Source organism: Charadrius vociferus, unplaced genomic scaffold, assembly GCF_000708025.1.
Source record: "Charadrius vociferus isolate BGI_N301 unplaced genomic scaffold, ASM70802v2 scaffold505, whole genome shotgun sequence".
In the NCBI taxonomy this organism is placed as follows: Eukaryota; Metazoa; Chordata; class Aves; order Charadriiformes; family Charadriidae; genus Charadrius; species Charadrius vociferus.
The window spans coordinates 1537408-1609496 of record NW_009648645.1 but is presented as its reverse complement, the minus strand read 5'-3'; the positions used below and the strand labels follow the sequence as shown (position 1 = coordinate 1609496).

The following is a 72089-nucleotide window of genomic DNA, read 5'->3' as shown; positions in this document are numbered from 1 at the left end:
AATATTGTTGCCCCTTAGTTCCCTGTTCTTGCCTTACAGCAGTGCCCTTCAAACTTGTTTGAAGCAACACAGATACAAAACTCATGGTTTCTTCCCTTTTTCTTCAGGAGCCAGGAACTGCAGATTTGGAAAATTCGAATAAAGCTGCTGAATTAATACCCCATACCCTATAAGAGAAAAATCTCACAATACCCGCAACTGCCAGAACTCATAAGGTCTGTGTTACCCTGTGGGATCAGTCTTGTTTCCTCTAGCTGGAAGGTTTCTGACCATACTGCTGCTGCACTGAATTGAAGGTAACTCTTCTCATTTGAAAGCAATTCAAAGTCCCAGTGTATTGCAGTAGATAAGGTGTTTTTCCACAATTAGAAAAACCTCCATTTTGCAGGCCAGTAGCTCTACTGTCCAGGCTTGATTTCACAGAATTCACAGAATTCACAGAATTGTTAGGGTTGGAAGGGACCTCTGGAGATCATCTAGTCCAACCCTCCTGCCAGAGCAGGGTCACCTACAGCACGTTACACAGGACAGCGTCCAGGCGGGTTTTGAATGTCTCCAGAGTGGGAGACTCCACCACCTCTCTGGGCAGCCTGTTCCAGTGGATTCATCTAAGCCACACTTCCTAAGCTTTCCTGTGAGGATGATGTGGGAGACAGTGTCGAAAGCCTTGCCAAAGTCAAGGTAGACAACATCCACTGCCCTCCCCTCATCCACCCATCTAGTTACTTTGTCATAGAAGGCTATCAGATTAGTCAGACATGACTTCCCCTTGGTGAATCCATGTTGACTACTTCTGATAATCTTCTTTTCATCCAGGTGCTTTGAGATGACTCCCAGAACAAGCTGCTCCATCATCTTCCCAGGGATGGAGGTGAGGCTGACCGGCCTGTAGTTTCCCGGGTCATCCTTCCTGCCCTTTTTGAAGACTGGAGTGACATTGGCTATCCTCCAGTCCTCAGGCACCTCACCTGTCCTCCAGGACCTTTCAAAGATAATGGAGAGAGGCCCAGCAATGACTTCCCCCAGCTCCCTCAGCACATGAGGGTGCATCCCATCAGGCCCCATGGATTTATGTATATCCAATTTATCTAACTGATCTTTAATGTGCTCCTTGTCAACCAAGGGATAGTCTTGTTTCCCCCAGACTTTCTCTGTTACCTGCAAAGTCTGGGTCTCACAAGGACTGGCCCGAACAGTGAAGACAGAAGCAAAGAAGGCATTTAGCAACTCTGCCTTCTCTGCATCATCCGTCACCACAGCACCTGTCTCATTCAACAACGGGCCCACAAATTTGATTTGAGGATACAGCAAACAAAATAATTTCTTTGTGAAATGTAAATTTTATGGACTACCATTAAGCTTCCCTTAGCAGGCACAGTGTCTTGAAACTATGTGTTTTCTTGTTCAAAGATAAATTTTGCTTTGGTTTAGTTTACCATATTCCCTAAAGTTGCCTTAAAAACAACCCATTTATTTAGACAATAATATTATTTAGACAATAATATTATTTCATGACTAGGCACTCAAAGGATCTCACTGCATAAGGTACAAATATTCTGTTTAAAATAAAGATTTAGGGTAAAGTAATAGTACCCAAATGGAAGTTTAAGGAAGCAATAAGATACATTATCCTTTTATTCTGACTGTGAAATCCCAAATATTTTGATGGAAATACCAATACTTCTCTCATGTAGAAATATTGGCGAGAGCAAGAAGCTTCTGAGATATTTGGACACAACAATAATTACAATTTAAGTTAGCAGTGCCTTAACTTTCAACACAAACTCTCTTATTATGTGTACCTATCACAGGTTCCAAGACACAAAACAACAGCAACACCACCATCATTCAACGAACAAAGGGCAATAGGCCAATATTGCTCTTCTATGAAACAAAACTGTATCAACATGAAAGAAAAAAATTGCTTGATGTGAAATGATATAAATTTTTTTTTTTTAAATATTAAATATTAGAACACATTTCATACTTCTCTATCAATAATGAACACTGATTCATAGATTTTTAAAATATTTCTCAAATAATCATTGTGAAAAATGAGGCAATGGTAAAACTGACAGAAGATCTCATTTTTGCCACCCTTGCTATTCAACTTACCTCAAGTCACAGTGATTACTGTCAGGCTGAACTATAACAGTATTAGATGGGATATTGTAGGTTGACTGTGCTACTTAGAACTTAAAATCAAAATTAGATTTTCAAAGGGAATTCAGAAAACCACACAGTATGTTTCCATCACTTTTGACAAGATATGATAGTATGCAAAGGAAGATGTCAATCACTGAGCATCATTTGAAGGGGCTTGTGTACACACAAGGAGGAAAGGGTGTTGTGCTTCTCTTTGAAGATTCCTTCCCTCTCAAACTACTGAAGACGACTTCTGTCTAGTGTCAGAAAATGAACCATCCAAGACGACTGCCCCCTCCAAAGAAAACCAGCAGAAAAAGATGTTGAAAAGCTTGAAGACTCAATTGAAAATTAATGAATGTCATTTGAATTTACTTGACAGAAGATCTTTTGACTAACATATCATCACGTAGTAGTACCATCACTAAATCCATGATAACTTAGCACGAAAACCTGCTTTATTTTGCAGTTTCCCCCCCAAGTCTCGACTTCGGTCTGTATCTTTAAGCATGAAGAGCACATTACTGGAAATAGAAAAGGGGTTCATTTTTCAGCATATTAAGAACAGAAGGGATCTCAGGTATGAAGTCAATGAGTATGATGTGTATTTTTTAAATAAGTCTAAGGTACATAAAAAAAAAGCCTTCGTATATGTAGTCGATTCAAAAGTACAAGTCATGTCATAAATATCTTTTATTAGAAGCTCACTTATGGTCAGAAAAGTGTTGCTAACAGGCTTCATTAAAGTAATCTAGAGAAACTGTAGGTCCGGAAAAAGAAATAAATGTGATCATAGACCCAACTACAAGAAATCATAGGTATGCAGCAATTTAGCTAAGAGGCAAGTTGTTATATTGTTCTGTGAGAGCTAATCTTATCAGAAAAAGCCATTACTTCAAACTTTTAAACATCTCAAAAATCCGTAGTGCTTTGGAGCCACTGTCCAAATGAGAGCTGTGAGCTTCTTGACCTTTATTCCAAGGTAGCCAGGCTTGATCAGGTTTCTGTCTAGAAGACATCTAGTTGCATTACTATGTTAAGACTACATGTCTGAGCTAGCATTTCTCACTTCTCAACAAGGTTCAAAAGGGGGCCTACAGAAGAGCTGGGGAAGGACTTTTTACTAGGGCATGTAGTGATAGGATGAGCATTTTTTTTTAGGAATGGCTTTAAACTGGAAAAGGGCAGGTTTAGATTAAACATTAGGAAGAAATTTTTTACTTTGAGAGTTGTAAGGCACTGGAACAGGCTGCCCAGAGAGGTTGTTGAGGCCCCATCCCTGGAGGTGTTCAAGGCCAGGCTGGACGTAGCCTTGGGCAACCTGGTCTAGTGGGAGGTTGGAACTTGATGATCTTCAAGGTCCTTTCTAACCTTAACCATTCTGTGATTCTATGATTCAGGTCTAGTGCTTTGCTGGTATCTTTTCTCAGGGAGCTTATCTACCTGATCAGTAGCAAATGCCCACACAGGAAATCATGTGTTCTTACGTAAACCGAGCTTCAAAGGACTATGACTATTTATTTAATTTTCTTCCCAACATACCAGTATTTAAACCAACCTGCATTCTTCTAGCTGTTACTTTTTTCATTGTAATTTCTTTGCTTATTCCCAATAATGCAATCCAATTACAGCAATTCGGCAACTACCAGAGTTTTACTTATACCTCCTTTCCAGCAGCCTCTTCAACCCTCTCAATATGAACTTGAAGTGTTAAACACTGCTACAATGACCTCCATTGCTCTCTGCTGGCTGAAAAGAACTATGTGGATTGGGTTTATGTGGCAAGGTTTTGGTAGGGATGGGGGGCTACAGGTGTGGCTTCTGTGAAAAGATGCCAGAAACTTCCCCCATGTTGGATCACAGAATCACAGAATCACAGAATGGTTAGGGTTGGAAGGGACCTCTGGAGATCATCTAGTCCAACGCCCCCGCCAGAGCAGGGTCACCTACAACAGGTTGCACAGGACAGCGTCCAGGCGGGTTTTGAATGTCTCCAGAGTGGGAGACTCCACCACCTCTCTGGGCAGCCTGTGCCAGTGGATGAAGCCAGTTCCAGCACGCTCCAAGACTGGCCAAGGCTGAGTCATTCAGCAACAGTGGCAACACCTCTGTTATAACGTATTTAAGAAGGTGATAAAACTGCTGTGGAACAGCAGCTGGGAGAGAGGAGTGAGAATGTGTGAGAGAGACAATTATGCAGACATCCAGGTCAGGGAAGAAGGAGGGGGAGGACATGCTCCAGGTGCCAGAGCAGGTATTCCCCTGCTGACCCTGGTGAAGACCATGGTGAGGAAGGCTGTTCCCCTGCAGCCCATGGAGGTTCCCGGTCGAGCAGATATCCACTTGCTGCAGCCTGGACCCGTGCAGAGAGGATCCCACGTTGGAGCAGATTTGCTAGCAGGACTTGTGACCCTGTGGGGCACTGACGCTGAAGCAGTCTGTTCCTGAAGGACTGCAGCCTGTGGAAAGGATCCACACTGGAGGAGTTTGTGAAGAACTGCAGCATGTGGGAAAGATGCACATTGGAGAAGTTCATGGAGGACTGTCTCCCATGGGAGGAACCCCACATCGGAGCAGGAGAAGAGTGTGAGGAGGAAGGAGTGGCAAAGACAACATGTGATGAACTGACCGCAGCCCCCATTCCCCACTCCCCTGGGCCACTTGGGGGAAGGAGGTAGAGAAATCGGCAGTGAACTTGAGTCCAGGAAGAAGGGACAGGTGGGGGGAAGGTGTTTTAAGATTTGTTCTTATAGGTTATTGTCCTACTGTGATTTGATTGGTAATAAATTAAATTAATTTCCTCAAGCCAAGTCTGTTTTGACTGGGACAGTATTTGCTGACTCATCCCCCTGTCCTTATCTCAACCCACAAGCCTTTCATCATATTTCCCCCTGTTGATTTGAGGAGGGGAGTTCTAGAGCAGCTGGGTGGGCACCTGGTGGTTAGCCAAGGTCAATCCACCACACTGCGTTTTGGGGGAAATGAAATTTCACTACTGTATGGCAGTAAAGCCACGCCTGTGTTTCAGCAGTGCAGGCTCAGTTTACATGAATGTTCTGAAAAAAGGATCTGGGCACTTGCCATCCTTTTTACTCTAATTTAAGAGCAGCAAATTGATGGACATAGAAAAGAGCAGTATACAGGTTGGGTTATTCAACTGAATAGGACAACAGTGGAAAGTATTTTCTCTTCATCATATGAAGCAGGAGGAAAAGCCATAAGGAGTCTGGTATAGCAAGTGCTCACTAGCAAAGGGGAAAAAATTTGTAAATATGATTTGTGGCAATCTACCTTCCACTAAGATAAGACAGAATTTGATCTATCAACCTTTCTTCAGGCAAAGATTTATCAAATATGGAGTTTTGCTTGAATATACAGAAAAGCAGCAAGTACTAGGTAACTATTATTATCTTCACCGTTTCAGTATCTTAAGGCAAATATTAAGAACACACAGTAGATTTAACAAAACAAACTCACAATAAACATTGGCAGACTGTGAAATAGCCTCGTCAGACAAAATCTGACATCTTTTTTAGAGATGATCTCCAATTCTTCCCTTGCATTTTCCTTCTGGAAATCATCTGAAACACAGCACTGTTTTATGCTTTATATGAAGTGCCCCCTCTGACCTCGCATTACCAATTTCTTAATATTTAAGCTGACAGATGGAGTGTTGGGATTTGAACCAGATACCAACCTTCTGTTCACATATGACTAGCTTTGCCTTTAGTAAGAGCGTTCTTGTGGAAGCTGAGTCCTGGTGAAGATTTCAGACCAGGTTATATTTTTGTCAGACTCTCACCAAGAAATGACACCGATTGCTTGAGACTCCATTCTGAATACTAAAGTGTGGCTCTTTAAGGATTCACTGTCTTCTCAAAAGGTTTATTCAACTGACTAATTCATCATTTGTTTCTTTTGATATCGCCTTCTTCTCCCCCAACAGGAGAGGTAGACCAGGATTTCAGTGAATCTTTCCTGAAACGTGCATCCAAGTAGCAAAATACCATCACATTTCCAGTGCATCCTTAATGCTGTTCTTTGAGGTCTCTTTGAAGAGACAGTCAGGCAAGAACCCTTTTTTTTTGTTATCATTCATCATATTCAAAATGTTCCAGATGTCATACAAAACATACAGAAGCACATAGTCAGCTATTTGGCTTCTAATAAATGACCGTGCTTTCGATATTTATGAAAGCTCTACGACATAATGCGAAGAAGCTTATTAGAACAATAGCTGGAGAGAGATAAAGTGGTTGGCAGCAAGTGAGCTCATCCTTCCTCCCCCCCCTCCCCGGCTCTTGCTTCCTCTTCCCCTTGTCTCTCATAAAATGTGTGCCGAAAGGGACGAGTGTATAGCAGAGCAGAGAAGCTTCCTCAGTGAGGACTGAGCGATCAGCTCAAGTCTAGGGGCAGGGATTTAATCCAAGGCTCCTTTTGTTGATAACTGCTCACAGTACACTTTGAGCATTTAGTTACTTCATGCCTGTCATCAGTCCTTTAACACGATTGCAGTGCTCTAAGTAGAGCCAGACATCAAGCTTTAACAGCATCACAGCATGTAGATTAAAACACCCAACTCTTTATTTTTACTGAAGAACAGACACCTAGCTCTTCGCCCACACAAATTCAGGAGTGCCTCTCACTGACTTTATGCATGCACATGGATCCTGGCTGTTCTTCCAAAACTTCTGCCTGGCTCAAGAGACACACAGGTTTATCCAGCAGCTCGGTCAGTCTCTGCACGGGTGAGGACCTCTTAGCATGGTTACATTTACATGATTCATGCTGATGAGGCCAAGTAACACAACTTCCTTGTCTCTTTGGCCCCTTTAGGGGAAAAGGGTTAAAAATCCATTTGCCTTGAGGTGACAAGAAGGTGAGGGCAATCTTTCCCCTTGAGTGGTGTAATTTCTCCTTTTCCCAAAGATCCTATGGAAGATCTCCTCTGAGGATTAGCAAACTCAGGAGAAGTAAAAGAAACTGATCTACAGGAATGAGTTCTGCTTATGTAAACTTTCTTATGCCACTTTCCTGATTGCACCACTCAAAAAGCTGGCAGGAATCAAATGAATCAGCATCTCATATCTCTGTCCAAAGATAAAACTCCCATAGAGATTCAAAGCAGAAAAGTCAATCTCCTCACTGGCCATGGATGTAATATTCTGGATGCAACACTTTGTTTATTTGCTCCCCACTGCTAATGCCTCCACTGAGATAAGTGTTTGTATAGTGAGGACTCATTTTGCTTTTTCAATGGATCAGCACAAGCAAAACAGTTGCTGCCTTCCTACAAACATAGAAACTTTGTAAGAGCCTAGATTGAAACCTGTAGTCTCATGACTGGATATTTAAGTCCTATAAATACAGTACATTGTTGCAAAGTATATTATGAATTACTTGATCATCATATAAGGCAAAAGCAAGCTGCTGTGATGAAACAAAAAAAATAATTGTCGAAGCCTGATGCCAACTCGACTCCAGCCTAATGATCTCCCTCTTAAGAAATACCAGCACAATAAACGGAAGATCACATGAAGCTTTGCAAAACTGCTGGCAACAGAAGATACAGCAACTACTCGAGTCCCTCAGCAAAATGTTAACATCTCCAATAGAGAAGCTAAATCCACAAACCTCACATTTTTTCACAAAGACCGAATAGATTTCCTCTCTTGTCTACTAATTAAATGTTACTCCAAAGGCCAATTGTGTAAAATTGAACATCAGTTTCAATTCTGATCTTTTCAAAGTTGCCTCTGATTTGTCAAGCAAGGTCTCTCTGTCCTGCAGTTTTTCCGTTTCATTCTCAAATCAAAGGCAACGTAGATTTTTTTTTTCCCTATTGACTGATAAAAATTCACTGAAGCAAGGTTGAATGGTACAAGCATAAAAAGATGTCACTTTAAAAATCCCATGTCTTAAAAATAGTGGAAATGAAATACTTCATATATGAATTTGAACAGTGGATCTCACCAGAAATTCAGGCCTGAGGAAAATGACCTTCTCAGTTTTAAATGCATGGGCAGTTTCACACTGGGATAATGCAAATTAGAGCATTTTCTTACTGGGATATGGTATGCTTTGGAGCAAATATAGCATAGAATATGGGCAAGATATCAAGCCATTTTAGCCTTAGATATGAGATCAGGATATAAGTGCTACATGGTTTCTCTATTATGGCTCAGTGCTGTACATGCTGTACTCTTTAGAAATAACATTTTCATTAACCCCAATTTTTACTTTAAGCTTTAATGTACTTGTATTCATTACCTGACTATTTTAATGACTCCTATTCCATTCATAGATTACAAAAACTAAGTGAGAACTCCTGACCATAAATGTCAGGAGACTGTCTAGCTAAGGTGTTGTTAGTTTAGGGTACATTGCAAATAAAAGTATAAACGTATAAAGTGTACTAATAGTATTTCAGAACACAAAATATTATGAAGCTGTGTTACTGATCCAAAAGGATGAAAAAGATTCTCATTAGTGTTCGTAATGTCTGAAAATGTTAATACTCCAATATGAGCTTGGCCACTTACACTAGCATGCTTTAATTCTGTAATGCATTAACATGTGCACAATACCACATCAATAATTTATGTCTATATATCCAGATTAATCTAGAATGCCAGATCATATTGCTGTCTGTGTTGCCAATGTTTCTTTTAATAATTTGTACTGTGTACAGTCTATTCTGTTATTACAGTTGTTCAGCATATAAAGAAGCTTTTTCTTGTCTTGTAATGAAAATGAAATATTTCTGATAGTCTGAAATCAATACAGACCATTTCAGAATAGGATCGTACTGATTTTCTATGAATGGGCAGAAGCTGCCTCTCCATAAGGATAATGACAACTGACTTTACCAGCCTTATTCCTCATATATAACGTATTAGCAATGAAGTGCTGATGAGAAGATTCAGAACAACTCACTGTTCCTGATCTCTCCTTAAAGTAGAAATAAACAAAAGTATTCTCCCTGCTATAACTGGAATTCTAATTTTTAAATAGCTGATCACTTACTATTTTGTACATATCTTCCCTTGGTCACAACAAGTCTATTAGAATAGTGTTCCTTGTGTTAATGATAAGGTGAAATATTCCCACGCTTTCTAGGAAAAGTAGTTACTTCACAGTTTTATTGTCTGCATCTGACTGGATATCAATTAATAAATGAAATAATAGAAGACATATTTGTAGAAAATATTTCAGCTCTAAAAACAGATCTTTTGCCACAGTTTCAGATCAATGATGAGAAACTTACACTGATTGGTTCTGTATAGTATGATCTAGAGAAAAACAGCAGTTATGATTAGTGTGCAAAAATATTTTTCAGCATTATCCTGTCTTCAGAAGGAAAACATGGAGTAAATTATTTGATTCAATGAAAAGAAGCTTTTTCATCATGTAACATAAGCATTTGATAAACTTCAGATTCAGAAGAGTATTGTTTCCAGCCCATAGAAAGATTCATGGTACATTAGTTTATTTCTAGGCCTTCCCTGTCCACTATCATCATATACTAATCAGTCACACCCCAGCTTCTTGATTTACTACGCATAAAAATTACAAAGAAATATATTCCTCACCCTCTACAAGGAAATAATGATTTTTTTGTATCTTTGACCAAACTGCAACATGGTAGATTTTTCAGGGGAAAAACTTTATGCATTCAGAATCTGAAATATCCTGGAGGTTGCAGTCTGTAAAGAAATGTGATTCATATGGGTTCTGCTGATCATTTTCTGCTGCTTTTGCAAAATGTCTTAATTCTTGCACTGAGGGCTTTGGACATTATAGGTAAAGTCAGTAATTTTCTTGTTACTGAGGTTACTTTCTTTTATGGTCTCATAAAATGACAGATCCACAAACAGCTTTTTGCAAGCCTCCCCTTGGTGAAAAAAAACCCCACAACAAAATCCAAAAAACCAAACCCAACCTATATTACAACCTGAGCTCTAGTCTTGTCTTTATGAGGTGTCAAACTAAGAAAGCAATTAATGTCACTTTGAAATAGATTCATAGGATGGGTTAGCCAAACTTCAAATTACACTTCAGTGTAGTATTTTATCATATCCATGGTGCACAGTTGAGATCCACAATAGGACCCACAGAGTCACATCACTTAATTAGGGTAGAAAGGCATCTTAACCAAGTTGATCTACTTCAGAATACTCTTTATTGGAACACATTAATTGATTTTCCATTTGTCAACAAGGAATTACATTAATTTCTGCACATATTAGGACAGAAAAGTTAGTATGTAGTTAAATGATGATGCATGACATGAAAGGTGATGCCATAAAACATTGAGAGTAATGTTAAGTCTTCCAAGCCCTTAGCATTGATCATGTAGGGTGAAAAAGTCTGGAAAACAGGGAGGAGGGACAGTTTTTCTTTGGAGAATGAAAAAAGAAGACAAACATCAACGAAAGTAAAAAACAGAGATGTAACTAGTTCTTCTTCTGGCTTGGGATGTACACACTCAAACTTTTCTGTTCCCAGGTCTTCCATCGTCTTCTTGTACCTTGAACGTACGAGATCCCTATCATCAATGCAGCTAGGAACACTGTCAAACCAGACCTCAGCATGACCCTGGTACTGCTGAAGCCTGTTATTTGCAAAGGTTTTATCAGCATTAAGGGGCTCCAATGATTGGGCTTTGCTCTGTCTTGATGACTTTGTGCTAGTATGGGTACATCATAACACATAATGTTTATACTGCATGCACACTATACTAACCAACACTTAGCCTCTCCTTTTACTGTTGCCACTAGTCTAATCAATAACTAATGGGATAAGTCGTTTACAAGGATAAACATCCTCTCTAGGCCACACAGTGCCTACACAGCTAGAAAAAAAAAAGCGCTCAGTTAAAAAATCAGGTCCCTCTATTTTTCTGAAGTAGAAACATTCCTTTCCTCATTTTGTGGATACATGTAGCGAAGAAATGAAAAGTTCGCTACTCGTTAAGAAGTCATTGCGCTCTGGGGTGTCTTTTGGAAACCAGACTAAGTAATTTTAAGGTATCTCTACTTTGTGTGGCAAAGATTAAAATAACTGGTACCGGTGCAGGAGTTTGTAAGATCCTGGGGAGGGATATGAAGAGGAAAGATTTCTTTCAAACCCATTAGTGATTTTAAAGGCCAAAACTAAGCATGGGTCTGAGGTGCTGAGAAATTAGTGAGACGCTTGATTTCAAAGTGAAAGGGAGTTTCTGTCGAAGATAATGCTTTACCTCTAAACCTGTGAGAAGAAGGGTGAAAGCAAGCAGAACCCATAGCAGACCAGGGGCTGCACTGGGAGAACCCTTGCCGGGAGAGGAATCGAGGACTGCCCATGCTACCTGAGCAACCAGGTCAAACATGTCGCCGGTAATGAACATCCATCCATTACCATAACATGCAGGCTAGCACTGTAGATCACTTTCATGGTCTCCAAAGAAGCTGAGCAGTTATCAGTAACATTCAAAAATCCACTGGAAAGTCATTCATTTCACTTTATGGTCCTAATTAGCCATTTGTATAGTTCTATAATTAAATATGTTCCTTTCTCATCAAGTTTTTCACTTTAGTAATGATACCACTGTGCCACAAACAGGCCCCATGCTGTTTGGTTTGGGACTTATTCATAGCATTTAATTGGTCACCCAGTGGTTAGCCAATAACCCCTTCTATGGGAAGCAACACTCTGAATGCTGTTAATGGGCTAGAGGCACAGTGATTGCCTCCTGGTACCCAGCAGTACTGGGAATAAAGCAATTTCCTCCACTGTGTTGTGTGCCCAATAGCTAATCCTCTCCACTCCTGAAATGCACACTATTTGGTTATAAGTATTTGTACTGGCTTACTTACCGCTGGGTTGTTAATAGGCAGTGATTCTTCAATGCTCCTTCAGTGAAGTTACAGTCTGCTTGCTGACTGCTAATTAAAACAAGTTTGCACTCTAAGACTGCAACTAAAAGGTAGCAAGGTCATATTATTTAATGCAGCAGTCTTTTATTTAACAATGTTTATACAGTATTTATGTGCGAACATTTTGCAGACAGGCACAACTATTATTGATCACGACAATATAGACAAAATGAGCTACAGGCTAATCTTTCCTTCCGTGGAATATGATCACTGGCTCTCCCTGTCTCTGGGACTGCACAGTTAAAATGCAACTTGCACATGCAGATCTCTCCTTCAGTCTATTTCTCAGCTTGAAAAAAAAATTAAAAAACTAGGAGCAGGTGAACTAAAAATGTTCTAAAAGGACTCAATCTGCAAGGAGTCCTCATAGAAATCAAAGCATATATTCATGAGCATTGGAGTAATTTTAAACCCAGTGAGGTTAAGAGAGCAAAGTGGTTATGACTTGCAGAAACAAATTTTATTGATTACTCTGTACGTTTGTGCTACTTATTTAAAATCCAGTTTGAATAAGAACCCCTATCAGCAGGGTATCTGAGTGTAATATTCGTCTGTTGCATGTGACTATTCCTTTCTTTCTGTTTGTCTCCAGCAGAAAATGAGCTCTCTTCAGCAGAAGTAATTGCGGTCTGTTTACTTTTACTTTCTACTTTATTAACATGAAGGGCACAGAATAATCCTCGGCCATATTGGTACTGAAATAAATATCTGAGACAGAGATAAGAAGTTATGCATTTTTAAAAAGTTGCTTAACAGTCTTTCACTTCTCTGTACATTATAATAGAAATCCACTTGTTTAGTGTCTCCAGCACAATGTAGGGCACTGCAATTTCAACAAGGTTCTAGCCCAATACGTACCTTATTCAGGAATATTTTGCAGATTTTTTTACTTTTTAAAGAAAATAATATATGGACCTGCACCGTGTAATTAGGTTGAGTGTATATGAAAGGCTAACTATTAGGCAACAAATACTGTTCACCCCCCTTTACACTTTATTTTAATAAGCATACTCACTGTTGGTCAGAGCAGGCGTGCTTTCTCAAGTTTACATCAATGGAGAATATACTCAGAGAATTATCTATCCTCTAGCCACTCCCAGTTACCCGAAAGAAAACAAAATTGAAGCAATTTTGGCTTTGCAGTGTTGCCTTTTCTTAATAGCAACCTTTATCTTGTAGCACTGACAGGAAGCATGCTCTTCAACTTCAAACTGATTTTACAGTTCTCAAGGAATCTATGTAACCTTGCTTCATCTTCCTAACCTGTGGAATTTAGCTAATAGTTACTTTAATCAGTATAAAAAAATAAAAAAATAATAATAAAAAAAGAGTGAATCACTGGTATGGTCAATATCCACAGTCCTCCTGCATGTGGGTAACAATTCTTGTTTCTTTTTCATTTCAAGTTTCATTTGGCTGCATGTTTTTCTTCACCCTCTTCATTTGTTTCTGTTTTACAGAACAATAAGAGCTCATTAAGCTCAGACTGGGACAGAGCACATATTGTATACCTTTTAAGGCACAAAGGAACCCTCCCAGTCTTTTGAGGAAGGCTGAGGGTCAGGAACTGTGCAACCAATTGATTAGCCTATGTTTTGTGTATGAGGGGGTATTTTACACATATCTCTCTGGCTCTGATTTTGAAAACAGTGTTGATGAAAGTAAGTTTGTGCATATTGAAACCTGTGCAATAGAAATGTTCATATGCGGAGGTGTGTGCACCAGTTTCACCTGAATTTTGATGGACTGGGTGTACTGTAAAAAGAGTTTGGATAAGCATCTTTAAATATATCTTTGAATGAAAAATACAGGATTACTTTTATAATGAACTTTACATGATACTGTAGATAATATAATTTAAGATTCTTATAGTACATTCTCTTTGTAATTTGTGTAGCATTCACGAGACCCAGCTGTGTATCATGTGAGGGTTCCTTTGTGCATTTTATGCATGTGCATGAAAGTTAGCCTATTGTTCATAGTGTACAGAACAGAGCCGTATTATGCCTTGTATGTTAAACAGAAAACTTGGGGGGGGCGCACAGGGAGAGAGAGAGAGAAAGGATGCTCTTTGGAGGAATTTTACCTATCCACTAGTGCAGACTTCCTAACAAATAACCTACATATTAAACTTTCCTACATTGGTTCTTCTCCCAGCACTCAAAATTCATCATAAGAAGATTTGGAAAATTTGTCTAATTATAAAGGCTGTTTTTTCCAATTAATATCTTTGATGGCATTCCCTCTTCCTCCCCACCAAACACCCTCCAGCCTCCCCACACCCGGCCCCTGGATCTGAACAGCATCTATCACTTCAGGTCATTTGGGCAGAAAGTGCACCCTTTAACCCCTTCACAGAAAAGAAAATAATATTACTTGGTTCATAAAAGAGTGATTATTTTGGGGGGGAAAGTCAATGAAAATCTTTCTGTTGACTTCCTTAAGTCTTGAATCAGATTCATACCAAATAAGACCAGTCAGAATTTGAGTTTCTGCAAAAGGTGTCCTATTGTTCTAGTTGCTTGACCTATGGACACTAAGGCTCAGAGAGATTAAATTAATTTGCTATCACCATGCAGGAGTCTATTCTGGAGCCTAGAAGAGGAGCTGTAAGTACTGAATCTCAGCCTACTCCCCACCCACCAAGCAATGTTTAAGGATCAACATTTTTGTTTAATAATGCAGTTCTCTATTATCTCTTAAATGTTACTATGCTAGGCATTAATATGTGCCATAATCAGATTTTTTTCTGTGTGAACAGCAGATCAACATGTTAAAACCCATGTGAACACTCTCTGTTTCAAGTAAGTGGAAGTAAGGTGAGGCCCCTTTTAAAATGTAACCGAAACAGCAGGCGCACTGGGTAAGCGTGGACTGATGCTCACAGAATATTAGAGAAGTACTGTGGAATCAGCTCCAGCAGCCAAAGCACTGAATGCAGACACCCACCTGGGGTTGCTGGAAGGTTTAGTGAACATGACCATGCTGTCAGCATGACCTTGTACAGTCACTTAGCCCTGCACCATGACGACTCACCAGCATGATTGTCCCTGCACAGTCGTCTGCTGTTTGATATAAAGATATTCTGTTGTCTAGAGTTGCATGGTGGGGAATAACTGACAAACTGTATGCAGGAGAGTCAGTGTATGTCTCTGAGTGTGTTCAAAAGCATCTGAAAACCAAAAGATAACTGGGTCTGCAGCAGGAAAGTGTGCACTTTTGCTGTGTGGAAAAGAAACATGCTAAAAAGGCAAGCTTGGAGATTTGCTTGCAAGAAAACTGCCTGACATTGTTTATTTCTACTTTGTTCAAACCAACAGGACTGGATGCATGACTACACCAAAGAATATTCCGAGATCATATAATCAATGGAAACAGAGCCCCAATATTGGCTGTGTGGGCTAAAGGGGAAATGATGTTATTGTCACCTGGTTGGAAGAGTTAGTCTACTCTGCCATGCATCATGATTTAATTATTCTTAATTGATCCTTAATTGATAGATGTCAAGCTTGGCCTTTCTTGGTGTCAGTTATAGCATTTTCAGAACCTCATTTTGTAGTGGAGCTTGGCAAATACATGATGATTTCTGCCTTTCTCTGTTTCTGTTTGAGGACTTCTAGATTTATTTAAATGCTACTTGAAATTTTCAAGCATTATGGCATCAAAGAGAAAGAGAGTGAAGATTTTACAACAGATATTCTTTGTAGATCATTTGTGACCATTCCCAGTTTATACAGTATTGAAACAGTAATGGTTGCTTTTCTGTCGGTAGGTGGTATTTGTGTTCTAAGAGACGATGGGTGAAAAAACATCAGATTTTTAAGTCAAACATATTTGTGAGTTAAAGACTGTTTTTCATTTGCACTTGCTGGAATGTGCATGTAGGTAACCCCCCAAAAAAGAAAGATAAGTATGTTATTTTATGATGTAAGAAAATACCCCTGAGATCAATTGTTTGTGTTGTCTCCTTTTTGACATTTTTGTTTACACTCTAAGTAAATTAACAGTTCAAAACATGCTTAGGCTGGCTAGCCTTGTGATTACTAGAAGATTAGTAAAATAATATCCCAAGAGACTTATATAAACTGAATAGGCAGAAAGAGAGTTTTTAATCAAAGTATTTGTCTTTTTTTTCCTTCCTCAATATATTTTCTTTAACACCAGTTTGACTTCAATGATTAATTAACTTTTTTTTTTTTTTGAGAGAAAGACCTAATATTTGTATAAAGCATTCAACACTACTGAAAACATGCTGAATTAAGGCATCAAAATTAACAGTGTGTTCTAAGACATCGGTAACTCCTCAGGTACTACCAGTGAGAAAAGTCAGTGATCACACTTCATGGGGCATGTGTTCATAGGGAAGTTACATCAAATTAGATGTATAGTAACATTTCCTGTTAAACAGAAGAGTTACGTGAATAGGCCAGATCAGCACCAATAAAATATAAAGTATAAGCATGTCTTTTGCCTATCCTTTGAAAAGGTAGAGCCACAAGAGCAAAAAGTATCAAAAGTTGAATAGTTAACCTTAAAAGTGTAAATAATTCTTTTAAAGAATATAAAATTGAACATAACTAGAAAATGAATGTAGAAGAAATGTATAGAGTTTGATTAAATTCATTTACTTGCATTCTCTAAGAATTTTTCGTGTTTCTTTCAAAAAGGAAATTTTGTTTCTTTGGTTTTGGAATAATTTTGGTTGCACTCTATAATGATTAAATTAAAATTTTATAGCAAGTGTCATATTGTGATGGTAGATGATATTAAGTACACAGTAACCCAGTTATCTGATATAGAGAAATTCAGAAAGTTCATGTCTCTTTTTGATAATGTCCTAATAAAATTTCTTGCCATTTGCCGTCTGGTCAAATAGATGAATCTCTAAAACACCAACAAATAAAAAAAATATTGCTCCTAACAATATTGCTCTGAGTATTTTTATACACAGACACCTATAGAACCTGCTGAAAAAATTTCATTTTTAAAAAAATATTTCTATTGTAAACAGAATCATGGATGAATTGGAAAAGAAAGAAAAGATTATTAGTGGGCCTTTGAGACGGTCTTTTCTTGTTTCAGGGAGAACGATCACCACAAGATACAAGGCAACCATAATCATAAAGTCTACAGCCACCAAGACACCAAGTCTCATTTCTCTTACAAACTTGGTAAGCATTAAGAAAATAAGAAAACCCTAACATAAAATATTCGAGTCAGCAGCTTGGGATTCTTTTACATCTTTGGGAAGGGGACCCGTTTTTTTCCCTCAGCAGCTTTGTTATAACACATAATGTACTACCTGCTGTTACAGAAACATGAAACAGCTTTGATCCCTCTGTTTCCTCCGCACACAACCACCACAGCTTCATGTCTGGGAAGGTAACTCATCCAATAAAGCCTTAAATACAACCTTCCTCCACACCACAACTTCAGCCACATCCCATAGGACATAAGGCAACTATATTTGTTGATCTATTACTTTCTGAATGGGCATTTCTACCAGGACTATGGCTGATACAGGAAAATGCTATGGTAGAATAGATGTGCTTACTCTGCAGAGTATTTGCTGTCATCTTTGGATGACGGTCTCAAAATCTGAGAGGCAGAACTGCAATGGTGCTCGATACCCTTTTCTTCCACTGGGACCTATATAAGACTGAGACAGTATTAAGGTGGACAGTACTTACCAAGGTGTGCTCAGGGAGCTGAATCAGAGTGCCCCAAAAGTGGGTTCAGGTATCAGAATTCCCTTGGAGGCCCTGGCAAAGACTAAACTTGCCTTTCTCTCTGCAGCAATATGTCTTTGCTTGGATGGTTTTGCCCAGAGGACACCACGTCAAGCTTGAGTAGAATATTAAGATCGGATCCTCTTGTCATCATGCAAGTAGCGGTGTACTTTTGGCTTAAACAGGGTTGGGGAGAGGGTTCTACTTTGATGGAAATGGAACATAGCCAAATGAATAACACACGGGATTCGCCGGAGATGGGAAACCCTACCAAACATTGTGTGCTCACAGAAGCGTAATCATTACACCTCTGTTGTGGGGACATAAATATATGCATGCTTAGTTCATCCATTTCTTTATTTCACCTAGCTATTTGCATATATTGACTCTAACAAGGTTTCAGTATTTCCAAATAAGTGGCCTGCATCACTCTTGATAGCAGATCAGTTGCTTAAAGAACTTCCATTGTTGCACTGCCGGAAGAGTTTATATTTGAAGGAACAGCACGTACTTTGCTGAAAAAAAACATTACTCAGCAGGCATCTCACTCAGGCCCACACGGACTAAAAAAAAATGTTCCAGAGCTGAAATATTACAGCTTGTTTGCACCTGAAGGTACCAAAAAGTGATTTACTGTTGGCAGGTTTACCCACAAAAATTCAATTTGAATGTTTATTGGGAACTGTACCAGTGCTAGCATGTCTCACTGGGGAATAATCTAACTGGCAATGCCACATAAAACACTGACTGAAAAGCGTTGTAGAGGCAAGCTCTCAATTCTCTAAACATATCCCATATGAAACAGGGTTAGGAGGCAGGCAGCTGGCATGGAAGGATTTGCCATTAATAGAATATGAAGAGGCATGGCAGAAGAGATAAATCATCAGACATTTATTTCTTTCATGTTCTCTCAAACAAATATACACCTTATTTTTGTCTTCCTCATTAATGTTGCCACTTTTTCATAAAAATAGGAAAATAGTAATAGGATGGGGAAAATTCTGTCCTACTTTTCAATGAACCTCAAGGAAGTTCTGACGCTTTTGCAAGGGGCTTGTAAACACTGCTTGCATGGAAGAATATCAAATCTGCACCTTATCCACTCTCTGGTGCACCAAGCTGGGGGCTCATCCACTGCCCTTCAGTGATGAAGTCTTTTATAACGGTACATATCAGTTAAATTAGGATTCTGATAGATCCATGCCCATCGGCCAGATCCAAAGTCCTTTAAAATCAATAAATAGATGCAAGCCACAACTGCTGCCTCCTGCCAGCTTTTCTGTGTTGGGGAAAGAGCACAGGCTAAAGAGTTGTGTTGGCAATCATCAGACTGCTTATCCCATCTGAATTACTTGGAGAGAGCCAACAGGCAAATGCCTAATTAAAAAAAACAAAACAAAACAAAACAAAACCCCAAAAAAGCAAACGTGAACAACAAAACCCAGAGGGAAACCTCCAGTTATTTTTATTAGATATATCCAGACAAGTTGTTCGTAATAGCAAGAGCAAATTATTCTCAACATTAGAACCCATTCCAGAGGATTTGCAAAAGTAGATCAGCAGTTCATCTAATCTAGCATCTTCTTCCTAGTTCTGCTGGATATTTCAGAGGAACTGCATAATTTCACAATTCATCTAATCATATAAATCTACACAACTGGGAATCTTTTTTTCCCCTCGCCCAGCTGGTAATCAGCATATGCCCTGAAGCATGAGGATTGGTTGGAGAGAAGATAAAAGCAGAGGAGAGAAGAAATAATAATGTAACTTATTTGAAGTATTGCTTTAGACTCTAATGGATCCCACCACAAATTAATTCTTCGTAGTACAAATGCCCTGTGGTAATGCTCTGAACTACAGATAGATCAGCTGTGTCATGTGCACCTAAATGGCTGGTGCAAAGGTGCTAGGTTTTAAAGGAAAGATTACTTAGTATTCATATGTAGAACGCTGTTTGGGTACTGACAGAGAACAGTGGGAACATATCTCTGATATCCAGGAAATAAATGTATTCCTCCTCCTCAGCAGTTTCAGTGTTGACACCACTGGATAGCCCAAGCTTTGTGCCCTTATTCTTTATTCAGCTGACTAGTAAATTAATTCCTAAGACCAGAAAGGGAGTTAGAGTGCCTGGGGACAGTCAGAATGGTAAATACACTGTATCTCTACCTGTGCCACGTTCTTTAACAGTGCCAATGAAACTGAGAAAGGAAGCAGCGGGCCTTGCCCCATTATGGGATTGGCATTTGCAGGTCGGTAACCATTATGCTTAGCTTTAGGCAGTCGTTCTGCAGGATGGTACTTGAGGTACCAGGCGAAGCAATAACTACAGCACTAGCATCAGCTTGCACATCTCTGTTAGCCGTCTTTACATTTCGAACCCAGCAGAACAGCCTGTGGGAAGTGGACTGACAGAAAGGTTTGGCCATTAACAGACTCTTTTGTGCTGCTACCTCTTTTATTATATTTGAGGAAGGTTGTGGCTTTGGTTTTTTTTTTTTTTTTTTTCTACAAGGCTGAAAGAGATAGCCTGCAGCGGTAGCCTAGAGAAAACAGGCATCACCAAGATAGGACAACAACGGAGTGATGAATTGCACTGACACGTTTGTGTTGATAGGATCTTATGAGAGATGTAGAGAAAGAAGGCCAAGGGGGAGTCATTGCCTTCATGTTCAGTAGCTGGAGAGCATTTGTGCTAGCTGAACGGCTGTGCTTGAATAGTGGAAGTCAAGGTGAGGGACATACATATTGAAAGCTGTCCATTCTGATGTCTGCTTTCTATGCTGTCTCCCAAGCTAACATGTTTCACAGAAATTGTAACCAAAACCTGACAATAATAGAACAGCTATGAAAAGGAGAATGCCAGTTGCATGAGATTATAGGTTGCCATTTATTGCAATTGAACAACAAAAAAATACCAGATGAGAAAAAGGGAGTTGAGTGTGTGGTTCCTGTGACTAGATATAGGGATCTCTGCTACGTTCCATCCTTACTGTTAGATACGCTGGCTACCTTCTACTCGCTAATAAGACTTTTAAGCACAACCCCCCCAAACAAATAAGGTTAGATTGCAGCAAGCAGCTTCAGTCTCACTGCAGGTCAGGAACAGCGTGAGTTACTGTCAACATAGGTCACTCAGAGATACTTGCAACATTCAGCTCAGTGTAGTCTGCAGCACAAAGTCACTAAAGAAAAAAACTCTAAGTAAATACAGAATAGAAGTGAAATGATCTTTGCTCTCATGCAGTTACCCAAAGCACTCAGAAGCCAATTGCACTAGTTCAACTGCTACTTTCACAGGAGGTGTGATTGGAGTTTAATTTAACAGGACCTCTTTTCTATTGGGAGCTACTTTATAAAGACCATCTCATTGTGGACTTTTGCTCTACAGAAATCAAGAGAGATTTTCTGTCTTGAAGTTTTGGTTGATCACTTGGGAGAAACTAACCACATCCTCTTTTTCTTGTTGGAAATGTTGGATGTAGTTGCTACGTGAAGCATCAATCCCTTACACACTTTCTGGGAAGGCACAGATGCCAGCAAGTTTGCAGTAAATTTCACACATTCTGGATCTGTTGGCCTTACTGGGCATGCACAACTCAACAATATATCACATAAACATTAGGACTGATGTATTATGGAGGTACTGAACTTACTGTGCTTGTACTGTATGTTCCTGTCCAGAATTTCCTAAATGAAAATTACAGGGTTGACAGGAGAAAAATAGGTCTTTAAATTATGTCAGTCCATTCTTTACAGATACGGATGTTAGTGGAACTGTGCAGCTGATGCTCTCCAGTGTTCTTGATCAAGTTTGCTCAGGTATCAAATTATTACTGCTGGACAAAAAACCTAGCACCAAAGACTGAGTTATCTCAAAAAAACCCACAGAGTAAACATTAAAAAAAAAAGGTGCTTTACAGTATAACCACGTGCCTGTTCACTAGCTGACTAATCTTTTAACTCCTGTATATTTTCATTTTGATTTTTTTTTTGTTGTTGTTGTTCTAAGTGATTAAGCCTCTAGTCATTGTAAACCAGACAGAAATATTGATTAAATTCCAATCCAGGTCCATATTTGACTTTATTTTTTGAATGCCACTCTGCACAGTTTCCCAGTGCTTGAATCACAGGAGGGAGAATATGTGCAATTTTGTAAAGTTCATTCTCTCACAGATGCTAGTTGAAAAGAAAATAAAACATCTGTGGGGAAGACGCAAAGAATGAGGCAGCTGGGAGAAAGAGCATATGTTACCTATACAGTTCTCTCCCTTATCTGATTTCTGATTCCCCTTTGGTATCTGTACATCTGAGTTTAAGTAGGAAATTGAAATGAATTTCTCCACTGTTTCTCTCTCGTACTGTCACAAGAGAGAAGGGGAAAGAAAGGCTTTCCAAAATGCATGGTTTCCTTTTAAAAATAAGATCAGTAAAAAAATCACCAGGAAATACAAAAAGTTCTCGTAGTTTGCTGTACTTTCCTTATTTACACTGATGTTTCTGCTCACAGCTGAACTGTAACATACAGACATCCCTGCAGCTGACTGCTTCTCTGCATAGCTCGTTTCTACCTATCTGATTAATGCACATGTGTATCAACATCTGGGACATCCTCAGGTACCAAGAGAATGTTTCTGTTGAAAGCTAAATTGAGTTTGTGAGAAACAAACTTAAAAATCCTTATAAACATATTGTGAACTCTTTCTTGTCATCTTCAACGAACACCCTTAGGTTACTTCCAATAGTCAGTCATCTTTTTTCTCTCTCCAATCCAATAGCCACCACAATTTATTGATATCTGTGTCCACATCTCAAATAGCAACATTTGCAAAGATGTCCTCTTAGGATACTGATTGCTCCCACTTGCACACATTATTTTTTGATGATACCTAGTAAACTTGTTGCATTTCCTATGAGTTCTAAAAGTGCCCTTACTACATCTCTACAGCCTCATTTATTAGACTTGATCCTGAAAACCAATATTCTGGATGTTTTTGTGCAAGATGACAATCACAATGCTACTCATTATCCTCCAAGCTAACGCTGCAGAAACATCTTTATCAAGCTGTCTCAAGAAAAGGCTTTAAGCAAATGTATATGAAACCTGGGCTTCTAACTGGAGGCACCTTCTCAATGAACTGGATGATAGAAATGAAGCTACATCCCAGTCTGGTGCAGCAAGATAAAGCAGGAGACAAATCTAAGTTCTTTGTAAAACTCATCTTAGAGCCTCCCACATAAGTTATGTTGTTGGTGCTGATCTGGGGAAAAAAAAAAAAAAAAAACCAACCACGAATTATTCATTCATAATAACAAAGATGTTTAGTTTTTTTGAATAGTTATCTTAGCCCAAATGTCAGCTAAAAGCACGGGCATCACTGGAATCCCACCCGAGCTTTACTTTAAGGCCTGAGAGGGAAACAGGCTATGTTCTCTCCTCATCCAGTCAGATAAGGAAAAATTTGAGGGGGACTATTCATTTACAGGCAGTAAAGATATTTATATGGGTATTGGCTGTCACCGTAATTAGAAGTAAAGTTACAGCTATTCTGCAGTAAGAATGCAGCCTTGCATTAAACTCCTCATTCTAACACCAAAATTTTCCTATATTTTGGTTTGATAGTGAAAAAGCCCAGGCTTTGGTTTGTTTCTAATGTATCTGTTTTTTTCCCTTAACACCTAATAGAGAATGGGGAATGTTTTCATAACATGATTCAGAATATTGTCAGTAAATTAGAAAGTGCTCCAAGAAGAGTAATAGGTTAAAATATCTGTCCTTGGAGGCAAAATATTAGAATGGATCGCTGTGCTCTTTTAAAGAGAGTTATACACTTAAAACATGTTTATAGGTATCCTATGATGAATAGAATGATACCTCGACCATACTTTTGGCTATAGCTTGCTTTACCTTCTGTAACCTTTAGAAATGTGGTGCTTACAGAGCATCTCTGAAGCACTTTCGGTCTGATTTGGTGATGCTCTGCTTAAAGCCACTTTTTAAAAACATTAATCACAGTAGGACATTAGTATAAGAAAAGAAGAAATAGTTCTTTTTCTAAAGTAATAGAAAGAAATGGAAAGTAATAGAAAGTAATGGCAAAGAAGACACAGATATTGCCTTAAAACAGCCAACAGTTGTTGATCCTTCTGGACCTTACGGCAGTTCCTTCTCCAAAAGATAAGCAAGAAAAAGTAAACACTCCAAATCCTTTTAAGTTAGGGACTAAATTTATATACAAGATGTGAACAAAAGGAGATCCTTTTCTGTATGTATATATTAAATTTCAATTGCAATCAATTTTCTTGCACTACTTTGTAAATGAATCATTTGGTGTATAACCCTGGCTGTTGCTTGCCTCTCTCCATAATTGGTACTTTATAGTTGTCAGCATTTATTATAGTACATCACCAGTGCAATGCATTCATGACCTGGAATAATGACCCTCTAATAGGATCAGGGGACATTTAAAGTTCCTCTTTTCATATAGTTTGCAGTCTCTTATGAGCAGAACAATCAAAATTCATTGCCTGAAGGATCTTCTGTTGTTGGACATTCAGACTCATTTGCAATCATCATTGGTCTGGGCTAGCCTTAAGTGCTACAGAAACTATGAAGCTCAAGTTGACCCCGGTCAGCGTGTCACCTTGGCCTTTTGAGAAAGGAGTATTAACGAGAAAACTCCACTGCTGAAAACTATGTTTGCACAAAGTACCACCTTGCTGATATGAAGCATGATCATAATTGCTACATATTCAAAATTTAATAACTAGTGTCACAGTTCCTACAATAAACTCTTGCAGAAATGGCAAATATTCAGCACATATTTTCAGGCTAGCAGAACTCTGAAAAACATTAGTGTTAGCTTTAAAAAACATAGCTAAATATTCAGGGTGGTACTAGTGAAGCTGTGTTCCCTGGGATATGCAGTAAAATATGTTTTCACAGTCTAAACCAGCAAATAAATCACATGTAATGCCATAAAGCAAAAAATTTCAATGACTAACTATAGTTCTTGAGTTTTCCACTTATTTTGTTTGCTTTCCAGTATGCCGACAAATATTTATTGTTCCATTGTATCACATGTGAATGTATCTATATTGGGTGTCAGTGTGCAGGTTTTGGGGAGGGGGCTGGTGGTGTGCTGCAGGGGTGGCCTCTGTGAGGAGAGGTCAGGAACTGCCCTGTGCCAGACACAGCTGTTTCCAGCCAGCTCGAACGGACACACCATGGGACACAGCTGAGCCCCAGAGCCAAGACGGTGGCGTCTCCATGGTATCATATTTAAGAAAAGGTAAAAAATGCAGTACAGCAACCATGAGAGAGAAATGAGAAATGATGTGAGAGAAACAGCCCTGCAGACACCAAGACCAGAGAAGAAGGAGGGAAGGAGGTGCTCCAGTTGCCAGAGCAGAGATTCTCCTGCAGCCCATGGAAAAGACCACAATGGAGCAGATTGTTCCACTGCAGCCCATGGAGGACCACATCAGAGCAGACGTCCACCCTGCAGCCGATGGAGGGCCCCATGCTGCAGCAAGTGGACATGACCTAAAGGAAGCTGCAGCCCGTGGAGACCCCACTCACAAGCAGTTTTTCAGGCAGGAGTGGTGACTCATGAGGGACCCATGTGGGAGTAGGTTTATCTTGAAGGACTGTAACCTCTTCTTGAAGAACTACAGCCCACGGGAAGGACCCACACTGGAGCAGTTTATGAAGGACTGCAGCCTGTGGGAAGGACACCACATTGGAGCATGGAAACTGTGTAAGGAGAAAGGGGCAGCAGAGGGGAACTGCTATGAACTGACTGTGACCCCCATTCCTCATCTCCCCTGCACTGCGCAGGGGCAGGGGGAGTTAAAAGACTTGGAAATGAAGGACTAAATTTGACTCTGAGGTGGATGTAGGAGGAAGGTAGTTTTTAGTTTGTCTTTGTTTCTGATTATCCTACTCTATTTTTAATTGACAATAAACTAAATGAATTTTCCCCAAGTCAAGTCTGTTCTGCTCGTGATGGTAATTGGTATATGATCTCCCTGTCTTTGTCTTGAACCACAAGCTTTTTCATCTCATTTTGTCCCCTTCTCCTCTTAAAGAGAGGGAGAAAGCAAGCAGCTGGGTGGGCTTCTAGCATCCAGCCACAGTTAAATCATCATAAGACCCTTTGCTTTATAGGAACACAAATGCTTGGCTAAGAACAGAGAGTTTCCAACAAGCATTGATATAGACACCCTCAGCACCTTGGAGGTTTTCTTCCAATGCTTCCATCTGAATTTACCATTAATGAGCAGAAGTGTTTGGTGTTTCTTCAAGTATTTTGTGTACAGCCTTTGCTGTTCTTTCTAGTAGGACTACCTTACAGTCTTACTATCAAGTCACTACCTTGATAGTACACTATTAACTTCCTTCAACTGCTTTATAATGCTCAAGTGGCCTGAGCAGTTACACATGAAGTTTTGTGGAAGGTACTTATTTCCAAAGCTTTACTTGATAGGCCCAAAACATAAGGAGAAAAGAAGAAGTTTACATAAACAAAATACACAAGGGCACAAATATTTTTTCCAATTACATCAAGAGTGACTAGATAAATTTGACGCACACACACACTCTCTTTTCCCAAACTATCAAGCAAAAAAAAAAATGCTTCTCAGATAGTTTAGACAGAGTACTCAAAATCTGTGCACACTTACATTGTGTGTAAATATAGTAATCTATAAAAAGACTCTTATTATAGCAGGACAGAGCAGTATATAAATGCCCATATACACCATTTTCACTAATTCTACCCTCTTCTCTAAAAGGCAGAATGAACATCAATAGTTTACCATTTTCAACAGATATAACAGTTCTCTTATCATCTAAACTGGCTTCAACAGACAATTACTTGAGAAAAGTATGCCATCATGTCTCCAGAAGACATTTTTGCTGAGTAAACCCTATTGTCTCAGGCACAGGTCTACTGCAAGTGGGAGAGGGCAAGCAAACAAACTCACAAACCCCAGTTCCTATCCATATTATATAAAAAATCCAAGCGGAAACTACAGCTCACACATTAAAGACTAATGCTATAGTCCTGTTGGTACACAAAATGAAGCTGTTGTCAGAGCTGCCAGCTCTGTCAGGGAACTAAGCTGTGGCAATACTGATTGTTGCCATGCCCAAAACCTCTGTGCTCCACCACACACAGGAATCCTTATGTTTGGGAGATGTTGTGCAGGTTTTGCATAGCTCTGCATGGGGACGAGCCACAAAAAAAGCATCTTCAGGAAACAGTTGCATGGGAAGCTGCATAAACCAAGAAGGAATGTAATCTAAGGGGATGACTATGTCAGCCAGAGGGAAGATTTCCTTTCGCAGTGAGAAAGAAATGCTAGCAAACTTGTAAGGTCACTGAACAAACTGGTGAGAAACAGGAACATGGTTCTTAACTGTCTTAATGCCATATACAATGTTCCAGAAAGCATTGATTATTATTTTGAAAAAAGCTGCCAAGTAGGCAAGTCACCTGTATTTTGTCACCTACTATAGTGTAGTTTGCAGATGGTTTGCTCATAGACAGAACTTTTCCCTCCCTGCCCTTTATCAAAGCTTGTTCGTAACATAATATTTGTGGTTTGAGAACACTATAAACAAAAAAAACCCAGTAATCACTATTTCTTTTTGCTAGTTTGAAATCATCTTAAACACTTCTCTGTGTGCGAAATTTTAGCTATGCAAAGTGCCCAAATTCTTAATTCCTAAAAAATACGTTGAATAAAAGGTGTGCTCCCAAGGTAATTCTTCTCTTCTGTTCTGAATGTTTTCATTCTCTACTATAAAAAAAAACCCAAACCTACTATAAATGAAATGAAACTATTACAAATCAAATGAAGCAGCTGACTAGGAAAAGCCAACATGGATTTACTGGAGGTAAATCATGCCAGACTAGCATCATCTTCTACAACAGAATAACAACTTCTGTCGACGTGGGGACAGAATTGAATGTTGTTTACCTGGACTTCAGCAAAACATTCAGCATTTTTTCCCACAGCCTTCTTTTGGACAAACTGTCAAGATACAGATTGGATGGGTGGTCTGTGAAATGGGTAGGAAGTTGTCTCACAGGCTGCACTCAGAGGGTGGTGATCAATGGCTTTTATTCAGGCTGGCAGCCTGTGACAAGTGGGGTCCCCCAAGGATCAATACTGGGCCCCATGATGTTCAACAGCTTCATAAATGATCTGGATGATGTGACTGAAAGTACCCTCACCAAGTTTGCTGATGACACTAAACTGGGTAGCAAGGTGGATACAAGGGAAGGGAGAGCCATCTTACAGATAGACTTGGGCAGGCTAGAAGGGTGGGCTAGCGAGAACTGTATGAAGTTTTACAAAGACAAATGCAAAGTTCTGCACCTGGGATGATGAGCCCAAAATAGCTCCGTACAGGCTAGGCTGTGTTCGGCTGGAGAGCAGCCTTGCGGAGAGGCACCTGGGGTTTCTGGTGGGCAACAAGCTGCACGTGAGTCAGTAGTGCACTGCTGCAGCAACCAAGGCAAATTGGATCCTGAGATGCATCCACAGGGGCGCTACAAGCAGAGATAGAGATGTGATCATACCACTCTTAGCACTTATCAGGCTGCACCTGATACTGCACCTGATACTGCACCTCTACTGTGTCCAGCTCTGGGTCCCACAGTTCAAAAAAAGACATCAACACACTGGAGAGAGGGTCAAAGGAGGAGCAGGAAGATGATCCAGGGGATAGATAACCTAGCCTATGGGGAAAAACTGAAGTTAGGTCTTTTGTCCCTGGAGAAGAAAATGCTCAGAGTAATGGGTACAACTTGCACCATGAGAGCTTTCATCTTGATGTAAGAAACAGATTTTTCATACTGAGAATGGTCAACCACGGATGTGGGAGAGTCCCCATCACAGGAGGTTTTCGAGAGGTGGTTGGACAGGGTGCTAGATAATCTCATGTAGGCTCCCTTTCCTATGAAAGGTTGAATGAGGTGATCTTTCAAGGTCCCTTCCAAACTGAGATGTTCTATGGTTTTATTATTCCATGAAACCTATCCCCAAAAGTATAAATATTTTTCATATTCACAACTGCTTCATGGAAAAAAAAATCTTTTTCCCTATCTTTAATCATGTTTTTAATGGAAAAAACCCCAAACACTGATCAAATCACCAATTCTAGGAAATTTTCTGATGTTAGTTACAATATGAATGTGCTTTTTAAGTCACATATATGGCCAAAGTATTCCTTCTTTTAAGGCACTGGAAGAGACTGTCCTGTCTTCCTAAATAAACTATTCCATTCACTGTGTTTCAGTGACCAAAATTTAATGACTAAGTGGAAAGTCTAAGATGTTTGTGTGTATTTTTGGAGAGGAACAATATTCATTAGGAATCAAAAATGTATTTGCGTAACCAAATTGGCAGTTAAGTCCCAGATACTGCACATCTTCTGGCCCCAATTAAAATACATATGTATGTATAAAAGTTGCATGATCTCAAATACGCATTTACCAGCCCCACCTCATTCAAGAAATTGGTGTTGATATGTATTATAGTCCTACGTTCTTTCATTTAAGGAAAATAAAAAGCAGTGCTTTTCCACAAGCAAGTTTTGTTTCCTGCTCCCCCTCCCCAAACTTCTATTGATCTTATTTACCTGTCTGATCTTTCTGCTTAACATAGTCCTTTTACGCGAAATATCTACTGGAGGAACAATTTCCAATAATTTTCCATAAATCACCAAAGCACTATTAGTATATAAAGGTATTTGTTATCATTCTTAATTTGAAAATGTCAATATACTGAAAAACCAGAAGGAATATTTAAGCAAAATAAAAATAGAATTAGTAAAATAACAATGTTCAGATTCTAACAATTAAGTAAAATATTTATTTTCTGTTGTCTGTTTGTTTTTAACCTGACAATAATTAATGTTTTATTCAGCATGTGTTTACATTAACACTTAACTTTGTGTGCTGCAGTGCAAGTTTTCAGGATTTATAACCATCCAATTAGAAGGATATGCAGAACTCTTTGAAATGAACTCAACATTTAAAAAGAAAAAAAAATAGTAAAAAAACCCAAATTACTCCAAGTCATACAAAAATATCTTACAAACATACTCAGATTTCTATTTTTGCCCCTATTAAATCACATTTATAATGAAGATAGAAGTCTGCTGACCTAAAAGAATAGCAGTATTTTACTTGATTTCTTTATTCACTTGTGTGTGTGTTTTGTTTTGTTAGCTTATTTTAAAGGTTTGATACTACTATATACAATAGTGTAGAGAGATGGCAGTCAATGTGAAGACATGCTATTTCTCCTAACAGGTAAATAGTCTTGGTTAAGAAAATCCCTGCATTTCCCAAGAACTGAGAAATTTAAGGTTTGCCTCTCAAATTTAAGAGAGGCAGAGAACTGTTACTGCAGCTTTCAGTTATTTCTGCCTCCGGCACAGGATGAGAAAGAAACATCAAAACTCTTCAGGAACTTAGAGGCATATCGAATTCAGAAAAGGAGGAATATTTTTTTGGTTATAAGTGCCCAAGAAACGTCCACAGTTCAGCATTTTCCACCTCAAGAGAGGAAGGGACACTAACTTTAAAAAGATATGGTAGGGAGCCAACAATGCAATCTTGCACATTCTCCCTACAGCATTACCTGCTTTACTTTTACAGTATTTCAGACTTAGCCCTAAATTAAGAGAGTTGCCTAAGTTAGCTTGGAGTGCTGCTGATGTTTTTCTGAAAGCACAAGCAAGACTTCCTATTTGTTTTTGACAATTTGTGTTTCTGCTGAAATTGAATGGAATTACATGGGACAAGAGAGTCTTGCTAGGAAGAGTCTTGCCTCTGATACATAAGACATGCTCTGAACTGTAAAAGTAGCAAGATTTTGTTTTTTCTTTAATAATAGGTGGAACTAAGCAACCTGAACATATCAGTAAGTAACAGCTCCGCTTGCAGAAAAATAATCAAGTTTTATATGATCATACCCAATTCAGAATAATTAACAAAATCTAGGAATGAAAAAATGCTGCAGACAGGTTTAGTGAAATAGAAAGAAAATTCTTAGAGTTTTATAGACAGAATTGAAGTCTCCTAGCTACAACTATGACTGATATTAGCTCTAATCAAGGTTAGGGCAGTAGCAGAGGAAGAATTACTCTGCTTTGTCATGGTAGTTCTAGGTTCATGTTACCTGACAATTAAAAAACCTGCTATTTCCACATAGTTTTAATTCTTCAAGGTAAGTGTTGTATCAGTCCCTTAATAGATCTTGATGAATTTAACACTAGTGTTTTCAGTTGTGTTGAAACCTGACAGCATTTACTATCTGATACAACAATTCAGTATTTCATGCTAGACAGATACATGTACACAAAAAAAATAAATGTGAGAAAAACATTTATTCAAGTTCTGCTCTCAAACCAAAGTCTACAGTTTCTCCAGCTTTACTCCAATCAATTACACTCACAAAATTGGATATGACGACCTATAAAAAACAACTGTGGGGTGATAAAAAAGATATGAAGATATGTTGAAATCTTGCCTTAAAGAAAAAAAAAAAAAAGCAGTAACACTTTCAAGCCTATCATTTGCAACATCACCTTGTCTTCACTGAAGTATACACAGCTCAAAACAAAACTATGTTTGCATATGCAAAACCAGATGCGAGTCCTTTTGATTTTACTGTCTTCACAGTTTCAGTGTATCTCAGAGATATTCTTCAAGGCAATCCAATATCTGTATTCAGATTCCTTTTGGTAATACTGATGTGTTAATCTTTATAAAACCAGGAATAGAATCACTTAGGTTAGATGCTGAACACTAATGTGCTGGATGTTACATTGTGTTTTTGCTACTGAAGACTTAAGGTACCTTTGTAAAAGGAAGTCCACATGTGGATTGAACAGACAATAGCTGACTGAATGGAGAGTAATTGTTCTCTTGCCTTCATATGTGTATTAAACCAGCCCTTAATTAGATGCCTTCCAGAGCTCCACAATCCTCATGAACATATATATAGGCAGATTGAGCTGTACAAATTGACTGTCTCATGTTAGCAGAGTTTAATATTTAAATGATTTTTCTAGTGATACATTTTTCACAGCTGTAGAAATGATAAAATATTTCAAGTCTGCTAGTTCTATGTTATCTGAGTAGCTAGGTCTTAAAGAATTAGCTCTAAATATGTTGTATATCTCTGCTTTAGTTGCTGCCCTTAAAAAACAAAATACTTTTTATAGTGAACCTACACTTCCAAAGCCAAATTAGTCTTAAAACTAATTAGGAATTCTATTATTTTTCCAGCAATTTGTATTTCTTTAAATGAAATTAAAATCAGCCTAGGTTTATCCTGTACTGCCACTAAAGACAGCATCTGAATGCTCAGTGGTGCATCCTAATTAAGTCAATGTAACCTGTAATGCTATTCAGAACAAGGTAAATTACGTGCCATAGTTTCTGTTTGTTATAGATTCATGAACCCTCTGAAAACTTATTTCCCCTGCTAATGAGCTAATGAACTTTGGCTCATCATAAATCTCAAACTGAATGTGCTTTATTTTGAATTATTTCCATATTCGCCAAAGACAATTTAGGACTAGAGCTTATCTTTTTTTGTTCTTTGGGAAAGTAGGGATTGCCTGATGACTTGGTTAGAAATTATTTCTTTACTTAACAACACTTCAACAGTCACTGAGGTATCTGGCTTTAGCAACAAATTACTGTGCAACAAATTTCAGAGGGGAAAAAAGAAAGGAGACAGGATAAATGACAAGAGCTAAGAGACCAAGCACTTTATACAGGTAGCTTAGAAACAAAAGCAATTAGGCTTCTGAATGTACCATTGTCTCCTCAAGTTCTTCAATTTGCTGTTTGCTGAATGAACTGTACTGGTATGAAGAGATTTAGTTAGGTGTTCAGAGGTCCCAATGCACGGAGGTATTTACAAAGAACACTGCAAGGTTAGGCTGAGAAAAGTTTGGCAATACATCTATCTATACAAAGAAATGTCCATTCACATTGATTAACCTTGCTTCAGATTCTGGATAATTGTTCTTCTCCCCCCCCCCCTCCCCCCCCCCCCCCCCCCTTTTAATAAATTGTGATTCTGAGAAGAAACTAAGATGACTAAAAATCCAAGAGCATGTTTGGTCTTAATTAACTGATCATTCACAAATCTTCCCAAAGTGATTAAAGACTGGCTTAATTTATTGGGAAATAAGCATTAGAAGAGACCATTAGTGCATTGTAGCAAGACTTCCAGTCCAACAGAAGTCTACTGTGAGCTTATGTGGTAGATACAAATACATAGCTCACCATTTTAGACCATACTGGCACCCATGAAACACTATTATCATAATGTTTTGCTTCTATCTCATTGCTTTATGGTCTCTGGTTCCCTTATTTGGACTTGCTTTCTACTTAACGGGGAGCCCCCTCAGCCTGGTGACACCTGTGTTGTGAGCCTGGTGGTTCACACCCCAAATCTGCTACTGGAGGACCTTAGTTTAGGTTGAGCATTGGTGGCAGGGTGCCTTGAAGGTAGACATTAAACAGCTAAGCATAAATACCATCAGATTCCCAAAGAAATAAATTACTGTAGATGTAACAGATGATAACCTCAGAAGTCACAAGTCTCTGGAGGTAAAGCAACTCGTTATAGGCTGAACTAGCTCTTTCAAAGTAGAAATACAATTTCTTATTAATAAATGTTCCACAGAGGGTTGGTTATAATGTGCACTACCCTCTGTGCTGATAAGGGCGTGTCCTGTGTCTTGGAGATCCACAAGTGCTGAAGAAGCCCTTGCTACTTTTAACAGTGACTGAACTGAGGACTGTGAACACTGACTTATCAGTTTCTTCAGCCAAATTTGGCTGGTTGGGATGCTCCTGATGTACAGTAATTGCAGACGAGATGCAAACATGGATTTCTCGTTTGCACTTTCACCACTTTTCACACGTATACATAATCTCAGGGTCAGACAGCCACATTTACAGAGACATCATATGGATTATATTACTAGCTCAAAATCAATCAGTTTCTTTGCTGTTATTCACATGTTCAGATGCAGTCTTCTTGAACCTCACTTTGCAGATGATATGCCAGAAGATTTTATATTAGATTGGAGTTTGTGCTCCCCATTTGTACACACAATCAACATACCAGCTAACATACTAACGTGTATTTAGCTTAAACCAAATGGCTTGCTAGGAACTTGCATTTGAACAGAGAATCTGCCTGTGTGCTCAGTTGGATAAAATATTTCACATGGTCTGCATCTACTTCCAGATACGAATACCAGACAGTAGAGACATAGACTGTCCCAGAAGTTAACTTCTGTACATAAGATTCATTTATGAAACAAAACACAGTGAAAAGTTTATGACATGAGAGAAGGAAACAAAACTACACAGAAAACATGCTTTCTCATTGTATTTCTATATCCGGAGATGTATCAAAAGATATTTTTCTTTTATCCAAAGACTCTCCAAAGTTTTGTGAAGATTATGTTTGTTTGTTTGTTTTTCATTCAATTTTGGGTTTTTTTTCAAGATCTGAGACAAAAAAAAAAAACCAAAACAAAAAAAACCCTAACTAAACTTATTTTATATCTTATCACTCCTCCAGAAGTAAAATATTTTCCTTTTTGCCTGCAGCTGATTGCCTGAACCACAAGATCCTGGAATTGTGGGGAGAGGCTTCCACTGATTATAGCAGACTTTAGGTGAAACTCTTAAGAAGTTACAGCACAATGGCTTTGTTATGCAAACAAAATATGGTACATTTAAAATGCGGAACCTCTGTGCGTAATCACAAGTTGCTTCTGCAAATGGGGAGAATATGTTCTGAAATTCTTGGTGTACGAGATAACTCCTGGAATATTTGGCAATACATTTCTGCCCAAATGGTAACATTAACCTATTTGGTAACTTCTCTGTTTACAAATCTATTATGTGGTAGCTTTAAATCTGTCTGTGGCTTATGTCTGTTTTGAGGTGGCTTTAAATCTGTTTTTAAACCAACTTAATTAAACTCTTTTCTGAACAGTTTTATTTTGCTTCAAGAATATCTTAATTTGATTAAACTCAATCCTATGCCTAATTAAGATAAACTCCTAATAATTTTAAACTTGAAAAAGCACTTTTAAATGGACCTTTAAGGTATCGACATGGGGGCTAATTCATGTAAAATCAGTTAAATTAAGCCTGCACAAACAAGGCTTAATATCAAATTAGTTTTTGTCCCTATATAATGCTAAGTAGATATTTATTCTAAAACTTTTTTTTCGTTTTTAATTCTCAGTTATGTTATCTGTTGGCACTCTCTTTGAGTGAAGTTTAAAGCATGTGGTAATAACAAAGGTTTTCTATTAACAAAAAGCCATTTCTGTAAGATATCCAGAAAGGTTTGGGGTTTTGTGTTTGTTGGTTTTTTTGTTTGTTTGTTTGTTTTTTAAGTAAGTTAAACTGTATTCAACAATTGATGAATCTTCAAGTGTGCTGGATATTTATCATCATCAAAGTATTCTTCAAAATCACCAAAGGCAGTCAATTCTTTAAAGACAGAAGCACCACCTGCTTTGAAGCTATGTATTTTTCCCAGGGGGTTGGATCAACCCTGAAGTCATTACTGATGTTTTACTGAGAAGAGTGCAGGCTGAGAAATGCCATATTCTGTTTATGAACCTGATTTCTGTTCATTCTCCTACAATGGTCTCTGATTTTTGCTGTCATCCTGAATAATCTTTGAAATAGAAAAAAGAAGCCATGTTATTTCTTCTTGCACAATCTTTATGAGCATGCTGCAAACTAGGATAATCACAGATAAGAGGGCATAATTCTGCCACTATTGCTCTCACTGGAGTGGGACCCTTCTTGAAACAACTCACTGTTATACACATACCAGTGTTGGAAAGAGAACCTGAGTGATAACTCTAAATGCCTTCAGGTTCCCCAACTCAATACAAAATCATTCTTGAGAATTGCCTGGAGCTTTGTGTTTGCAAATTCTCTCCCTAGACTACCTAAGCTTATTTGCTGTCAAGTTGCTTACTTATTACCAGTTAGGGAAACCAGTGTTGGAATGGAACTGCATCCTATTGACCTTGCTTGGAAAAAGGATTTTAAGAGGATCAACGAGAAAGGAAATCAGTGACCAAGTGAACATCCTTCTTCTAGCACAAAAAATAATGACATCTCCAACTTCAGAAAAGAATTGGAAATACCAGAATCACTCAGAAGAATGTCATTTTGTGTCCTGCTAATCTACATTACGTTGAAAATCACCTTAACATTTTTCTGACAACTTCATAAAGCATCACAACTTAGTCCTAAAAGTTCTGTGATAGGCTCTAGCAGAATACATATGTTTGGCAACACAGTACTTATTCACACATGCAGTGCACCAGATTCTCATTAAATAAATCTGAACAAAGTTAAAATGAGCTGCTGTGGCTTCCTCAGTTGCTCAGTAGCGAGGATGGTCACAGTAGAAAGCTATACTATAGAAGCAGAAAGCACTCAGGTTTTAAATATGCAAGTGAGGATACAATAACTATTTTGAAACTTCTGTTGTTCAGAAGTTCAGTTTCCCAGCCTTTTTTTAGGTCATTTCTTTGTCTACTTCTAGACAGAGAAACCACAAAAAACAAGCATTTTTTTGTTCATATATGAACAAATATATAAGAGTAAAGGAAAATATCAGCCAGAAGTAATTACGCAGGTATTTGATTTTCTGTCTTGAACCAGAAATGTCAGAAAAAAATAATATTGTGCCAACTGGAGATTACTCCCTCCACCTTGGGAAGCATAGAAGTGAAACAACAACATCAGGATATACTTTTTTGTGTCTAGTTCTGTGGTGGTTTTGCACATAAAATAAAATCAAGTCAAATTTCTGAGTGAAACAAAAAGTGATACATATAGAATGCCAAATATTTTGATTATTTTATACATTCTTCCCAGTGTGGGGCCAGATGTAATAGCAAAATTGATTTGAATTTAAAAAGCATTTAAGAAACAATCTAGCAAACATGGTATTCAAAGACTTCTAGCAACTTATTTGACCATTTTCATTGTCTGCATCTAAAAAATAGTTTCTATGTACTGACCTCATATATAATATAGTTTAACATCTAATTCATGATTGCTTTGAAGTATCTGAGCAGACCAACATGAGTGAATCATTGAAAATATAATCCACAGCCAAAACTGTGACTAACTTGGCACCAAATTAGTAGGTTTTTTATGCATTGAGTTGCCAAGGACATTTTGAGGATCTGTTCCAAATCACATTAAGATGTGACATTTTGTACTGCATGTATTGTTAAATTGTGTATTTTCATTCTTGTGTATTATCAGTGCAGCATGCTTGATATCATCAAGAAAAGGCTGATTTAGGCATTGCTTAGCATGGTATTCAGGAAAGGCTCTTGCTCTAGAAATCATTTGTACAGAAATTGCCAGATATTTAGCTTAACAGGGTAATATCAGCTAAGCCCTCTTGAATTCGGCAGATAAATTGCTGCAACTTAAACTATAATTCTGCATTTAACTCTTTCAGACTGGAAATTGGCTAGTCATATAACATAAGTATGCAATGTGTGATGTCTCAGAAAGATCAGAGCTAGCTGTAAGGGGGCACATTGGTCTTCAAAGCTCATCCCAACATAGAATCATAGAATGGTTTAGGTTAGAAGGGACCTTAAAGATCATCGAGTTCCAATCCCCCTGCCGTGGGCAGGGACACCTCCCACTAGACCAGGTTGCTCCAAGCCCCATCCAGCCTGGCCTTGAACACTTCCAGGGATGAGGCATCCACAGCTTCTCTTGGCACTGTTCCAGTGCCTCACTACCTTGACAGTAAAGAATTTTTCCCTAATATCTAACATAAATCTACCCTCTTTCAGCTTGAAACCATTCCCTCTTGCCCTATCACTACACTCCCTGATAAAGAGTCCCTCCCCATCTTTCCTGTAGGCCCCCTTCAAGTACTGGAATGCTCCTGGAAGACCACATTTCTTTCGATGCAGACCAGGGTACCGTTGGCTTTACAGTCTGCAGATGCACATCACTGGGTCATGTTGAGCTTCTCATCCATCAACACACCTGAGTCCTTATCCTCAGGGTTGCTCTCAATCCATTCTCTGTCCAGCCTCTATTTGTGCTTGGGATTGCCCTGACCCAGGTGCAGGACCCTGCACTTGCTCTTGTTGAACTTCATGAGTTTCACATGGGCCCACCTCTCCAGCCTGTCCAGGTCCCTCTGGATGGTATGCCTTCCCTCCAGCTTGTTGACTGCTCCATAGAGCTCGGTGTCTTTGGCAAACTTGCTGAGGGTGCACTCAATCCCACTGTCCATGTTACTGACAAATATGTTAAACAGCTCTTGTAGGTAATGTTCTTGTTCATGGGCCAGAAGCAACATTTATGCGTCAGTATGGGGGGGACTGAGCGGGCTGAGGACCATGTGGAGGACCATATGGAGGACTATGCTGCACTGATCCCTTTGTTTGGAATTACCCTTACATCTTCGCACGATGCTTCATGGTTGCTTGAGGAAAATGAGATCTTGGTGGTAGGCAAATTGATAAGATCTTTGTTGAAAAACAAATATTGATAGACAAAACTTTTGCAGTGAGTCTTATTCTAAAAACATTTTTTTTTTGTTTTGAAATATTTTGCGGTCTAATATAAAATAATTAATGGAATAGGAAGAGCTCTGCAGCAACCACCCACTACTGAATGTCTGTGGAGATGATACCTTCATAGATTAATTTATTCCAATTGTCATAGGAGTGGCCAGAAGTGAAGTGCAAGTCCAACGCAACTGAGCGCAAATCTTGGGTTTTACTCAGCTGCCAAAATACCATATGCAGACACTTTGGACATGGGAGATTACGTGTAGGATCCTGTCCAAAATTCTTTGAATATTTAAGACAGATATCTAGATGTAATATTCACACTAACTACGAGTCATTCAAAAGTTGGATTTCTTTGGTTCGTTATTTTTCTAGGCTTATTATTTATTTCTTCTTACATCCAAAAGGTCATATTTGTGAAGATTTGGCAACACACTAAAACCAAGAAATGTTATCAGTAATTACACAGAAAGAACTTAATCAACACATTTAGAACTCATGTTTTATTGGTGGCCTTGCTTGACTAAGGATATGGTTTTAAATCATTTTGGTTAAACCAACTCAAACAATGAAAATGGGCATATGTAATTCACCTTTAACTCTGATTTATATGGATGTAGTTCAATTAAGTAAAGTTTCAGTTTACACTATAATTTTGCACATCTAAGTTAACAAGCACACTTGCAATACAAAAATGAATAAATTATAATAAAGTTCTCATAGTATCGAGATAGTTGCCATTTTCTCAGTAGTTAAGACTCAGGAATTTCCAATTTTGCAGCATATTGGGCAGCTAGAATGGGGCAGTGACAAAAACATGCTGTAGTCTGGCCATACCTACTACCTGCAGATAGTGCTTTCGCAGCTGAGGAAAATCCAAGGTTTGTGCTCAGTTATGCAGAACTTCACTTCTCCTGAACAATCCTGTGAAGATTAGAAAAAAATTAACACACTCCAAAGTTAATTTGGGTTATAGATTAAGATCAAGCTTAACTTGCTACATATAGCTTTGCTATTTCTTTTCTTTGCTTTTCTGAGTGAGTTAGGTAACGCCACGTGTGTGTTGAGGATATAGAGCCAGAGTAGCCATTGGGATCTTAATCATCTTTCCCAAGGTACTACAATAAAGAATATGTTATCTTGAGGTACTCTTATCTTATAAAAACAACATGCTTGTAAAAGCACATGTTGCGGATTGTCAATTTCATGAGGTCCACCCCCTCCTCAAATTCTGTGCTCATTATGTTTCAAATATTTGTGTTGTTCTAAGTACACGCACATTAACTGAATGCCAGTATACTTCAGACAAGTATTAATATAATATTCCCATAAAAAAATAAAAATGATTATACCACAGAAATTCTTAATGTACTAGTTATATGAAGTGCAAAAGTGGTAATATGTAGAATCATATAATCATAGGTTGGAGAAGACCTTTAAGATCATTGAGTCTAACTGTTGACCTAGCACTGCCAAGTCCACCACTAAACCATGCCTGTAAGTGCCTCATCTACACTTTTAAATATCTCCAGGGAAGCTGGCCCTTTCCTGGGCAGCCTGTTCCAATGCTTGACAACCATTTTGGTAGAGAAATTTTTCCTAATATCCAATCTAAACCTCCCCTGGTGCAAGTTGAGGCTGTTTCCTCTCGTCCTATTACTTGTTACTTGGGAGAAGAAACTGACCTTAACCTCGCTACAAACTCCTTTCAGGTAGTTGTAGAGAACGATAAGGTCTCCTGTCAGCCTCCTTTTCTCCAGGCTAAACAACCCCAGTTCCCTCAGCTGCTACTCATGAGACTTGTTCTCTAGAGCCTTCACCAGCTTTGTTGCCCTTCTCTGGATGTGCTCCTGCACTTCAATACCTTTCTTGGAGTGAGGGGCCCAAAACTGAACACAGTATTCAAGGTGTGACATCACCAGTGCCAAGTACAGGGGGACGATCACTTCCTAGTCTTGCTGGCCACACTATTCCGGATACAGGCCAGGATGCTATTGGCCTTCTTGGCCACCTGGGCACACTGCTGGCTCATATTCAGCCAGATCTCGAACAACAACCCCAGGTCCCTTTCTGCTGGACAGCTTTCCAGCCACTCTTCCCCAAGCCTGTAGTGCTGCATGGGTTGGTTGTAAGCCAAATGCAGGACCCAGCATTGGCTTTGTTGAACCTCATAGCATAGGCCTTGGCCCATCAATCCAGCCTGTCCAGATCTCTCTGTACAGCCTTCCTACCCTCAAGCAGATCAGCACTCCCAGCCAGCTTGATTCATCTGCAAATTTATGGAGGGTGCACTTGATCCCCTCATCCAGATCATTGATAAAGATATTAAACAGAACCGGCCCCAATACTAAGCCCTGGGGAACACTATTTGGATTGGCCACCAACTGGATTTAACTCCATTCACCAACACTCTTTAGCCCCACCCGCTCAGCCAGTTTTTCACCGAGCAAAGGGTATGCTCATACAAACCACGAGCAGTCAGTTTCTCCAGGAGAATGCTGTGACAGAAGGTGTTAAAGGCTGTACCAAAGGCTTTACTGATGTCCAGGTAAACAACATCCACAGCCTTTCCCTCATCCACTGAGTGTGGCCCCTTGTCATAGAAGAAGATCAGGTTAGTGAAGCAGAATTTGCCTTTCAAAAACACATGCTGGCTGGGCCTGATTGCCTGGTTGTCCTGTATGTGCCATGTAATGGTGCTTAAGATGATCTTCTTCATAACCTTCCCCAGCACTGAGGTCAGACTCACAGGCCTGTAGTTCCTCAGATCCTCCTTGTGGACCTTCTTGTAGATGGGTGTTTCATTTGCTAACCTCCAGCCAACTGCGTGCTGTCTTTATATTTACCTGAAAATTGTATAATGTTTTAGTAATATTTACCTAATATATAATGGAATATTCTGAGAGACTGTCACGTGAATTTCAGCAATGTTGATCAGAAGGATGGACTCCTGTTTTTGGCTCACAGATGGAGGAACATGATTTATTTTACAGAAAGTTCTCACAGAGTTTAACCAAATAATGCCCTGCATTCCTTTACTGTTGAACTATATGACAGGGACTTTTGGCTGTATGGCAAGGTTAAATTAATTACTATTTGCCAACTTGTTTGAGATGCTTACACAAAATTCTGTATCACGGCTAATACAATGTATTAGTTCAAATATGAATAGGAATTTCTAGGCTCATTATTAAATGTAGGCACAGTGGTTAAGAAAATGTCAACAAGCTAGTTTAAGACAATATCTCTAATATTTGTTCAAAATTAGTTTTTCTTCATAGATATTCTTCTCAGAGAAATTGCTTTCTCTGACATTTGCAGAAACCAAGAAGTAACAGGGTATAAACACAGTTAAGGGTTTGTTTGTGTGTTTTGTTTTTTTTTATTTTAGTTAGTATTTACAGATATTGAACTCTACATGAAAGTTTTGGATCCTAAAAACAGTTGCAGATGCGTTTGGATTCCTATTTTATCTGCATTTTCCCTCCTATCCCTCCACACAGGTAAACTGATGTTTGGAAAGTGCTGCCTTCTGAAAGCATCAGAGCTCAGGTGATAAAAAAAGAAAGTAATAGCAAGTGTGAGAAAGATGTTCAATCTGTTACCAAGACTACCTAAAGCATCCTTATTCTATGCTTCTAAGGAGGATCCCTTTCACAGCTACAGAAGGCATGATAAACAATTGGCAGTGCTTTTGTAAGGATTGCTTATCTCTTGCACCAGCCACTTAATTCCTTTAAATACGGGAAACTGGCTTCCTCTTCTTAGCCTAAGAGGTGAAATCTGCCTATTAACCTATTGTCTTCCCTGAGGATAAAAAAGGTGTCAGAGTTTTATAAGTGATGGTAGCAGCTTTGTCTCATTTTGACGCCTACAGTATATGTATCTAAAGGCAAGGCATGGCAGACATGGGTACAGCTAATCTTTTACATCATATTGTTTTGTGGAATATAGCTCTTCCATCCATTAACACACCAACCAAGTTTCTTCAGTCTTTTCTTGTGAGTGTTCATCTACCTGTATTTGGTTTAGAGTTGGACAATTTACCACAGGGTAAGAAGTTATTACAAGCTAGCTCCTGTACCTGTTTAAGTCTATGCTCTCTGCTTATTACAAATATAAAGTGAGATAAATGGGGATAGTTTAGCCTGTTTTCACTGAGAAACATGCTTGCCTGTCTGCCACTTGATCTACACAGAGATGTGGGATGTATACCCACATACCTTTTTTTTTATATCCATACATATATAGATATCTATACAGAAAGGTATGCATACCAGAAGTAAACATACAGCAGGCACAATGTTAAAAAGTTTTCTTTCACTGCTTGCTCTAGGTAAGGTTGTTCCAGCTCTAGTATATTGCTTATTACTTACTTAAGGATTAACTGTACAAACTGAGAACGTTAATATCTTTTAATGCACACACAGATTATGATCTCGATTGCACTAGTGAGGGCTAATGAATCATTTACTCTACACAGCTTTAGTTTAACTGGAATCAAAATTATACTCACAGTGCCATAATCAACTTGTACTAAACCAGTGTATGCAGATGAATATAATAAGTGTTGAAAAATCTGCTGGTAGGATTGGAGTTTAGGCAACAAATTCTATAGGCTTCTTAAAGTCTTATTTCTGTTTACAATGAGAGGATCCTGTGGAAAAAGACTTCTCTGCAGCTGGTTTCAGAATACCTCCTATTTTCTCATGCTTACGTATTTACAGTTGTGCCCGCTTCTCAGCCACAACAGTATAGAAATGGGCTAGTGTGTAAGAAGAGGCAAGATCTTTGTATCTGTATTACCAACGAGTGCAGCTGGACCTCACTGATACAAAACTGTGGACTAACTAAGCTGAAAGTAAGTGAAATTTCCCTGCTTTGTTTGGTTTCAAAAGACATCTGTTCTCCTGCATGCATTCAGTAATGTACAGTGGGCTAATATATAGATATTACTAGTCCTAATGATTGTATTGTTTGAAAAAAAAAATAAAAAAAATTAAAGAAGCCAAGTCAGATGCCTGTAGGACTGAAAGCCTGAATTTAGAAGCAGAAATAACACAGAAAGTAAGATAGTAAAATATCAGTGGTATTTTAACATCACCAAAGCATCTTAAAGAAAAGGCTGTACAGTGCAGTCCCTTGAGGAGTAAGGAGCTGACTGAGACCAGTGTCATGTGGGAGAGGCTGGGGGTGAAAATGGATGCATTGTTTGGCACAGTTCTGTTTACTTAACAGTGAATGTCTAAATCATCTAATTTTCTAGAATTAAGTGAGAGAAGATTGCTTCAAGGCTGTTTTGAACTCCAGCTCTGCTCAGGACCCCTCTGCCTGGCTTTTTCTCAGGGTTGCACTGTCACCTTCATTCCTCTAAGACTTGGGTTTTGGTTTTTTTTTTTTTTTCCTGGAAGTTTCTGTAGAATGTTTACTGGGGTCTTTTTATGTTGTTGTTGATTTGGTTTTGGTTTTTTGTTTTTTTAATCATGTAGCAAGACTTAGCAGCTGTCTCAAATCTCCCTTTGTCTTAGTTAACACAACAGCCCTGCTCAGGCTCAGCTTTCAAGGAGTTAGCATTTTCCCACTATCACTAAACAAGTGTATCCTGCATGTATCCTGCAAGGAGCTAGCTGTCACTCCTAGAAAATTCCCTGAAGTAGTGGGAGTCATCAGTCTTCAGCAAGAACTAGGACTTTCCATGAAGTTGCAACATGAGAAACTTCTATTACTTGTAAGTTTAAAAAGAAAGTCACCATGAGGATCGTCAAACACTGGAATAGTCTTCCAGAGAGGCTGTGAAATGTCTGCCCTTTGGGATACTCAAAACGTGGACAAGATCCTGAAACACCTGCTCATTAGCTATCCTGCTTAGAGTGGGACACGGGGCTAGAGACTTCCAAAGCTCTCTTCCAATCTACTCAATGTTGTTTTTCTGGGGTTATGAATGACAGCTGGGCAAACTTGGAAAACACATCTCAAACAACATCAGCAACTGCTAGTATAAATGTGCTCCAGGGTAAAATGGAAATGGCAGTTGTTTTTGATTTTGGTTTTTTTTTTTTTTTTTTATTTTGGCTCAAACTCTTCCCATGTAAAGAGTATTCTATGTTGCTGAGGCAAAGTAATCCAGAAGGGCCATACCCCACTGTGAGTGGGTCAGTGTACTGGTAATCTGCATGGTTCTCCACTTTCCAAATCCTGTATGGGAGCTATGAATTAATTTTTCTACTGGGCTGGTGACCCTTGCTTTTGTTGTGGCCTCCCAATGCCACTGACAGTCAAAACAGTTTAGGAGAATCATGGTGATATATTCACTTCACTCAGGAGCCAGGGCAGTACATACATGGTTTATGATCCGGTAATCTTTTAATTCCTGCCTCTTATATCCCCCAGTCTACAGTGTGTGCTGATGGGTGACAGCCAAGGGTTAGGCAATTACTGTATTTAGCAGTAAGGAACCAGTTGTCTCACAGTAATGACAGTGCCTTTCATAGAGGTCAGGGTAAAGGCAGAGAAGACCGGTGCTGCATCAGTGCAATTGAAAACCACCATCCCAGCTCAGTAAGTGTCCCTCAAGGAGATCACAATAATATTGAGTAGTCTTTGATCCAGTGACACAATCAACAGGACAGTGATGTTTTTCTGGCAGTGGGCAGGGAAAATGTTAGCATGGGGTTCTTTTTAGACCCAAACCCCTGCAAGTGTGTTGAGTACGGGGAAGCAACAGCCTGTCCCCCTTACCTGTTGCTACATTTGTCTGAAGTGAAAGTCCTACTGAATATAGAGCAGAGCTGAAATTTATACAGTACACGTGTTGTGAAAATATTCACTTTCTATATGGAAAAGGAAGAGGTTTGATCCTTTTTCAAATTTTGTGCCTTATGGCTGGCTAAGAATACCTATAAAAGCACAGAAAAGCAGTTTCACCTGATTCTTATAAATACCTGCAGCTAATCAGCAAAGAATGAATCTTGTGCATTAGAAACAGAAAATGATGAATAACATGATGAGAAAGGGTCATATAAATCAAAAGTATGGTTAGTTAGAATTTGGAGTGTTCCTCGAGCAGAGAAAAAGGCTAAATTCATTGAATTAATTATTTGCATTACATGATTTACTCTGCTGTATCATTTGACGTGAGTTTTGGAATAGGACTACATACAATTTTTGAAGAAGAAAATACAAATGCATTAGTACTTCAAGAAGATGTAGGTGTGTCCTATCTACCACATGCATATTTCTTATAAGTCTGTAGCTTATAAGAGTTTGTTCAATATGGTTATGGTTGTGAGTTATTGTTGCCTAAAAACTCTGCTTTTTTTTTCTGTATGTCAAAGAAAGTTTTATACAGTAGGTATTCCAAATGCAATTATTTTTTTTAATAATTACTATGGCTGGCTGAGGTTTTTTAACTAATTGATTACATGATCTATAACCTAATAAAACCATGTTTCATTTAGGTAATTTTTAATTTTATATTTTTAGTTTCTTTTTATTTTTAACAGAAACATCTCTTGTTTGGAGCAGATCCTTCTTAACTGGGACCTTGTGTTACATTCCTACCTAAATAAATACATACATGACTTTGCACGTTACATTTCTACATTTTCTAATGAAACTAATATTCCTGTGAAACTTAGGAATTCTTTAATGCTGTTGTTCTTTATTAAAGAAGCCTTCTGTGTGCAACCAATATAGAGGGGAGACAGACCAGAAAAATGCTTTTTAGCATTTTGCACATCAGCAGTTACCCAGCATCAATTTGATTCTTTCCTCCACATGTTGAAACACAGCTCAGAGCATTAAACCCATTCTCCAGTGATTGGGACAAAAGTAGGTTAGTAGAGTGGGTTGCTAGGAGACTGGTGTCAGCGTCATCTATGACCTTGTAGAGCATAAAGAAACTGTATAGATTTATTGAGCTCTGTGCCACATTGTCTAAGTCCTCTGCTTGGCTGTCTTACTCCATTTCCATCTGCCGTAGTGCTCTTGTGCTCCCCCACACATGCACACATGCCCTCCTCCCCGAGAGCAGCCATGTACAAGGAGATGCACCTCTGCTTCTTGAGACTTCCTAAAGCATCACTGTTATTACTCTGTTGCATTAAGCTACAGCATAGTCTCTTAGCTAACTAAACAGAGAAAGCAGCATCAGCAAAACCCCATCCTTTTAAAAGCCTGCTTCTTCATACTGTTGCTGTAAGAAATATAGGAATCAGTTCTACTGGGAACAGCATTATGAAAAATGTATAAACATCACAAAGTAATTTTGCTGTCACATTCAAAATGTTTTTTCAAAGTTGCATCCACAGTTTTCACAGCTAAGGTGACTTAAGGTTAAACAGTCACGTACTGCAGAGAGCTGTGGCACTCCTGTCATCTTCCTGACTGCTTTTTTTGAAACAGCTGAAGGTAGCAGGTAGGAAGGAAAACAAATGAAAATATGATACTCACACAAAGAAATACATTTTAAAAGAAATAAATTCCTTTGGATGTGCAAAACCTTCCTGTTACAAGAATTTCTCCTCCTGTCAGACAGATTTAGATGCTTACTATTTGAACGTTAATATTTGCATTACAGAAATAAAAAAGATGTGCAAGTGGGGGCCAGATAATCAAATCCTACACAGCTTATGTTGAGAGAAAAGGATCACACATAAAAATTTCAATTAGAAAGTACTGCGTTGGCTACATAAGCTGATGTATGATCCTTTCCACAGCTCATGACACGTATATGCTATTTCATCGGACAAAGATAGATGTAATAACAAAGATCTTTTAGGAAAGAAAGGACCCCTTTTCCTATGCAACCAAATTATCTATATTGCTTTCCTCTGCCCTGGCAGGTCCCTAATGAATGCTAGAGGGTGAGCAGGCTACTCTGTGAACGCCAATAAACTCTGGTTGTATCACAGCAGTCGAGAAACTGCATTCCAGCTTGAAAGACCTTCTTGGAGGCAATTCATTGTCACTTGCTTCTTGCATTTAAATCCAGGGACTGATTTCTCGAACATCTCAACTGACTGCAGCTGTCTTAGAGGTGCTCAGGCACCATAGTGGGTACTGGAGCATTAAAATCTTAGATTATGTGTGGCTCAGTGCTGCCAGTAGATATGGCTTTTTAACCACTCCCAGTAAAAAGTAAGAAACTCAGTTGTTCGTTCATTTGTTATTACCCCCTCTCCCATGATGAGACATGAGAGATTTTAAACCCCAGAATTATTATAAAAATGGCAGAAATGGTAATGGATGAGGCAGTTCTATTCCTTCTATAAGAACCTATCGAATCTTTATATGGGATGAGGCATAGAAGTGAGATACAGAAAGTGCTCTGCTGTCCAACATGGCCCATTGGCAGAATTTGGAGTCTAGAGTGCAATCCAGTCCCTGGCCCACCCCAGTGATCCACATAACTGAGGTAACTAGAAGAGCATCTGTGACCATTTCAACCACAAAATCTGGCAGAACGCTCACACATTTGCTATTGGGCATATGTGCAGGCATCTCCATCATCCTGAGGGCCTGAGGATTTGTCCCCACTTCACCCCGTATTTGATTCAGAAGCCATGCCTCTTGCTATGCCAAGATCCCATTGCGGGTCAATCCTGTGGGCGTGTTGAGACACAGGCCACTGATGCCAAGCAGCTCTAAACTTGGCACACAACAGAAATATCATGGACATATTCGTGATTACTGGTTTTGCCAGTCGATCTGTACAATACCGCAATGGCCATAAGATAAAAGAATAGGATTGAAATATGCTCTCTACTGGTAAAAATTCAAGGGATGTTGCAAATCGTTGCTTGGAACAAAGCATTGAATAGAACAATTTGGGTGGATGCATCTTCCTGCTTTCCACCAAAGCTGAGCCACTTTACCACCACAATGAGGACTGCAGAACCAAGAAAAAATAAAAATAAAAAAACTGAGGCGAGTGAATATAATATTCTGGTAAGGTACTCGTATTTGGCAGATGAGTATCATGCTCTCAAGTCTCTAAGGTGGTTAAACAAAGACTATCCTAAGTTATTCATACATTTGACACTCTATTATTTGGCTAATATGGATCTACAGGTGTGTAATGACATAGTTTGTTGGGGTTTTTTTTTCTGGTGTTTTTGATTATCTATATTGGACTGTGTCCAGAGGTGTTAGAATGACAACATAGTTCCCCTCATGGTTTATAAGCTGATAACAACTAACAGAGCCTTCCAAAGCCTCTCAGCAGGATAGACAAAATCATGTTTTGAGAGCTTGAGGCTCCAGGTGGGAGAAAGAGGAGACCCAGAAGGGAAAGAAGTAGCCTCAGGACAGAGACCTGAGAGAAAGCCCTCTCATATCCCAACTTGCAACCGGGTCAACTTTCCAGAGCTCTGACACAGGCCAAACCAAGAATGGCCACCCTTGCAGCTTTGTGTCCTACACAGATGGCTGCTTCCTCTGTGCCTTAAATAGTGGGATTTGATTAGGAGTGCAGCCATAAAGGGAACCTCTAAACTCACCTGAAAATAAGATAGTATTATTCTCAATAAATTTACAGAGAGATTATGTGTCTATAATCTGATTAGACAGGGAAGGAAAAGTTAACATATATATATAAAAAAAAAAAAAAAAACAACTTAAACAACTCTAAGTCTACAGAACTGACAATACTTCTACTTCCCCACAGTTTTAATTTCCTTATCTATCTTAAAAGAAGCATTTTGATCTTTAAAGCAAATGTCATCTCAGAACAAGAATTTCCATATTGCAATATTGTCGCCTCTATGCAAAACAAGATATTATGTTGTCCTCAGAATTAGACAGCGCATAGTCTGAGGTTGTGTATTAACAGTAGTGTCTGAAAGACAAAGTTGTGTTACTGCTGGTCTTCAGAGCAATAAGACCCTGTGTGCTCTTGATTATCTTTTAAAGTAACAATTAAAAATAATAATCAGCAGTTTCCCTTTTGCCTCATTCAGATCAAAATTAATCTGAGGCTATGTCTACATTAGTAAGTTAAGACAGTGCCCAGGAATACCATCATCTATGCTAAACTCCCAGAAGAGTCTTTACTGTGCTTTGGCTTGTGGCCACAAATACTCCCTGCTGCTGCTGGACATTGCTCTGGATTCAGAGTACTGCAAGGAACATTACCATTAAGGAGTATGCATACAACTACACTGTTTTAGGGGCTACGGGGGCATAAGAATGGGGTGTCCCATGCTAGCTGGGTATCAAGGATGTCAGGGGAAAAAAATAGGAGGAATTAGACACCTGTGTGGTGGTGGTGTTGTGTTGATCTTGCTGGGGCTATGGAGGTGTAGTGGTATGGCTCACATTACTGGAGTGCTGCAGTGGAGGAACACAAGCTCTTTTGGAAGTACAAGGTGGGTAGGTGAAGAAGTAGAGTTGCCTTTTAGGTAAGAGAACAGATAGAGTGAATGGACCTCTGCCTGGGGATCGATGACGAGCCAATTGACAGCTTATGGGCAAAGCAGACTCTCTTCATAGGGAAGTATGCTGCCTGCCTGGGGCACAGGTCAGGGACATCACTAGGAAACTTCCCAGCCTGGCACAGCCCTTGAACTATTACCCACTGCTGCTCTTCCATGTGGGTGGCAATGAAGTGGCAACATGTAGCCCCAGGGTGATGAAAAGAGACTTCAGTGCCTTGGGATGGTTAGTAAGGGAATCTGGGGCACAGGTTATCTTTTCTTTTCTCCCTCCAGTTGTAGGCAGTGACATTGGAAGAAGCATACGTGCCCAGTCTGTTAATACATAGCTCCATACCTGGTGTCACAACAACAATTTTGGGGTTTTTGACAATGGGATGCCCTACATGGCACCAGGCTTGCTGGTGTTGAAGGGGGTTCATCTTTCTCAAAGGGGAAAGAGAGTCTTTGCTCATGAGCTAGCAGTGCTCATTGACTGAGCTTTAAACTAGACTTGATGGGGGAGAGGGGTATTGTCAGGCTTGCTCGTGACAAGCCAAGGGATGACGCTCCAAGGTATGAGGGATGGGTCGATAGGGAAGGCCCTCAACCTGTTGCTCTGAGATGTGCGGGGTGCACTGCAGCACACCTGAAGACTTGTGGAGATGACCCAGGGGCTCCTGAGGTAACAGGAGCCAACAGGGAAACACAGGCAAAATACCTCAGAGAAAGACCACCTGGAGAGGAGTGCGAAGGATTTGCAGCTGCACAAGACAGTAAGTCAGCTTCAACAGGGACCGAGCTTAAGTGCCTCTATGCAAATGCATGTAGCATAGGGAACAAAAAAAAAGGAGTTAGAGACATGTGCATGCCTCCAGGGCTATGATCTCGTTGTCATCATGGAGACATGGTGAGATGGTTCCTATGACTGGAGTGTTGGAATGGTGGGATACAGGCTTTTTACAAAAGACAGGCAGGGAAGACGAGGAGGAGCCGACCAAGAGTTTATGGGTCAGGATTAAAGGGAACACAGAGGCAGGTGACATTACAGTGGGGGTCTACTGACCCGGACAACGGAGCAGATGAGGCCCTCTATAGACAGGTAGGGGTGGCATTGCATTCACAGGCCCTGGTCCTCATAGGGGTCTTCAACTACTCTGATATCTGTTGGATGGATAACAGAGCAGGGCACAAGCAATCCAGGAAGTTATTGGAATCCATCAATAACAACTTCCTTCTCCAAGTGGTAGAGGAGACAATGAGGAGAGGAGCTATGCTGGACCTTGTCCTCTCTAACAAGGAGGGGATATTGCAGAATGTGAAGCTCAAGGTCAGCCTTGGATGCAGTGACCATGAAATGGTAGAGTTCAGGATCCTTAGGGCAGCGAGTAGGATGCACAGAAAGTTCACTGCCCTGGACTTCAGGAGATCAGACTTTGGCCTCTTGAGAGATCTGCTCGGTAGGATTCCATGAGATAAAGCACTGGAGGGGAGAGGGGCCCAAGGAAGCTGGTTAATATTCAAGGACCACCTCCTCCATGCTCAGAAGTGCTGCATCCCAACAAAGAGGAAGTCACACAAAAAGACCACGAGGCCTGCATGGATGAACGAGGAGTTCCTGGACATACTCAAAAGCAAAAAGGAGGCCTACAGAGGGTGGAAGAAAGGACAGGCACCCTGGGAGGAATACAGAGAAAATGTCTGAAAGGCCAGGGGTCAGATTAGGAAAGCTAAAGGTCAGATAGAATTAAATATGGCCAGGGGCACCAGGAGCAACAAGAAAAACTTCTATACGTATGTCAATGATAAAAGGAAGACTAAGGAAAACGTGAGCTCTCTCCAGAAGGAAATGGGAGACCTGGTCACTCAGGATATGGACAAGGCTGAGATGCTCAATGACTTTTTTGCCCTGGTCTTCACCCTCAAGGACTCTAACCACACCGCTCAAGTCCCAGAAGGCAAAGAAAGTGGTTGTGAGAATGAAGAACCGTCCACTGTAGGTAAAGATCAAGTAAGTGACCATCTAAGAAACCTGAAGGTGCACAAGTCCAGGGGACCTGATGAAATCCATCTGGGGTCCTGAGGGAACGGGTGGATGAAGTTGCTAAGCTGCTTTCCATTATATTTGAAAAGTCATGGCAGTGTGGCGAAGTTCCCAGTGGCTGGAAAAGGGGAAACATAACCCCCATTTTCAAAAAAAAAAAACAAACAAAAAAGGAAGACCCAGGGAAGTACAGGCCGGTCAGTCACCTGTGTACCCGGCAAGATCATGGAGCAGATCCTCTTGGAAACTCTGTCAAGGCACATAGAAAATAAGGAGGTGATTGTTGACAGCCAACATGGCTTCACTAAGGGCAATTCATGCCTGACAAATTTTGTGGCTTTTTACGGTGGGGTTACAACATTGGTGGATAAGAGGAGAGAAACAGACGTCATCTACCTGGACTTATGCAAAGCATTTTACACTGTGCTGCACAACATCCTTGTCTCTAAACTGGAGAGACATGGATTTGATGGATGGACCACTCAGTGGATAAGAAACTGGCTGGATGGTCGCACTCAGAGGGTTGCAGTAAATGGCTTGATGGCCAAGTGGAACCAGTGATGAGTGGTGTTCCTTGGGTGTCAGTACTGGGATTAGTGCAGTTTAACATCTTTGTTGGCCCATGAACAAGAACTTTACCTACAGGAGCTGTTTAAAATATCTGTCAGTGACATGGACAGTGGGATTGAGTGCACCCTCAGCAAGTTTGCCAAAGACACCAAGCTCTACGGAGCAGACAACAAGCTGGAGGGAAGGCACGCCATCCAGAGGGACCTGGACAGGCTGGAGAGGTGGGCCCATGTGAAACTCATGAAGTTCAACAAGAGCAAGTGCAGGGTCCTGCACCTGGGTCAGGGCAATCCCAAGCACAAATAGAGGCTGGACAAAGAATGGATTGAGAGCAGCCCTGAGGATAAGGACTCAGGTGTGTTGATGGATGAGAAGCTCAACATGACCCAGTGATGTGCATCTGCAGACTGTAAAGCCAACGGTATCCTGGTCTGTATCAAAGGATGGCCAGCAGGTTGAAGGAGGTGATTCTGCCCCTGTACTCCACTCTCATGAGACCCCATGTGGAGTGCTGTGTCCAGCTCCGGAGTCCTCAGCACAAGAAGGACATGGACTGGTTAGAGTGAGTCCAGAAGAGGGCCACACAGATGATCAGAGGGCTGGAGCACCTCTCCTATGAAGACAGGCTGAGAGAGTCAAGCTTGTTCAGCCTGGAGAACAGAAGGCTCCAGGGAGACCATATAGCGGCCTTCCAGTATCTGAAAGGGGCCTACATGAAATCTGGAGAGGGACTTTTTTCAAGGGTATGTATTGATAGGTTGAGGGGTAATGGATGCAAACTGGAAGAGGGTAGATTTAGATTAGATGTCAGGAAGAAATTTTTTCACTATGAGGATGGTAAGACACTGGAACATGTTGCCCAGAGAAGTTGTAGAAGCCCCATCCCTAGAGGTGTTCAAGGCCAGGCTGGATGGGCCTTGAGCAACCTGCTCCCTGTCCATGGCAGGGAAGATGAACTAGATGACCTTTAAGGTCCCTTCCAACCCAAACCATTCTATGATTCTATGGTTCTATGATTCTATGCAGATTCTATGCAGATTCTATGATTCTAAATGCAGACTAGCATGGGTAACATGGTAGTGAGTAATTGCTATGGACCACCTGACCAGGAAGAAGAAATGGATGAGGCCTTCTACAGACAACTTAAAGTAGCCTTAAATTTACAGGACCTGATCCTCATAGGGGACTTCAACCTCCTTGATATCTGGTCTAAGAACAATACAGCAGAGCGTAAGCAATCCAGGAGTTTCCTGATGACAAATTCCTGTTCCAAGTGATAGAGGAGCCAAGGAAGAGAGGTGCTTTGCTGGACCTTGTATTCACAAACAAGGAAGGGCTCATTGGAGATGTAAATGTAAAAGGTAGCCATGCCTGTATTGACCACAAGGTAGTGGTGTTCAGGTTAATGAAAAGAGGGAACGGGGCAAAACATGAAACGAGAACCTTGGGATTCAGGAGAGCAGACTTTGCTGTCTTCATGGGTTTACTTGAAAAAGTCCCATGGGATAAGGGCCCTGAGGGAAGAGGGGTCCAAGAAAGCTGATTGGTATTTAACAATCACCTCCTCCAAGCTCAAGAGCAGTCTATCTCAATGTGCAGGTTGTAAGGAAAAAATGCCAGGAGGCCTACATGGATGAACAAGGAGATCCTGACAAAAGTCAAGCATAAAAAGAGAGTATACGGAAGGTAAAAGCGAGTACGGGAAATCTGTCAGGAATACAGAGGTGCTGTCTGAACATACAGAGGTATGGTTAGGAAACGCAAAGCCCATCCCTAGTGTGGGATGTCTAACCCAACAAGAAGGGCATCTATAAGTACACATGTAGCAAAAGGAAGACTAGTGAAAATGTGGGCCCACTGCTGAATGGGGCAGGGGCACTGCTGATACAGGACATGAAAGATCTGAGGTACTGAATATCTTCTTCACCTCAGTCCTTACTAGCAAGACCAGCCTTCAGGAATCTAAGGTCCTGGAAGTTGGGGGGAAAGTCTGGATCAAGGAAGACTTACTCTTGATGGGAGAGGATCAAGTATGGAAATGGGAGAGGATTAAGCAAACTGGACATAGATAAGTCCATGGGTCATGATGTGATGCACCTGAGTGTTGAGGGAGCCAGAAGATATTATTGCAAGGCCACTCTTAGCAACCTTCCAATTATCACGGCAACTGGGAGAGGTGCTTGAGGACTGGAGGAAAGAAAATGTCACTCCTGTCTTCAAAAAGGAGAAGAAGGCGGCCCCAGGAAATGACAGGCTTGTCAGCCTTACCTCGATGCCTGAGAAGGTGGTGGAGCAGCTAGTCCTGGAAATAATTTCTGGACTCTTGAAGGACAGGAAGATGGTCAGGAATAGTAAGCATGGATTCCCAAAGGGGAAATCATACTTCACCAACCTGATAACCTTCTACAATGACTGGCTCGGTGGATGAGGGGAGAGCAGTTGATATTGCCTGCCTTGACTTCAACAAGGTTTTTGACACTGTCTCCCAGAAAATACTCATGGAGTAGTTGATGAAGTATGGGTTGGATGAGCAGACAGTGAGGTGGACTGAAAGCCAGCTGAATGGTCACGCCCAGAGGGTGTGATCAGTGGTACAAAGTCTAGTTGGAGGCCAGTAACTAACATTGTACCCGAGGGGTCAATACTGGGTCCAATCCTGCCCACGGTCTTTTATAATCTGGATGATGGGGCAGAGTGTACTCTCAGAAGATTGCTGCCAACACCAAACTGAGAGGAATGTTTGATGCATGGGAGGGTTGTGCTGTCACCCGGAGAGACCTCAACAAGCTAGACAACAGGGCTGACAGGAGTCTCATGAAGTTCAAAAAGATGAAGTGTAAAGTCCTGTACCTGGGGAAGAATAACCTCATGAACTAATATATGCTGGTGACCAACTGGCTGGAAAGCAGCTTTTCAGAAAAGGACCTGGGGGTTTTGGTGGACAACAAGTTGAGCATGAACTAGTAATGTGCCCTTGTGGAAAGGAAGGCCAACAGTGTCCTGGGCTGCACTAGGAGGAGCGTTGCCAGCAGGCTGGGGAAAGTGATCCTTCCCCTCTCCTCAGTACCAGTAAGGCCACACCTGCAGTACTGTGTCCAGTTCTGGGGTCCCTATTACAAAACAGTTATGGATATACTAAAGACGTGAAGGGCCACAGAGATAATTAAGTGTCTTGAGCATCTTTCCTATGAGTAAAGGTTGTGAGAGTTGGGATTGTTCATATTGGAGAAGAGAAGGCTCAGGGACTATCTTATCTGTTTGTACAAATACCTGAGGGCAGGGTGTAAAGAAGACAGAGCCAGGCTCTTTCCAGTGGTGCCCAGTGACAGGACCAGAGGCAATGGGTACAAACACAGGAGGTTCCCTCTGAGCATCAGGAGGCATTCTTTTCACTGTGAGGGTGATCAAGTATTGGCACGGGTTGTCTGGGGTTGTTGTGGAGTTTTCATCCTTGGAAATGGTAAAAAGCCTTCTGGATATGCTCTTTCACAACTGTCTCTGAGTGACCCTGCTTGAGCATGCAGTTTGCCAAAATGACCTCCGGAGATCCCTTCCAGCCTTAACCATTCTGTGAGGCTGTTCCTCAACCCATTTAATTTATTAGATATATATATGGCAGATATAACAGAAATTCAGATGGGGCACTCGGAGTCTTACCAGCTGACTGAAATTTGACATAATCTTAATCTGATGTAAGGACTTTGGGATTTTATTTCAAAGTCCTCAGTTTTAGTATCCATCTGTGGATGTTACAAGTGGCAAGATTAGGATGTGTATGACAACCTTGTTACTAAAACTAGCTGTTTTAATGAGAAAATGGGGTAATTTTATCATGTATGATCTAACACTCACTGAGCACCCATTGATTTTAGTGTCCACAGGGAGCACACTGGCCTGAAACATCTGATCCTTATTCAGGCAAAAGATACGCTTTTATGCAAAAATCACAGGAAAAGAAAATCTTAATTGTTATTGGTAGAGTAAGCTCATATGAGCAGTGGAGCTAGGCTGGATGTATACGTGACTCCCAAGCAAACCCAGCAATGTCAGTCTCTAAAACCAGTTCCCTCCAAGAGTTTGCTCAGTGACACAAGAGAGCTGTCACCAGGCACATCACACAGCACCAGCCCAGGAGCCTTACTTGAACCATTCTTCAGCTGCATATAGCTCAAAAATCACTTGCTGGCCACCCCTGCAGCATATGAACAGAGTTTTGAAAAAGTGCAGCCAGGAAGAGGCTGAGCAGTTGTATGTCAAAGAAGACTGGAGAATATGTCAGTTTTCATTTGGAAAGTGTTTCCTCTGACTGTTCAATGTGGCAGAATCTACTTGGATGGACCAAAAGAGTAGGAAAATAGATACTGATTTTTATTTTTTTTTTAATATTATATAATGTTCAGAATAATTCGTCGGAATGTTGCCCAAAAGATTTTAACCAAATTATGTGCACTCTTCTCCATTTTTTTTTTTTTTTTTGCCTGAACCAAATCTTGATTTCATCAAGGAAATAAATTGAAGAGAAGGTAAAGTTTAGTGAAATGTGTACCATGGAATATGTTCTTAAGTGGAACATCTGGGGAAAAAGGATAATTTTCAATGTCTGAGTGACTGAGAGTGTTACTACAAGTAGCACTGCACAGCACTACACTAGAGACCATGAGGCAGACAACTGTCCCTTAACAGGCATCAGATTAGTGAGCCCTCCCAGCACAGGACAGGTCTGTGGATGTCTCTGGAGCTTCCTTCCCATGGTGCAAGTCCCCAAGCACAGCCCCATAACACAGACCAGTCAGTTCTAGCTTCTTGGCCCTCAGGGTGCATAAAAATCTCTACCATGCATACACACCCTGGGGAATGTCAGTCACTCAAATACTTCTGAAAACATTACCTTCTGTCTGCCATTTGCCACTGAAAGCTTTATTTTTGGGAAAAAAAGTCAGCCCGTAATGGAAAAATATGTGGTTGTAAATAAGAGATAGAGAAATATACTCAGATCTTTAGGCTTGACTTAGAGCTATGTCGATAGACAACCATCCAAGGATCTAGTCCTTTCAATTCATTTGCTTTCAGAAACATCTTGCAGTGGGCGATTGCAGTGTAGATCAGATAATATATGACAGTACTAGCTTGGCATCTAGCTGTGTATTTACTTCAATTACACATGCTTCTTTTGAATATCGCTTGGATCAAAATTAGATGCAATGAAGAGATATAGAAAGTTATTTTTATGGCTGGCTGGCACTATATACATTCAAAACATTGTAGGCAAGTTTTCCAGCCTGATTTTAGCTCCATTATGTTTAAATGGATGTGGATATCTTCACTGAAATGATCACCAGATCATTTCTGTGAGTTCACTAAAGTGACCGTTGCCACTAGAGAAGAATATTCACAACAGAAATTTGAGTTTTAACTCAAAAATTCTAAGAATTAAATGTCCCGTAGATGGTTTGTTAGTAATGACCCTGTAAACACCCTGCAGCCTAATGATCTGATTTCACTGTATGTTTTAACTGACTCATCAGCTGACTCTGATTTTTCTTCATTTTTCACCTGTCTTATTCTCTCTCTGCCACCATCTGCCAGACCCATGTATGACTGCATACAGCACATTGAACTGACAGAAAACTAGTGCTCTCCCTTTTTTACTGGTTTATTTTTCTCCACTTTGATGAACTGAATCTGTTCATGTGGTCAAAAGGGTATCAGGACCACTGAGTATCCTAAGCAAGGGGAACAAGACTACCTCTCTCCCTTTTGGTGGCAAAGAGCTATTAGGCCAACTTAACAGTTCCATGGTGCATACCTGACATGGTTTAACCTCAGCAAGCAACGAGGACCATTCAGCCTCTCGCTCACCCCCCCTTTCTCCACCATCAGAAGGATAGGGAGAAGAGGGAGAAAAGGAGGCAAAAGAGAAAAACCCCATCATTTTGGGTTGCGTTAAAGACAGTTTAGTAGAACTTTAATAGAAAAGGAGGAGGAGAACGAGGATGATGATGATGATGATGATGATGATGATGATGATGATGATGATGATGATAATAGTGGTAAAAGAATAAACAAGACACAAGTCATTCTTACCACCCAGTGAATTGGTTGCCCAGCCCGTCCCAAGCAGAGATTGTGGATTCCCCCCGCCCCCCACCAACATCCATTTATATACTGATCATGATGTGTATGGTACAGAATATTCCATTGGCCATTCCATTGTTTTGTCTATGCTCCTTCTCAGCTTCTATAGGAAGTTGAAAAGAGTCCTTGACTAGTATATACATCACTTAGCAACAACTGAAACAACATGCATTATTGACATTCCTTTCATACCAAATCTGAAAACACAGCAACCACTAGAAAGAAAATTAACTCTATCTCAGCTGAAACCAGGACAGTACCTTACAAAATGTATGGAGGTAGGGGCTGTTTAGGTCTCTACAAGTTTATAAATACATATATACTAAATGTATCAAGCATAACCAAGATTAATCAAATTAATGCTAATTATATAGCAGTGCCCTCATAACACTGTGTGCTCTGAGGAAAGTAGGGGTGAGTCTACTTTGAACAGCACTGACCGTGTATTCTGTGTCTGTGTGCTATTGATTAGGAAGGCCAAAACATACGTCTCCTTTTTTTCATATTGTTTTGGAACTCCATGTCACCTTGTTACTGGAGACACTTTGGAAAGCAACAGGCAGAGAAGCACACAACAGTGGAACATACTTAAGCCCGAGATGCAGTACAGGAGCAGTGAGGTGTACAGAGGTGCTGAGGGCCAACCTGTCAGGCTTCATGCACCTCTGCCATTAAATTGCAGGTGCATGTCTAGTGATTTACTGAATATTTGCCTTTGCTTCTGAACATGTCTGTGGCCCCTCAGCCCCTGTAAGGAAGGAGGCCACCCTTCAGTGTCTCTTCTCAACTGCAGTGATTACAGTGATCATACAAGAACAAATAACAGCTCCTTGCATGCCACCTGTAGCAGAGCTTCCTCTTGGAATTATTTTCCCTGGCAGGAAAGTTAAAGTCATGGCAAGGTCACCCTAATGGAACTGGATCAGAATGATTCAGTGTAGTACTGGAATCTGGGCCATTGTGTTTAATGAGAACACATTTAAATTTCTTTGATATTTCTTTGTGGTACAGTATTAAAGTCCCCAGGGTGCAACATATTCCATCTTAGTTACACTAGCTTTGTTAAATAAGCAAATAATCAGTTACCTGTAAGCAAAAGAAATGGATTGTGTACGTGCCACGCATTACCACCTTTGCTTTGGAAATAAGTAGCTCTTTCTGCCTAGGATTGTTTTATATTAGACAATTAGATATACTGAATAAATGTAAAAAATATAGTCATTATGAAAATATGTTATGTCTGCACATGTAAATGACTTCAGCTTTGTTTTAAACCAATGCACAGAATTTCTATCTTGTTTTAGGAAGAATAAAGATGATAAAAGCATGATCTCACCCTGCACCCTGCAATCTATGGGACATAAATATGTATTTTAATGTACAAAGGAACGGAGTCTGGGCACAGAGTACCTTGTAAATGTCTAATTTGAAGATTACAAGGAGGAGAACTGTTGAAGTGGGGGAAAAATACAACAGTTCTGAAATAAATTTCCATAATTTTGTTGCAGAGTCGCTGAAGCAAGCAGCTTCAACATAGTAGAGCTAAAACACACAGAACACCTTCATGTTTGGACCAAGAGCTGCTTCACCTGCTTGTGGTTCCTATACATTAAAAGGGACCATTTCAGAGGATTAACCAGGCCACATCCTTAAAATGACTCCAGACTTATGCAGAAACTGGTTACATTTTCAGGAATGCAGGAAACTAGTTACTAGCAAAACAAAGCTCTTAGAAGATTTCCCCTTTCAGTGAGAAAGCCAGTGTCAGAAAGGACCCTAACATTTTAACAGATTATCTGTTCTCTGTGTTGGGAGAGGTAACTGTCTTATACTTGCAACTGTCTTATACATGCTCTGGTTACTGATGTTCTAGGAGTGCAAAACAATATGACCTTACATCCACCGAGCCAGGAGGATCAGAATGAAGACTATTATGCAAAATAATAAATGAAAAAAAATGCATGATTTCTTTCCTTGCCTCTGCCCTTCTCTTTTTCTTCCCTTCATTTCAGGGTAGATAGGCAACAGCACTGGGGAAAAGTAAAGTATGCCTTCCAGACTTGCTGACCCTTCAAACCACACAGTTCAACGTACAAGGCTTACTGCTGAAGGTCGTGAGTGAGGTTAGGTGTCAGTGCAGAGCTGGCAGCATTCAAAGCTGCCATACTTAGGGAAGATCAAAGTCAGCAGAACCTGTGGTTGGTATAGTGTCCTACTGAGTGGCCTGTTCTTCTTTTCCACAGTGCCTCCTAAAACCTTTCCCCAAAATGCTTATCTCTTACCCCTTTTGAAAATAAGCAGATTAAAAAAAAAAAAAAATCCAATCAAATTTCAATAGAACAAGCACAAAAACCCCACAAAAAACAATGACATACATTGTAGATACTAGGCAAGGGTTAAAACAAAAACAAATAGTGCTTAATATAGGGTCTTATAAATGCATGCATTTCATGCCCTCCTACTTGTCTCCAAGCTGCCAAGCAGGGTCCCAATTCAGCAATGGCTAAAAATACCCATTTTTAAGCATAGATGGATTAATATGTTTTAACTCTGCTGCATTGCCTGTGAAGTTCTTCTGCTTATAACAATGACAATCACATTCCCAGCAATGAGCACATTTTAAAATTAATAGCTCAGACAAAATGGATATTACAACATGCTCATAATTCTACTAACTTTATTTATTCATTTTTTCACTACAGCTATTTTGTGAGGAGGAATCCAGATATTTCCCTCCAGGTTTTCTTGTCTCATAAATATTTTATTAGGGAAGCAGGCAGTGAATAGGTAAAGGTGCTTCTTACCTGGACAGCCTTTCATAAAGCATGTTCATAAATCAAGGTATCAAAGACAAACAAAGATGTCAGGCTGATGTAGGTAACGATATTCAGGTTTGTGCTTATGAATACAGGATACACAATCTAGTGAATAAAGAATGTCACAGAGCTGGTTATTTACAAACTGTGGCTAGAAGCACTTAAAATCACTTTAGCAATTCAGGACCTACAGAACAGGTGACATATTGTTAATGCAAATGAGCAGAGGAATGCCATAAATCGGAGCAAGACAGTAAGCTCTGGTTTGAGAAAGAGTTATTTGAAATCTGTTAGAATCCTCTCCTTAATTCTGCTTGAAATGTACCGGCCATGGACAGCCAGATTGCTCTGAGACGGTGTTTGTTTTTTTTTTTTTGTCTGCCATCAATATGCAGAAGTAGGAAGTATATCACAGCCTGGAATGTTTGCTGAAAGGGATGATACTTCTTTGGTTCCCAGAAACCTTAAGTTTATAAATGTATATGCATATGTAGGGATAGGTTCTGCTTTCTTAACCTTCCTCTCTCTATATACCATACAATGAGACAGAGGGGAAGGAAAAAAGACATTGTGGGAACAGATAACAGTCTAAACAAAGACAAATCCAAATGACACATGCAGTACTAAGCTGACTGTATTTTTTTTCTTGTTTTCAAACCATCTAGCAACGTGCATCTGAAAGCAGATTTAGGCTTTTAAAGAGATGACATATACATCTGAAAAATGGCAGTGCATATCCCCAGCAGCTGCTATGAACTCATTTGGCACTCTGCAACACCACTGCTGCTTGCAAAGCACATGGCTCCCTTGACCTTACACCCTCCCTCTGATCCTGCGTGGAACTGTTGTGAGATATCCATGGAGGCTGAAGGACTCAGGTGGCATTTTGTTTTGCACTCCCTGACAGACCCACATTTTTCCTTTTCGTTGCCAGATTCTCCATCACTGTCTCTTTCTCTCCTCCTCTTCATTGCCCTCAACTTTCTCCTCTTTCCTGCCCACAGTAATTCCCACAGTGGCCAATGCGTGAGCTTGGCAGATAGGCTGTCCTGGTGCCCATTCAGTTTGTTCTGCTGCAGCAGAGGCATCTGCATCAACATCTGACCTTTTCTGGCCTTGCCGTGGGCTGTGCAGCACAAAAAGCTGTTCCTATTTATAAGAACCATATTCAGAAAGGAAAATAAATTCCAAGTTCAGAATGAACGCTTAACTGTAGCCCATACTCACTGAGGCTAAACTACTGGAGTACTACAGAGTACGTTTGCAATGGTGTCACTTTCAACATATACCAGTTCATCAGACAGCAAGGTTGCCACATACTATCGTTTTACAGTGTATTTTACAATCTGAACTATCTGATGTACAGAAGAACCTTTCATCTGTCCATTTTCTTCTGAAAGTAGGATGGTATGAATGGTTAACATACACTAGGTCCTAATAGAACATGGACAAAAAACTGCAAAGAAGTCCAAGATTAGACTCAGATTATTTAGAACATTTCTAATGCTTTTCTGGACTCTTAAACACAAAATGATCATATAAACTGAAGAAAAAGAGATCCAACCAATTCTCTTCTCAGACTTGCACTATTCTGCTCAGACTAACATTTGACACAGTTTAGACCTTCAGAATTAGGAAGGAAGAATATTTTTTTTCACTTATGCTACCACTTTAAACTGAAAATCAAGCCAAAAAATATCAGTTCAGGATTCAGCTGATGTCCGGTGATTATGTATATACCACATGAGAATTTGTGAAAATTTTACACTATACTGGAATGATTTGCAGCATTCATATTCAGGACTCAGTTTTACCTATATATAACCACTTCCTGTTTGTTGGATTGCAGAGTCAAGTCCCATACAACCAAACCTGTTAAAGGTATTTATTACCTCCCTTAATGAAATAGTACAGCCAAAGTATATAAAATGAAGGACCTGAATTAACAAATACAAACTCAGAAAGCAGGAGCAACTTCTGAGCTCCATCTACATATTAGAGAAGTGATTTGAAAATATGCCCAACATGCCCATCATTGCTGCTATCAAGCTTTAAGAGAGCTCTTACTAACAGAGATTTAAAACACGAAAGGGTTATGCTTTAAAGGGATTGGTCCAGAGTGCCTCACTGCTTCAAATTATAATGTTATTTTGAATATTGTGCTATGATCTGTCTTGATACGTTTATCAGAATAGCTCCAAAATGCAGAGCCTATATTTATTTATTATTATTTTTTTTTTAACATTCACTGATTGGGCCAAGTTATTTACACTTTTAGGACAGTCCACTAAGAAAGCATAAAAGTACCTTTGTGTACAATGCTGACAGGACCATTTTTCACTGACTTCAGTCCCCATCACTTCAGTTTAGAACTTTTCATGGGTTCTTAACTGAAACAAAAAATGAAAGAAAGGAGTTAGGGAGAAACCCAGTAGAAGATCAACAGTTCCTACTCTGGTTCAGACTGGAAGGGCTTGTTCTGTTTAGTCTTTCTTCTTTGACTCAAGTTTTTGACCTTGACTTGTTTGGTTACTTGGTACAAAAGTTGTTTTGCAGCTCCACAATCATGGCAACAGCAACTTGACACAAAGCTCTAAGAAACTTATCTCCTTTCACAGTTTTTTTTTCTTTTCTTTTTTTCTTTTATTTTTTCCCCTCCCCCCCCAGAAAGGGACTCTCAAGTCTTATATCAGAAGCTCCTGCTAGAATAGAAACCCAATAGTCAGTCTTTCTGTCTTTTGCTCCACAGAAGCCACGTTTCTGCTATCATCTCTTCCATAGATAATCCTCTGTTACTGTACAGAAAACGTTCTGGACTTTTGTAATAATTATGACTCTAACAACATCTGAACTCTGTTTCAGGGGATAAGCAGCTGTCTTCCTCATCTGACTTTCTTCAGAAAAGAAAGACTGGAGCTACACTGCCTGTGAACTCCAACACACTCCGATAACTTTCCTGTCTGTGCAAAGGGAATATCAGAACACAACCCAGTGTGAAGTCTACATGAAGTCAAAGTCACTTAATTTTACTTTTTTTTAGTTAAAAAACAAAACCATAAAAAAACCCCAATCAACCAAATTACATAACAACAGAAAATCTACAGCTTAATTGAAATAAGCCACTTGACCCTTCTTTGTAGGTAGACCAGTTGGGGAACACCTTTACTAATTGTTAACCTGCTATTTCCTGGGCTGTAATCATTGCAAACACCCTTACCTCATTAGCCTTCTAAAAAGAGGCTCTGACAGGTAAAATCAAATAATGTAGTCTGGGCAAAACTTCTTTCCCCTTGAAGGAGTTAAAGAAGTCAACCTATTGCCTTTGTCATGCTTGAATCTGCTTTCCCACAGTAGTGAAATGGGCAGAGCTAATTAAATAGCCCAGGTTAGTCTCAGATTTCTTTATTTGTAAGGAATATGTACTTGCCTGTTATATGCAAGTATTGTTTAACTGGGACCAGTAATGCCGTTGACAACATAACATACAACATAAAAGAAATTTATTGCAAATACCTTTCAGTCACAGATTTTATGAATAAAACCAAACATTTTAAGTAAAGATTTTGTTTTACAGTGTTGTTTGGCCTTTAAAAGTCATAGAGAGCTGATTTATCATTCAGTGTTTTCGGGTGCTGATTAGTTAGAAATGTATGTTTGAGTTTATAACGGTGATATGTCTTTAAAATAAAGACATATTAACAAATATTAAACAGAGAATGCTTTAGGAGAAAAGATATAGGAAAAAAAAATCATATATCAGTCTATGGGCCACAATAATTTCTCAGGTCTAAGAGGTGAACAGGAAGAGAGAATTCACAAAGGTGTTCTTTATTGACTGTTAGCAAAGAAGATGTTGAGTGGTCCTTGAATCTTCCCTTATTTCATCAGAACTACAACAACAAAATCCATTGGTACAGTTATAACATATTTCTTTGGATGCTCCAGGTCATAGATTTAATGCAAAGGGCCAGTTCGTGGTTTTGTGTATTTCAGCAGCCCAAGGACAGACACAGGGCTTAAAGGAGGTATCAGAAGTTGTTTTGTTTAATTCTGTTTTACTGAATTAAAAGACTATCTCTGATGGGAAGGATTTCTATTCCCAAGCCATCTACAGTCATAAACTGTTCAAGGTTTTCCCCTAAAAGGCTGAATTAGGTTTGAATCTTACGTTAGTTGATTTCAATGGAATTCCTTTTGTCATATGGTCTAAACTCAATCAGTACAAATTGACGTGTAGTTTTATAAGTTTTCGAGGTTTTCTGTTTGTTTTTAAAAAAAAAAACATAAGTAGCAGGTAAATGGGAACATTCAGGTATTCAAGGGCAAGTATTGGTTTTGCATTCAAAATTTACTGCAAATCAGTTAAAATGTTATAATAAACAGCTTTTTCATCTAGGTGCATCTTTCAAAATTGATTGCTTCAGTAATCAGTACTAGCTTCTCTTTCTGTTGCATGCTGCTTGGCCAGATACTACTGTAATGAAGTTTGCACTGAAAGACCAGTGGAAGATGAAAAACTGGATTGGATAACATAAGCTAGGAAAAGAGTTCAAAAGGGCTCAAAAGAACCTTTCCTGTTGAATAGAATGTTTTAAATTGTCTAACATGAAGACAGTATTAATTCCAAGATAAAATACAAAAAGTGACATTGTACAGGAGTTTCTTCCAGTGAATGACATGGAACAAGCCAAACTTGAAAATTTCAACACATTTCTCATTTTAGTCTAGGAAGTTACTTCTGCCTCTAGTGAAGGAATATATTTTGAACCACAACTGCTGAAAGCTTGAAAGAGTTAACAAAAAGCAGCCATTATTATTTTAAAACATCTGTGAACCCCATGAGCCATGCCAAGACCTATTGCACAGTCCAACTGGTTGATCCTCAAGGGGCCAGTAAGATCTATACTGCCTTTGGAGAAATGATGGCAGTTAATAAGTACTCAGTTGTTGTTGCAGAGAATCTGGCCTTCAGATGATTGATGAGACCATTAGAGTTTTTGTACCTGTTTCTTTTTGACTTATTTTGTTTTCAAGATATGGTAACACATACACACATAAAAAATTGTCCAAAAGTGATACTAATTATAACAACAGAGAGCAGATTTTCACTCATTAGATGTATAAATATGGAAAAAGACAAATTATTATTTTCCATATTGGGGATCCCAAGATTCATCTTATTTAAAAAAAAAACAACAACTTTTTGGATATCCGCTGTAAGAGCTTCAGTAACAAGTCTGTAGCACCCAGGCCATACCATATCATAAAACGATAGCTTTTCTGAGATTCTTCAAAGACAGAAAAATGTCATAGTTAAGCTCCTTCTTTTGCAGACAGAAAATATCTTTTTTTTTTTTTTTTGTATTCTAAAAATATAAAATTTGGCCTTATTTCTTTCTTTAAAAAAAAAAAAAAAAAAAGTGGACTGTTTTAAACATACTTCCCTGTCCAGCATTTGGTTTTATGTAAAGTACAATTTTGAAGCTACACATGGCTTCAAAATGGCAGATGTTTTCTCCTCCCCTCACCACCTCAAATGCCATAGAAAACTATTTCTGAATTTTGCACCTTTCTGTTGTTTTCAACTCCAGTGCTGCCTGTAAAAAAAACAGTCAGAGGTACACACATATGAATTCCTAGCTGTATTAGCATTCCCTGTATTACAGATTTCTCTCTGCCATTCAGTGGTGTCCCTCCCTCCTGCCTCCAAACTGTTCTTATTGCTGTCTTGGCTATGCTGCTGAGGTAATGATTATTACATTTGGTGTTATTTACCTCCCCAAAATCATATTTTGGATCCAAATGCTGGAGCCATTTCTTTCTGATCATCCTGTGGTGAAGTCTTCCAAAGAGAAAGCAGGATCAGAAACCACTACAGCATTTTCTTGCCCCATCTCGCGCCTGCAAATCCCACTTTGTGACCCCCAAGCACACACTAGGATTGAAGAGCAGAAATTAAATGAGCTAGTAGGGAGGGGAAGGCAAGCCAAAACTAATGCTCCTTCAACTGAAGTACTGCTGACTGTTGAGAGATTTGCAGCAATGACAGTGACTTCTGTGGGTCTTGTAGGATCCTCAAAGGCCTTCAGGGCTTGGGCCCAACTAGCAGTACAGTGACAGAAAGTGCAGGAATTCTTCTGGAGAAGATTTTCTTCCTTAGCTTCTCACACTGACAATTTAAAGAATTACAGATTGGATTTCTGGATTGTTTACTCTCAAAATTCATTAAACATGTTGTTTCTACATACTTGCTGCTGAACAAGATTATTTAGTTGGTACTCCTGCATATACAAAACACAAACTATCCAAAAAAGGTTAAACGATCTACAGAAAGAACTGCTGCAGTAGTTACATATGACCACTAAAATCTTGTTGTCTGAAAAGTGCAAACTTAAATGAAGGACGGGATGGAGTGAGGATGAATAAAGTGAAGAGAGGAAGGCAAAAATACACAGAGAGAGAAGTAGTGTGGTTATATTGTCGATGGTCTCTCTCAACAATTTCAGTGGTTTAGTTTTTAAGTTATTTTGGTATATTTCAGTTTTAGAAGTGATTTAATATGTCTGTGAAAAATTGTCCTGACTGCTACTTTTGCTTCTCCAGGAGACTGAGAAAGCCAGATCAGGTACTTTCTGAGTACTGGTGGAGAAGGGCAGATTAGTCTTGACTTTTCTGGTGTCATTTTAATGCTGAAAAGTGATGATAGCTGGAGGTGCCACAAAATGTAGAGATTTTTTGTCTGTTCCCTTAAACAAATCCCAGTGGTTGCTGCAGTTCTTCATGTGGAAACTACTGTTTTGTTGCCAGCCAAGGTTAAGATGTAACTCTCAGTTTGGAGGCAAAAAATTTATTCTAGACTCCTTAGAGAACTCATCAGCTTTTAAGTGCCAAGCAATGCCAGACGACCACATAACAGATAGAGTGAAAAGCCATGGTGAAATAGCGATGGCCAAGGGATAACGTTCCAAACAACCAGGCTGTCTTCTGGACTGGCACTGCTGCTCCAGAGAAACTGCCTTTTTGAATTTTCTGAATGACAGCAGATCTTATACCTGCATTGGCTACATATCTTCTAGTTTCAAAAGCTGGTTATATAACAAACAATAATACACTTCCACACTGAATTTGCAGGTAATAGGGACATTCAAAAACAGAAAGCAGTTGAGAGCACTAAAATTAATAATGTTGTTTGAAAACTAAGATTTTATTGTCACTTCTAAATATTATCAACTCTAAATTCATATGTTATAGCTGCGAGATTTTGCATGTTATTGTGATAAGTTTTTAAATCTGCTTTCATTTTGCTACCAGAAAACTACAGATTTTCCTTAGGCTGGTAGGAATCAAAGTTACCTTTATTCAAAAAATTCAGCAGACGAATTATCCACAAATAGGCACAGCCCCTACCTAGTAAAATTTGATAATAAGACATTTTTGAGCTAATTCTCTAAATACCCAAGAATTTCTTAAGACAGATGGAGTTACGTTCTATCCTTTCAGCTACATTTTCCAGTATGTCATATTATGCTTGCCTCTGAGTTTTGATGTATGTTAGCGCTTCATTAGAGTGTATATATATTATCCTACTTAGTAGGATTATTAGTGTAATTAGCATTGCTGGTGTGCTGCTTTTGCTATCGCTAAGGAATGGTGTCTGAACAGAAGTCTGGGAATTTATTTCTCATTGTGATGTGTGCTGACACCAGATGAACTTACACAAAGTTGTTAATCCTCACTACAGGGGAAATTTCTCAATGCATTATTTTGATTATTACTTAATATTGCTGGAAGTTGACATTCTGCTCTTAGTGGGTTGCAGAAAGAGCCAATAGGATCAGCTTGCAACAATACAAAGAAATCATTCCCACAGATTGCCACTTGCTTCATTAAATTGGCACTGAAGTTAATTTAGTGCCAACATCTCACTGAGGACTTCTGCAGTCAGGATTGCAAGCCACAGTACTGGCCCTGATTGTTGGTCTGGGAAACAATATTACTTTAATAGAATGTTGCAGTAAGGAGTAAGAATATGTCTAGACGTTGGTTGCTTTGTCCTATATTATAAATAACAATATGTATTAAACAGAGCACTTTTAATCTCACAAGTTAAAGATGAGTCTTCATCCGTGAAAATAGCTCAGTAACTAAAACAGTATTTGACTGTTCCGTATTTACTACCCTGAACCACAGACATATCATATTAATATTTCCCTTCATTTGTGTAAGTCTGTGCTTATGAACTGCCTGATTATTATTTTAATGATTGCTGAAAAGACCCCAGAAGTTACACTTTTATATCCATTCTCAAAGAAAAAATTTAATCTGAGGAATGTTGTGAGGAATTTGAATATATTCCGTACAAACTGATCCTAAGTAAAAGAAAACCAAAGAAAAAGAGTGTTTTCAGTCTAAATTATGGGGACATAATGCTACAACATGGTGCTATGTGAACGAGTAATGCATGGTTAAGTGACAGCCCATAAAGAATCTAGAATCATAGACAAGCTTATGTTCAGAGGGTCTTAAGGTTGTCATCGGGTCCAACACTTTTCTCAGAGCAAGAGCAACTTAGATCGGGCTACTCAGGGCCTTGCACAGTTGTATGTTTAATATCTGCAAGGTTGGATACCTATTTATTTGATTTTACAAGGATGGAAGTGAAATTCCTTTTATTTAAGTAGGAGAGAGTGAGTGTAAACTTTCATCACCCAGCAATTTGCACTTGTGAAATGTCCAGAGAAGCCTTTTTTTTCTGTCCGTTCCATGAAATTTAAAAGCAGCTAGCAGGGTTTACATTATTTTCTACTTTCTTTTGAAATTTACAACAGGTAAATCAGTTCTTCAGTCTCAAATTAGATGCGAAAGTCAAATGAACATTAAATTCTTTTACTATGTCATTGAAAAATAAAAAAAAAAGTAACAGCTGATGTGAACATGAATTTTTTTGCAGGCATTTTATTAATTTTTTTCTTTACAGAGTTTGTAATTTTTTTTCCAACATAATTACATATTTTAGTGATGTGGTTAGATTAATTAAGCATTTACACGTAATTAATTGTCCATAACATTTTACTAATTCAACTACATTGAAAAACCTGGAGGAAGTCACTATAAAAGTGTCATGAGGGGGGTGATAAGGTTGAAGGCGGACTTACCACTGATGACAGGAATAACATTCCTTCCTCGTCTTGCTTCCACAAAGGGAGGCTGTTGCAGACTAACACAAGGTGCCTCGCTTTATCCTGGTGTCTTTTAAATCACCTTTTGCAGACTTGTCGCTATGATGAGCTTGGCTCGACATTTTCAACATTGATATGGTGTTGGTTTTGTGTATTACACAGCTGAAGTTTCTAAACCACCTGTGCAGCATCCTTAATTTCTTAGTCAACTATAGTACACCACTAGTATCTTTGATAAAATTATCTCTGTCTTTAGGAAGTTCATAAAAAATGCAAATATATAAAGAGATTTTGAGTAAACGGTGTTCTTGAAAGGTGACAAACAGAAACAAGTGAATACTGTTTTCACATGTACAGCCTTGCTTGGAGGAAGCTTTTACAGTAAGCCCATCTATGGTAGTTCCAAACCATATGCTGAACTTGAAAAGGTGGGTTTTTTTGTAGAGGGTATACTAGATCACTGTCCCTGGCTAACTAAACTTCTGCTTAGGAGTTATTAAAACAGAGAAAATATCATATCTGGAGAGAGCAGTGGGTTATTTCATGTACAGAATGCTCTTTCCAACAAGTGCGAAAATCTTTCAAGATATAGTCAGCAACAGGTCCATAAGGGAAACTTCATCGTAAACTGGAAAGGTAGTGATTTTTATCATTTCTACATGTTTCAAATATTCTAATTGTGCTATGAAAATTCTTATTTTTCACTGTAATCCTCAAACTTTTTTATTTATCTGTCAGAACTGTTCTCCTCCGTGAAGTCTTGTAGCTATGAGCTACAGTTTAATAAAACATCGACTTCAGCATATTTATTTTTTTCATCCGTTTCTCTCAAAATAAAATAAACACCTATGTTCGTTTATCTGTGGAAGCTTCCTAATATTTTTTCATATTTTTGGGTTCCTTTCTATTTATAACTTTTTCAATATAATTCAACTGTTCAGAAAGGTAACACATCAACACATCTACTAGTTTCAGTGACAACTTTTATATGATAAACATAAAATTCTACTTTCTTTTTAACACATTTACTTTAGAAAAAAAAGAATAAACTTAGATAAGTTTGTCTTTACCTAAACCATTGCTAGGTTTTAATATATGTGATATCAAGTAAGTTGTAATAATTTCAGTAGAACTCAGTCATGAAAATTTTTAGCCAGTACCTTGATTATTTCACTCAGATAACTGAGTAGTTAATTATGAACGAGTTTGAATCTGATGACCTTTCTTGTAAAGTCATTTATTATAATAAAACTTTTTTTTTTTAGTGACGTAGTGTTTTGTTACTCCATTTTACATCAAAGAATAATGGATGAACTTTTGTTACTCTTTTACTTCAAGCTTTGGAGGCAGGACTCCAAAGTGATTTATACCTGAACATATGTGTTAAAAATATATGTACCAGACCATCCTTTAATCAGTATGTTTAGAATCACTTTCCTATTAGTTCATCTGGCATTTAAAATAGAAGCTGATTATCAAAATGTTAATCTACACTT

At 39.3% G+C, this 72089-nt stretch overlaps 1 pseudogene; it reads left to right on the top strand.

The window, feature by feature from the left end:
• Positions 1-38236: 38236 nt before the first annotated feature.
• Positions 38237-52954, top strand: LOC104287683 (annotated as a pseudogene).
• Positions 52955-72089: the final 19135 nt, after the last annotated feature.